Source organism: Coptis chinensis, chromosome 9, assembly GCF_015680905.1.
Source record: "Coptis chinensis isolate HL-2020 chromosome 9, ASM1568090v1, whole genome shotgun sequence".
Taxonomy (NCBI): domain Eukaryota; kingdom Viridiplantae; phylum Streptophyta; class Magnoliopsida; order Ranunculales; family Ranunculaceae; genus Coptis; species Coptis chinensis.
Window position 1 is genome coordinate 16,665,790 of NC_141464.1, and position 55,285 is coordinate 16,721,074.

At 36.9% G+C, this 55,285-nt stretch overlaps 2 non-coding genes across 2 annotated transcripts; both read left to right on the plus strand.

The window, feature by feature from the left end:
- The first annotated feature begins 6,827 nt into the window (after window positions 1-6,827).
- TRNAD-GUC (transfer RNA aspartic acid (anticodon GUC)) lies at window positions 6,828-6,899 on the plus strand. The gene has a single exon. It is a non-coding gene; the product is annotated as a tRNA-Asp (tRNA).
- Window positions 6,900-19,201: 12,302 nt separating this feature from the next.
- On the plus strand, window positions 19,202-19,273 carry TRNAD-GUC (transfer RNA aspartic acid (anticodon GUC)). The gene has a single exon. It is a non-coding gene; the product is annotated as a tRNA-Asp (tRNA).
- Window positions 19,274-55,285: the final 36,012 nt, after the last annotated feature.

The window sequence follows — 55,285 nt, forward strand, 5'->3', positions numbered from 1 at the left end:
GGAACGGATCTAAGCGGCGGCTCTAAATGAGAGCATAATCTTAGTGATCAATACGGGAAGAGGCGCCGGGCTCTTTCCCACTCCTCTAATCACATTCAAAATTAAATCAAGGATGCAGAAATTATACTCCTTCGTTTGCAAATTCGAGAACGTCACGCGGAACCGAAGTCCGATGTCGCGACTTTGTCTTTCCGAGGGCGTTCTTACCAATCCATCGAAGCGACGACCCGGTTGATTAGTTCTCGAGTCGTCACGGCGAAACATGATGAGATATCGTATTGTATTCACCCTCTATGACCGTATCTTTCATCAAAACAGAACTGCAGATATCTTGGGCTTCTGTTTGGTCGATATCTAGGTTGGTTCACGGGGTGATTCCTAATAGCTCGACCAACAACCGTCTCAGAACTTCCTCCGCGTTCTGCTATCCTAATGAAAATCCTATTTCCCTCCACTTCGTTTCTTATAAAAGCTGTTCCACCAAATCATAGTGGTAGGAATCCTCTGGTCGAATACCACGATCCGTTCAAATTTAAACTTAAACATCTCCGCGTCATAAAATGGCGCTGGCTATCCTAAACAAACGCGTTTTCCGCGAGAATTCTACGTCGTTAGCCCATTGAAGTTATTTATTTAGATTTGGGTCGTTGTAGTATAGTGGTGAGTATTCCCGCTTTATCCACGCGGGTGACCCGGTTCGATCCCCAAGCGTGGCCATTTGACAAACTGGTAAAATGAGTAGTTTACCTCTTAAATGAGCGATGAATCCAAACGTAAAGTAAACTAAACTTCATCTTTTACGTTAATATTATCAAAGATTATTCTACTCTCAATCCTATGAGATATAGTGGAGTAGATAAGTTAGTTCCACTCCTAGTGCTCTAGCATGGATGTTTTCTAATCTAACTAGTCGTTTTTAAGTCTATGAGAGTTTTACGAGGGAATTATACTACGATGCAACTACCCACAAGATGCAACTAGTCGGTTATCGAATACTAAAAGGAATGCTACGTTGATTCTATGATGAAGGAGTTAGGGGGGTTGATTCCACCTTAACTCAACTTAATCCACTAACGACGAATCGTCGTAATCCGAATTGAAGCGCCCGAAACAATTGGTTATTCCTAATCCCTAATTATACATGGCATTTCTACCAATTCATAACTAGCATGTGAACAATTAAACCCATTCTCATGGTGAACTAATCATTTCTAGAGTGGAATAGAAAAATCTGACGATTCTACGATAATCGAATCAAGCTTTCATCAAGGCTTCACAACCCCCTCTAATGGAGGTTTAGCCTTGAATCATTCATAATCATTTCCATTTATATTAAAACTAAACATAATATAAAGCATTGAAATTTATTTAATCAAACAATAATGAAATCTAATTTAATGACTAAATTGAACTAAGGACATGAATTGAAATTTAGATCTAAAATGGAAATGACAAATTCAACTTGATAAAAATACTACTTTATTTATCTAATCAATCAAGAACAATGATTCAGAGATTTAATCTAAAACAAAATTTAAAATGGAACTAAAACTTAATTTAATTAATAAAACTAGATCTATAATTCTATATCTTAATTTAGGTCTAACTAGCTACCATTAACAAAGAGCTAAGCTTTTGTTTTATACATCCAGATCCAAAATTCGTGCATGGGCTTGGAGCCATGGGTTGGGCAGAGAGAATCGGGGCCCAAAACCCATCTTCGATCCAAAAGGCCTCTTCAGCTGCAGTTGGCTTCCACAGACTTTTCGTCCACTTCTGCTCCTCTGATTGGGTCAAGGCTTGGACCATTGCAAAGCTCTTTCGAGCCGGTCGTTTTGACATAAGGTAGGCCTCAATCCGAGGTCCGAGTCCAAAGATATGGCATTCGGAGTTCTGCTGACTTTTGCTACTTTATCTCGCTAAAAGTGGCACATTTCAAGATAATGGACTTTGAAGCCCGAAATGCATAAAACACGTAATCGGTATTAACTCTTACTTATTATTCACATAATTGGTCTAACAAGTATGATTATTAAGGGGTTAGAACTACAGTTTTGGGCTCTTATCAAACCACCCCCAAAACAAAGATTTTGCTTGTCCTCAAGCAAATATGAGAAATTAGAATAAGTGACCAAAAATGGAGTTCTACCTAATCTCGTTTTTTTGAGTCGATTGCATTGACCATATGCAACAAGGCCTTAAACCACTAGGAATTCCCTAGTGGACGAGTTATAGCCTCGTGAGAGTTTTCCAATGAAGGTACTCACAAACTTCATCTATACTACAACGACTAAGAAATAAAACTATTGTTTTCTCCTTCATGTCTCAACTATCTATACATCTCACTAGCAATTACATAAGAATAACAAGAAAAAACCTAAGTTAATATATGCATAATAATCAATCATCTACAATAAACATATAACAATGAGTAATACTATGAAATGTTTAGCGTGTTTGTTTCTCGAGAACTTCGAATAAGCGTCCCCAAGTAGGTCCTCACATAAATGTCAAGACAAAACCTCTCTGATTTTTCCACTCAAGTTTTATTTACTCCGGTGTGCGGTGGGCACACTTTACCTTAAATCTCAATGACAACAAGGAAGCCGGGTCGATCAAACACATCGCCACTTACTATCACACTAACCTATTCCTAATTGAGCTAGAGGTCTTTATTAGGTGTTCGCGGGGATTAGGAGATGGTTTAAGAAGGAAGGAAATGGATATTCTAGAGAACAAGTCCGAGATAATAGAGTCTTCATATTATGTAACTAGAGAAAACCTTGTTATTTACTTTTTGCTTCTACACCTTGTTTCCATCCTTAGCCATATTTTTCTTTTCTTTGGCCTTTGACTCCCTTTTATTATTTTTTTTTTTTTTTTTTTTTTTTTTTTTTATTTATTTTTTTTTTTTTTTTTTTTTTTTTTTTTTTTTTTTTTCTCTTTGGATGGAAACTTCTTTTCTTTATTTTCTGAAGCAACTAACTAATTTTTGTTTACACAGGTTTTTCTCTTCTTCTTTCTTCCTCATTCTATTCTCAGACTTATTCTAAATTGGGTAGGTTGATTTTTTATTTTGTTTTGTTTTTGTAACAAGGTAAAGGAATTGTGGTTTATGGAAGGCTAAAGAAAAGGCTCAGGGTGGCGACTAGCGGAAAGTAATTCATAGGTTTGAATTTCTGGCTATATCGATCCAAAGAGCGGCCTAAATTCTCACTTAGGATATGGTTTAGTGATCAAGCAAGTGGACGTGTGATTTCTCTATCCGGATTTTACTTCTCCCTTGTGTCATTTCTCACATGTTTCGCTCATATAAGGCTTTAGGCTATATTCTCACAGGATTTGTAGAATAAGTACTCTAGCCTAGATTTGAAACTTATCTTGCTAACAATCATAGATACTCATGTAATAAATTTATAGATAGATGCAAAGATTATTACCTACATATTAACCTAAGTTTCTAACAATTATTCTGATGCAAAATGCAATTCATTGAGACTTCTAGATTGTTAAAAGCATGGAGAAAGAAAACAATACCAATATTCCTAAGTGTTTAGCATACTTATTTATTTATATTTTTGAATTTTTGAAATTTTAACTAGAAAACAAGTGCACATTATACATATCTATATCCTAACAGATGTCTTAATTACACATGTTTCTATGCCCCCCCCAAACAAAAAAGCATGCTTTGTCCTCAAAGCATTTAAATAAAGAGTGTAGGAAAAATACCATTGAAACTCGTGTAATTCCGAAACATCTGCAAAACAATGTTAGAACGTACTAATATAGGAAATAAAAACTGACGCAACACTATAAGAGTTCCACCCATTATGGGGTTAACAGACTTAAATTGCTTGGGACATAAGCAGACACTAACTTAACTAAAACTTACCTGCACCCCAACATCCACTCGTCATCCTCCTCTTCTATATGAGGTTCTTTCGCATCCTGCCATGCCATAACAACTTGCCATGCCTTACGTCGTGTATCATCAACTAATGCTAACCTCTCTAGTGTTATTTGGTCTGATGGGGTGTAAGGAGCAACCAAATGTGGTTGCACCTGCCATCCCGGCCAAGTCATGGCTCGGAATGATCTTACCACACGATTGGTGGGTCTCATGATTTCGACCCTTTTCCAATCTGTTGGTAATGCGTATCTGAGAATCTGGGTAGGCAAGCGCCAGGCGGCAAGCAGCCATAAGACAGGCATAAGAAGGTACTTATGCCTCAAGGTATGGGCTCGCTTCAGGTAGCAACTAAAACTCGGGGAATGTCATACCCACGACGTCCCTCGCTAAAGCAAGGAAAACGCCACCACCGGGTATTATTGGCGTATAAACTGCCGTTCCCTAGAATGTTCATCATGATGAACAACATGGTTGTGCCTACATTCAGTGATAGGCTACTCAGGGCGATGTTATATTGGTCTTGGTCCATGATACGAAATACCCCTCCCCCATAATACTCATGGAAATAGGCATATTCATATAGGTATGAGTTATCTGTCATATATCCCCACGTGTGCATAGGGTCAGGTAATGGCAATCCCGAAACCAAAGCTATCAAGTGTTTATTGAATTCCATAGTCGTACCATCAATAGTAAGGGAAAATTTTTGTTCTCCTTCTTGGGTACAAAAAAAAGTAATATTATTATAGAAGAATTCAGTTAGCTTAGGTGAAAAAGAATCGTCATCACTCACACCGGAAGATGCATGCATCCTAATTACTGCACGATCCGCTCGCTGAACGATGCTCCATAGGTATAGGTTCCCATCAAGTCTTCAAAAGACTGTTCAGGAATCACTATAGGGTGGTGTCATCTCAACACTACTTGTAGAATAGCTGCGAAAACACGGAAGAACCTCGGAAAATCGAAAATTTTCGGGATTCTTGGAGAGAGGCGGCGCTGGCTTCGATAGAGCGAAATCGCTTTTTGGTTTTGAAATTACAATGTTTTAAGCGGTCGCCATTTGAAGCTATTTGAAGCGGGGCGCCAGTGATTTTTCCGATTTCCGGTGTTTGGCGGGTCGTCTTCTACTTGAAGCGGGCGCTCTAGGGATTTTTCGATTTACAGTATAATAGGCGAAGTAAGTCGCGCTCTGCTTGCGCCAAATGGAAATGCGAAAGTGAGTTTCTAAGAAAAAAACAAGAAAAAAACTAGAAAAAAGGGAGTGAAAAGTGAAAGATGATTGTGGGGTGTAGTGTGGGTTGTGAGTGTAGTATGATGGAAGTTTAAATAGGTTCCGGATTTCCAAAACGAATCGACAAGTTGCCAAATTGTTTTAAGGCAATTTCCGGAATAGGAAACTGCCAAACCCAAAAACGGAACTAACCATGTCTTTGATTTCCTAACAACCCTGGTATCTTTTAAACTTGGTTTAGAATAGTAACTTCTAAACTCTCCTACATATCATGCTACCGCTACAAAAAAATCATAGATATGCCGGTATCGGCCTAATTTTCAACTTTTACTCCAAGACAACTATACGAAAGATAATCAAAATAAATTATATTAAAATAATATGAAATCCAAGCAATCTAAAACAAACAACTTAATACTCAAATCTAACTACTGAAATAAAATTCCACTAACAAAACAATAAAAACAATGTAATTAAAGGACACAACTGATGGTGCACACCTAGGCGTGTGAAGAAGATGGTCCCTGAGATGGAGACTGGCTCTGTGGTGTCGAATGGCTTGAGCCATCTGGCCTGCGGCGACGACGCTCATGCCTCTCAGACTCAGCTGAGACAGACTCATCCACGAGTGGCATGCGTCGTAGCATCTCTATCCTGAACAAGCGCTGTGCTTCCATCTCAGTCTTGAGTACGGCATACTGGGCTTGGTGGTTATTGTGGATAACCTCCATGTTAGACAAGATATCATCCTGACCCTTTACGAGCATTTCAACTGTCGTCTGAAGGTCCGTTTGCTTATTTCGAAGTACAATCTGTCTATGTCTAATATCTTCACAGATACGATAACCGCATCGCAAACCAGTCTGCAGCATTATCATTCGTTCTAAATTAGAAGTATGACTATCAAAATTATCCTCAACCAACCATGTCATATCTTCCTTTTCATCATCCGACTCAACTTCCGTCTCTGCAGACAACGGCCAAGTCTTTTGAATGCATTCCTTATAAATACCCGCATTAGAGGGCAATTTGATCTTAATAGGAACAGATCTAGCGACGGCTCTAAATGAGAGCATAATCTTAGTGATCAATACGGGAAGAGGCGCCAGGCTCTTTCCCACTCCTCTAATCACATTCAAAATTAAATCAAGGATGCAGAAATTATACTCCTTCGTTTGCAAATTCGAGAACGTCAGCATTAATCAAGTCCGATGTCGGTGACTTTGTCTTTCCCGGGGACGTTCTTACCAATCCACTGGCGGCGATGCCGGTTGATTGGTTCTCGAAATCGTCCGGCGAACGAATGAGATATCGTATTGTATTCACCCTCTATGACCAGTATCTTTCATCAAAACAGAACCTAGCAGTATCTTGGGCTTCTGTTTGGTCGATATCTAGGTTGGTTCTGAGGGGTGATTCCTAATAGCTTCGACCAACAACCGTCCTCGTAACTTCCCTCCGTTTCTGCTATCCTAATGAAAATCCTATTTCCCTCCACTTCTCGTTCTTTATAAAACTGTTCCACCAAATCATAGTGGTAGGAATCCTCATCGAATACCACACAATCCGTTTCAATTTAAACTTAAACATCTCCGCGTCATAAAATGGCGCTTAAATCCGGAAGCAAACGCTTTTTCGTAATTCTCGTCGTTAAGCCATTGAAGTTATTTACTGATTTGGGTCGTTGTAGTATAGTGGTGAGTATTCCCGCCTGTCACGCGGGTGACCCGGGTTCGATCCCCGGCAGCGGCGCCATTTGACAACTGTAAAATGAGTAGTTTACCTACGAAATGAACGATGAATCCAAACGTAAGTAAACTAAACTTCATCTTTTACGTGTCTATTATCAAAGATTATTCTACTCTCAATCCTATGAGATATAGTGGAGTAGATAAGTTCGTTCCACTCCTAGTGCTCTAGCATGGATGTTTTCTAATCTAACTAGTCGTTTTTAAGTCTATGAGAGTTTTACGAAGGGAATTATACTACGATGCAACTACCCACAAGATGCAACTAGTCGGTTATCGGAATACTAAGGGAATGCTACGTTGATTCTATGATAAGGAGTTAGAGGGGGGTTGATTCCACCTTAACTCAACTTAATCCACTAACGACGAATCGCCGTAATCGAATTGAATCTAGCCCTTCGAGAACAATTTAGCTATTCCTAATCCCTAATTATACATGGCATTTCTACCATTCATAACTAGCATGTGAACAATTAAACCCATTCTCATGGTGAACTAATCATTTCTAGAGTGGAATAGAAAATACGACGATTCTACGATAATCGAATCAAGCTTTCATCAAGGCTTCACAACCCCTCTAATGGAGGTTTAGCCTTGAATCATTCATAATCATTTCCATTTATATTAAAACTAAACATAATATAAAGCATTGAAATTTATTTAATCAAACAATAATGAAATCTAATTTAATGACTAAATTGAACTAAGGACATGAATTGAAATTTAGATCTAAAATGGAAATGACAAATTCGAACTTGATAAAAATACTACTTTATTTATCTAATCAATCAAGAACAATGATTCGGAGATTTAATCTAAAACAAAATTTAAATGGAACTAAAACTTAATTTAATTAATAAAACTAGATCTATAATTCTATATCTTAATTTAGGTCTAACTAGCTACCATTAACAAAGAGCTAAGCTTTTGTTTTATACATCCAGATCCAAAATTCGTGCATGGGCTTGGAGCCATGGGTTGGGCGGAGAATCGGGCCCAAAACCCAATTCTTTTCGATCAAAAAGGCCTCTTCAGCTGCAGTTGGCTTCCACAGACTTTTCGTCCACTTCTGCTCCTCTGATTGGGTCAAGGCTTGGACCATTGCAAAGCTCTTTCCGAGCCGGTCGTTTTGACATAAGGTAGGCCTCAATCCAGGTCCGAGTCCAAAGATATGGCATTCGGAAGTTCTCACGACTTTTTGCTACTTTATCTCGCTAAAGTGGCATTTTTAGATAATGGACTTTGAAGCCCGAAATGCATAAAAACACGCCGTGTCAGATTAACTCTTACTTATTATTCACATAATTGGTCTAACAAGATGATTATTAAGGGGTTAGAACTACAGTTTTGGGCTCTTATCAAACCACCCCCCCAACAAAGATTTTTGCTTGTCCTCAAGCAAATATGAGAAATAGAATAAGTGACCAAAAATGGAGTTCTACCTAATCTCGTTTATTTGAGTCGCGATTGCATTGACCATATGCAACAAGGCCTTAAACCACTAGGAATTCCCTAGTGGGCGAAGTTATAACCTCGTGAGAGTTTTCGATGAAGGTACTCACAAACTTCATCTATACTACAACGACTAAGAAATAAAACTATTGTTTTCTCCTTCATGTCTCAACTATCTATACATCTCACTAGCAATTACATAAGAATAACAGTAAAAACCTAAGTTAATATATGCATAATAATCAATCATCTACAATAAACATATAACAATGAGTAATACTATGAAATGTTTAGCGGGTTTGTTTTCGAGAACTTCGAATAAGCGTCCTTAAGTAGGTCCTCACATAAATGTCAAGACAAAACCTCTCTGATTTTTCCACTCAAGTTTAAGCTACTCCGATGTGCGGTGGGCACACTTTACCTTACAATCTCAATGACAACAAGGAAGCCGGGTCGATCAAACACATCTGCCACTTACTATCACACTAACCTATTCCTAATTGAGCTAGGGTCTTTATTAGGTGTTCATGGGGATTAGGAGATGGTTTAAGAAGGAAGGAAATGGATATTCTAGAGACAAGTCCGAGATAATAGAGTCTTCATATTATGTAACTAGAGAAAACCTTGTTATTTACTTTTGCTTCTACACCTTGTTTCCATCCTTAGCCATATTTTTTCTTTTCTTTGGCCTTTGACTCCTTTTATTTTTTTTTTTTTTTTTTGGAGTTTTTTTATTTATTTTTTTTTTTCTTTTTCTTTTTTTTTTTTTTCTTTTCTCTTTGGATGGAAACTTCTTTTCTTTATTTTCCTCAAGCAACTAACTAATTTTTGTTTACCGCAGTGTTTTCTTCTTCTTTCTTCCCCTCATTCTATTCTCGGACTTATTCTAAATTGGGTAGGTTGATTTTTATTTTGTTTTGTTTTGTAACAAGGTAAAGGAATTGTGGTTTTATGGAAGGCTAAAGAAAAGGCCTCGTGGTGGCTACTTAAGCGGAAAGTAATTCATAGGTTTGAATTTACGGCTATATCGATCCAAAGAGCTGCCTAAATTCTCACTTAGGATATGGTTTAGTGATCAAGCAAGTGGACGTGTGATTTCTCTATCCGGATTTTACTTCTCCCTTGTGTCATTTCTCACATGTTTATTTCATATAAGGCTTTAGGCTATATTCTCACAGGATTTGTAGAATAAGTACTCTAGCCTAGATTTGAAAACTTACTTGCTAACAATCATAGATACTCATGTAATAAATTTATAGATAGATGCAAAGATTATTACCTACATATTAACCTAAGTTTCTAACAATTATTCTCATGCAAATGAACTCATTGAGACTTCTAGATTGTTAAAAGCATGGAGAAAAGAAAACAATACCAATATTCCTAAGTGTTTAGCATACTTATTTATTTATATTTTTTGAATTTTTGAAATTTTAACTAGAAAACAAGTGCACATTATACATATCTATATCCTAACAGATGTCTTAATTACACATGTTTCTATGCCCCCCCCAAACAAAAAGCATGCTTTGTCCTCAAAGCATTTAAATAAAGAGTGTAGGAAAAATACCATTGAAACTTCGTGTAATTCAAACATCCGCAAAAACAATGTTAGAACGCGTGCTAATATAGGAAATAAAAACTGACGCAACACTATAAGAGTTCCACCCATTATGGGGTTAACAGACTTAAATTGCTTGGGACATAAGCAGACACTAACTTAACTAAAACTTACCTGCACCCCAACATCCACTCGTCATCCTCCTCTTCTATATGAGGTTCTTTAAGCATCCCCGCCATGCCATAACAACTTGCCATGCCTTCGTGGTGTATCATCAACTAATGCTAACCTCTCTAGTGTTATTTGGTCGATGGGGTGTAAGGAAACCAAATGTGGTTGCACCGCCATCCCGACCAAGTCATGGCTCGGAATGATCTTACCACCACGATTGGTGGGTCTCATGATTTCGACCCTTTTCCAATCACGTAATGCGTACATTAATGCAATCACGGGTAGGCAAAGCCAAGATAAAGGCCAAGAAGACGGGCATAAGAAGGTACTTATGCCTCAAGGTATGGGCTCGCCCCCAGTAGCAACTAAAACTTCGGGAATGTCATACCTACGACGTCCCCTCGGCTAAAGCAAGGAAAACGCGTCACCGGTATTATTGGCGAAGTAAACTGCCGTTCCTAGAATGTTCATCATGATGAACAACATGGTTAGGCCTACATTCGGTGATAGGCTACTTTCGAGGCGATGTTATATTGGTCTTGGTCCATGATACGAAAATACCCCTCCCCATAATACTCATGGAAATAGGCATATTCATATAGGTATGAGTTATCTCATATATATCCCCACGTGTGCATAGGTCGGGTAATGGCAATCCCAAACCAAAGCTATCAAGTGTTTATTGAATTCCATAGTCGTATTCATCAATAGTAAGGGAAAATTTTTGTTCTCCTTCTTGGGTACAAAAAGTAATATTATTATAGAAGAATTCAGTTAGCTTAGGTGAAAAAGAATCGTCATCACTCACCGAGGAAGATGCCGCCATCCTAATTGCGCGATCCGCCGCTGAACGATGCTCCATAGGTATAGGTTCCCATCAAGTCTTCAAAAGACTGTTCAGAATCACTATAGGTGGTGTCATCTCAACACTACTTGTAGAATAGCTGCGAAAACACGGAAGAACCTCGGAAAATCGAAAATTTGATTATCGAGAGGAGGCGGCGCTGATCGTATAGATGCGCGAGTCGCCTCTTTGGTTTTGAAATTACAATGTTTTAGCGGTCGGTTAAGCTCTATTTAGCGCGGGCGCCGGTGATTTTCCGATTTCCAGTGTTTGATTTTTGTCGCTGGTTACTCTACTTGAAGCGTAGCGCTCTAGGGATTTTTCGATTCTGATTATAATAGAATGAAGTCGCTCTGCTTGGCGTTGGCGGCAGAAATGGTGCGAAAAGTGAGTTTCTAAGAAAAAACAAGAAAAAAACTAGAAAAGGCCGGAGTGAAAAGTGAAAGATGATTGTGGGGTGTAGTGTGGGTTGTGAGTGTAGTATGATGGAAGTTTAAATAGGTTTCTGGATTTCCAAAACGAATCGGCAAGTTGCCAAATTGTTTTAAGGCAATTTCGGAATAGAGGAAACCGCCAAACCCAAAACGGAACTAACCATGTCTTTGATTTCCTAACAACCCTGGTATCTTTTAAACTTGGTTTAGAATAGTAACTTCTAAACTCTCCTACATATCATGCTACCGCTACAAAAAAATCATAGATATGCCGGTATCGGCCTAATTTTCAACTTTTACTCCAAGACAACTATACGAAAGATAATCAAAATAAATTATATTAAAATAATATGAAATCCAAGCAATCTAAAACAAACAACTTAATACTCAAATCTAACTACTGAAATAAAATTCCACTAACAAAACAATAAAAACAATGTAATTAAAGGACCAACCGATGGTGCACACCTAAAGCGTGTGAAGAAGATGGTCCCCGAGATGGAGACGGCTCGTGGTGTCGAATGGCTTGAGCCATCGGCTGGCTTCACGGCGACGCTCATGCTTCTCGGACTCACCGAGACAGAGTCATCCACGAGTGGCATCGCGTCATAGCATCTCTATCCCGAACAAAAGCCGTGGCTTCCATCTGGTTGTTGATGCGGCATCTTGGGCTTGGTGGTTATTGTGGATAACCTCCATGTTAGACAAGATATCATCCCAACCCTTTACGAGCATTTCAACCGTCGTGCGAAGGTCCGTTTGCTTATTTCGGCAGTACAATCTGTCTATGTCTAATATCTTCCACAGATACGATAACCGCATCGCAAAACCGGTCTGCGACATTATCATTCGCTCTAAATTAGAAGTATGACTATCAAAATTAACCTCAACCAACCATGTCATATCTTCCTTTTCATCATCCGACTCAACTTCCGTCTCTGCGGACAACGGCCAAGTCTTTTGAATGCATTCCTTATAAATACCAGCATTAGAGGGCAATTTGATCTTAATAGGAACGGATCTAGCGGCGGCTCTAAATGAGAGCATAATCTTAGTGATCAATCACGGGGAAGAGCGCCGGCTCTTTCCCACTCCTCTAATCACATTCAAAATTAAATCAAGGATGCAGAAATTATACTCCTTCGTTTGCAAATTCGAGAACGCGTCGCGGACAATCAAGTCCCATGTCACGACTTTGTCTTTCCCGAGGGCGTTCTTACCAATCCAATCGCGACGGCCGGTTGATTGGTTCTCGTCGTCGTCGGGCTTAACGCAATGAGATATCGTATTGTATTCACCCTCTATGACCGTTATCTTTCATCAAAACAGGCTACAGGATATCGGGCTTCTGTTTGGTCGTCTATCTAGGTTGGTTCTGGGGGGTGATTCCTAATAGCTTCGACCAACAACCGTCTCGTAATCTCCCTCCGCGTTCCTGCTATCCTAATGAAAATCCTATTTCCCTCCACTTCGTTTCTTATAAAACCTGTTCCACCAAATCATAGTGGTAGGAATCCTCTCATCCGAATACCACAACCGTTCCAATTTCGCTTAAACATCTCCGGCGTCATAAAATGGCGAAACCGCTTCGGGAAAAAGCGTTTTCCGGCAGAGAATTCTACGTCGTTAAGCCCATTGAAGTTATTTACTTGATTTGGGTCGTTGTAGTATAGTGGTGAGTATTCCGCTTTGTCGCGGGTGACCCGGTTCGATCCGATCGGTAGCGCCATTTGACAACCTGTAAAATGAGTAGTTTACCTACTTAAATGAGCGATGAATCCAAACGTAAGTAAACTAAACTTCATCTTTTACGTGTCTATTATCAAAGATTATTCTACTCTCAATCCTATGAGATATAGTGGAGTAGATAAGTTAGTTCCACTCCTAGTGCTCTAGCATGGATGTTTTCTAATCTAACTAGTCGTTTTTAAGTCTATGAGAGTTTTACGAAGGGAATTATACTCACGATGCAACTACCCACAAGATGCAACTAGTCGGGTTATCGGAATACTAAAGGAATGCTACGTTGATTCTATGATAAGGAGTTAGAGGGGGTTGATTCCACCTTAACTCAACTTAATCCACTAACGACGAATCGTCAGATCGAATTGAATCTGAATCAGCTGAGAACAATTTGTTATTCCTAATCCCTAATTATACATGGCATTTCTACCAATTCATAACTAGCATGTGAACAATTAAACCCATTCTCATGGTGAACTAATCATTTCTAGAGTGGAATAGAAAATCGGATTTATTCTCACGATAATCGGAATCAAGCTTTCATCAAGGCTTCACAACCCCCTCTAATGGAGGTTTAGCCTTGAATCATTCCGCAATCATTTCCATTTATATTAAAACTAAACATAATATAAAGCATTGAAATTTATTTAATCAAACAATAATGAAATCTAATTTAATGACTAAATTGAACTAAGGACATGAATTGAAATTTAGATCTAAAATGGAAATGACAAATTCGAACTTGATAAAAATACTACTTTATTTATCTAATCAATCAAGAACAATGATTCAGAGATTTAATCTAAAACAAGAATTTAAATGGAACTAAAACTTAATTTAATTAATAAAACTAGATCTATAATTCTATATCTTAATTTAGGTCTAACTAGCTACCATTAACAAAGAGCTAAGCTTTTGTTTTTATACATCCAGATCCAAAATTCGTGCATGGGCTTGGAGCCATGGGTTGGGCGAGGAGAATCGGGGCCCAAAACCCAATTCTTTCAAATCAAAAGGCCTCTTCAGCTGCAGTTGGCTTCCACAGACTTTTCGTCCACTTCTGCTCCTCTGATTGGGTCAAGGCTTGGACCATTGCAAAGCTCTTTCCGAGCGGTCGTTTTGACATAAGGTAGGCCTCAATCCGAGGTCCGAGTCCAAAGATATGGCATTCGAAGTTCTCGACTTTTCTTTACTTTATCTCGCTAAAGTGGCACATTTACAAGCATAATGGACTTTGAAGCCCGAAATGCATAAAACACGTAATCAGTATTAACTCTTACTTATTATTCACATAATTGGTCTAACAAGATATGATTATTAAGGGGTTAGAACTACAGTTTTGGGCTCTTATCAAACCACCCCCAAACAGCATTTTGCTTGTCCTCAAGCAAATATGAGAAATTAGAATAAGTGACCAAAAATGGAGTTCTACCTAATCTCGTTTCGCTGAGTGCGATTGCATTGACCATATGCAACAAGGCCTTAAACCACTAGGAATTCCTAGTGGACCGAGTTATAACCTCGTGAGAGTTTTCCAGTGAAGGTACTCACAAACTTCATCTATACTACAACGACTAAGAAATAAAACTATTGTTTTCTCCTTCATGTCTCAACTATCTATACATCTCACTAGCAATTACATAAGAATAACAGTAAAAAACCTAAGTTAATATATGCATAATAATCAATCATCTACAATAAACATATAACAATGAGTAATACTATGAAATGTTTAGCAGGTTTGTTTCTGAGAACTTCGAATAAGCGTCCTTAAGTAGGTCCTCACATAAATGTCAAGACAAAAACCTCTCGATTTTTCCACTCAAGTTTAATACTCCGATTGATGCAGTGGGCACACTTTACCTTACAATCTCAATGACAACAAGGAAGCTCGGGTCGATCAAACACATCGCCACTTACTATCACACTAACCTATTCCTAATTGAGCTAGAGGTCTTTATTAGGTGTTGGGGGATTAGGAGATGGTTTAAGAAGGAAGGAAATGGATATTCTAGAGAACAAGTCCGAGATAATAGAGTCTTCATATTATGTAACTAGAAAAACCTTGTTATTTACTTTTGCTTCTACACCTTGTTTCCATCCTTAGCCATATTTTTCTTTTCTTTGGCCTTTGACTCCCTTTTATTCTATTTTTTTTTTTTTTTTTTTTTTTATTTTTTTTTTTTTTTCTTTTTTTTTTTTTTTTCTTTTCTCTTTGGATGGAAACTTCTTTTTATTTATTTTTTAGCAACTAACTAATTTTTGTTTACACAGGTTTTTCTCTTCTTCTTTCTTCCTCATTCTATTCTCAGACTTATTCTAAATTGGGTAGGTTGATTTTTTATTTTGTTTTGTTTTTGTAACAAGGTAAAGGAATTGTGGTTTATGGAAGGCTAAAGAAAAGGCTCGAGGTGGCGACTAAGCGGAAAGTAATTCATAGGTTTGAATTTCTGGCTATATCGATCCAAAGAGCGCCTAAATTCTCACTTAGGATATGGTTTAGTGATCAAGCAAGTGGACGCGTGTGATTTCTCTATCCGGATTTTACTTCTCCCTTGTGTCATTTCTCACATTTTCGCTCGTATAAGGCTTTAGGCTATATTCTCCGCGAGTTTAGAATAAGTACTCTAGCCTAGATTTCCAAACTTACGCTAACAATCATAGATACTCATGTAATAAATTTATAGATAGATGCAAAGATTATTACCTACATATTAACCTAAGTTTCTAACAATTATTCTGATGCAACATTTCATTGAGACTTCTAGATTGTTAAAAGCATGGAGAAAGAAAACAATACCAATATTCCTAAGTGTTTAGCATACTTATTTATTTATATTTTTTGAATTTTTGAAATTTTAACTAGAAAACAAGTGCACATTATACATATCTATATCCTAACAGATGTCTTAATTACACATGTTTCTATGCCCCCCCAACAAAAAGCATGCTTTGTCCTCCGAAGCATTTAAATAAAGAGTGTAGGAAAAATACCATTGAAACTTCGTGTAATTCGAAACATCGCAAAACAATGTTAGAGCGTGCTAATATAGGAAATAAAAGCCCGACGCGAACACTATAAAGAGTTCCACCCATTATGGGGTTAACGGACTTAAATTGCTTGGGACATAAGCGGACACTAACTTAACTAAAACTTACGCACCCCAACATCCACTCGTCATCCTCCTCTTCTATATGAGGTTCTTTTTCAAGATCCCGCCATGCCATAACAACTTGCCATGCCTTTACGCCGGTGTATCATCAACTAATGCTAACCTCTCTAGTGTTATTTGGTGCGATGGGGTGTAAGGAGCAACCAAATGTGGTTTTGCACCTGCCATCCCGACCAAGTCATGGCTCGGAATGATCTTACCACACGATTGGTGGGTCTCATGATTTCGACCCTTTTCCAATCGTAATGCTATTGTCTGTAAGAATCACGGGTAGGCAAAGCGTAAAGGCAAACCAAGGCAGGCATAAGAAGGTACTTATGCCTCAAGGTATGGGCTCGCTTGAGTAGCAACTAAAACTTCGAGGGAATGTCATACCTCGGCGTCCCTCGCCCCTCAAAGCAAGGAAAACGCGTCACCAGCGGTATTATTGGCGTATAAACTGCCGTTCCCTAGAATGTTCATCATGATGAACAACATGGTTGTGGCCTACATTCAAAGGTGATAGGCTACTTCGTAGGCGATGTTATATTGGTCTTGGTCCATGATAATGAAAATACCCCTCCCCATAATACTCATGGAAATAGGCATATTCATATAGGTATGAGTTATCATCATATATCCCCGCGTGTGCATAGGTCGTAATGGCAATCCGAAACCAAAGCTATCAAGTGTTTATTGAATTCCATAGTCGTATTCATCAATAGTAAGGGGAAATTTTTTGTTCTCCTTCTTGGGTACAAAAAAAAGTAATATTATTATAGAAGAATTCAGGTTAGCTTAGGTGAAAAAGAATCGTCATCACTCACCGAGAAGATGCCGCCATCCTAATTGCACGACGATCCGGCTCGTGAACGATGCTCCATAGGTATAGGTTCCCATCAAGTCTTCAAAAGACTGTTCGGGAATCACTATAGGTGGTGTCATCTCAACACTACTTGTAGAATAGCTGCGAAAACTCGGAAGAACCTCGGAAAATCGAAAATTTCGGGATTATCTTGGAAGGCGGCGCTTCAGATAGAGCGAAGTCGCTCTTTTGGTTTTGAAATTACGGTGTTTTTAGCGTGAATCGGCGCTCTATTTGAAGCGTGGCGCTCGATGATTTTTCCGATTTCGATTTTGGCGGGTTGTTTCTTTACTTGGTGCGGGCAGCGCTACTTGAAGCGGCGTATTTCTAGGGATTTTTCGATTTACGATAATAATAGGCGTCGGTCTTGCTTGAAGCGTGGCCAGTAGAAAAGAAAGTGAGTTTCTAAGAAAAAACAAGAAAAAACTAGAAAAGGGCTGGAGGAAAAGTGAAAGATGATTGTGGGGTGTAGTGTGGGTTGTGAGTGTAGTATGATGGAAGTTTAAATAGGTTAGATTTCCAAAAGCGAATCGGCAAGTTGCCAAATTGTTTTAAGGCAATTTCCGGAATAGGAAACTGCCAAACCCAAAAACGGAACTAACCATGTCTTTGATTTCCTAACAACCCTGGTATCTTTTAAACTTGGTTTAGAATAGTAACTTCTAAACTCTCCTACATATCATGCTACCGCTACAAAAAATCATAGATATGCCGGTATCGGCCTAATTTTCAACTTTTACTCCAAGACAACTATACGAAAGATAATCAAAATAAATTATATTAAAATAATATGAAATCCAAGCAATCTAAAACAAACAACTTAATACTCAAATCTAACTACTGAAATAAAATTCCACTAACAAAACAATAAAAACAATGTAATTAAAGGACCTGGCGATGGTGCACACCTAGGCGTGTGAAGAAGATGGTCCCCGAGATGGAGACGGGCTGTGGTGTCGAATGGCTTGAGCCATCTGGCTCGGCGGCTGACGACGCCATGCTTCTCGGACTTCGGTGAGACAGAGTCATCCACGAGTGGCATGCGTCAGAGCATCTCTATCCCGAACAAGCCGTGTTCCATCTCCGGTGTTGAAGTGCGACATCTTGGGCTTGGTGGTTATTGTGGATAACCTCCATGTTAGACAAGATATCATCCTGACCCTTTACGAGCATTTCAACTGTCGTCTGAAGGTCCGTTTGCTTATTTCGAAGTACAATCTGTCTATGTCTAATATCTTCACAGATACGATAACCGCATCGCAAACCAGTCTGCAACATTATCATTCGTTCTAAATTAGAAGTATGACTATCAAAATTATCCTCAACCAACCATGTCATATCTTCCTTTTCATCATCCGACTCAACTTCCGTCTCTGCAGACAACGGCCAAGTCTTTTGAATGCATTCCTTATAAATACTCGCATTAGAGGGCAATTTGATCTTAATAGGAACAGATCTAGCGACGGCTCTAAATGAGAGCATAATCTTAGTGATCAATACGGGAAGAGGCTCTCTTTCCCACTCCTCTAATCACATTCAAAATTAAATCAAGGATGCAGAAATTATACTCCTTCGCTTGCAAATTCCGAGAACGTCGCGGAACAATCGAAGTCCGATGTCGCCGACTTTGTCTTTCCCGGGGCGTTCTTACCAATCCATCGACGGCCGGTTGATTGGTTCTCGAGAATCGTCGGCTTAACGCAATGAGATATCGTGATTGTATTCACCTCTATGACCGTATCTTTCATCAAAACAGAACTTGCGATTATCTTGGGCTTCCCGTTTGGTCGTATCTAGGTTGGTTACAGGGTGATTCCTAATAGCTTTCGACCAACAACCGCCCTCGTAACTTCCCTCCGCGTTCCTGCTATCCTAATGAAAATCCTATTTCCCTCCACTTCTCGTTTCTTATAAAACTGTTCCACCAAATCATAGTGGTAGGAATCCTCTGTCGAATACCACAGTCCGTTCCAATTTCGCTTAAACATCTCCGCGTCATAAAATGGCGCGAAACTGTCGGAAGCAAACGCGTTTTCCGGCAGAATTCTACGTCGTTGCGCCATTGAAGTTATTTACTGATTTGGGTCGTTGTAGTATAGTGGTGAGTATTCCCGCCTGTCACGCGGGTGACCCGGGTTCGATCCCCGGCAGCGGCGCCATTTGACAACTGTAAAATGAGTAGTTTACCTACGAAATGAACGATGAATCCAAACGTAAGTAAACTAAACTTCATCTTTTACGTGTCTATTATCAAAGATTATTCTACTCTCAATCCTATGAGATATAGTGGAGTAGATAAGTTCGTTCCACTCCTAGTGCTCTAGCATGGATGTTTTCTAATCTAACTAGTGGTTTTTAAGTCTATGAGAGTTTTCACGAAGGGAATTATACTACGATGCAACTACCCACAAGATGCAACTAATTAGGTTATCGAATACTAAAGGGAATGCTACGTTGATTCTATGATAAGGAGTTAGAGGGGTTGATTCCACCTTAACTCAACTTAATCCACTAACGACCAGAATCGTTAAGTAATCCGAATTGAATCGCCCGCCGAGAGAACAATTGGTTATTCCTAATCCCTAATTATACATGGCATTTCTACCAATTCATAACTAGCATGTGAACAATTAAACCCATTCTCATGGTGAACTAATCATTTCTAGAGTGGAATAGAAAATAATCGATTCTACGATAATCGAATCAAGCTTTCATCAAGGCTTCACAACCCCTCTAATGGAGGTTTAGCCTTGAATCATTCAATCATTTCCATTTATATTAAAACTAAACATAATATAAAGCATTGAAATTTATTTAATTAAACAATAATGAAATCTAATTTAATGACTAAATTGAACTAAGGACATAAATTGAAATTAGATCTAGAATTGGAATTGACAAATTCGAACTTGATAAAAAATACTACTTTATTTATCTAATCAATCAAGAACAATGATTCAGAGATTTAATCTAAAACAAGAATTTAAATGGAACTAAAACTTAATTTAATTAATAAAACTAGATCTATAATTCTATATCTTAATTTAGGTCTAACTAGCTACCATTAACAAAGAGCTAAGCTTTTGTTTTATACATCCAGATCCAAAATTCGTGCATGGGCTTGGAGCCATGGGTTGGGCCAGAGAATCAGGCCCAAAACCCAATTCTTTCAGTCCAAAAAGGCCTCTTCAGCTGCAGTTGGCTTCCACAGACTTTTCGTCCACTTCTGCTCCTCTGATTGGGTCAAGGCTTGGACCATTGCAAAGCTCTTTCCGAGCGGTCGTTTTGACATAAGGTAGGCCTCAATCCGAGGTCTGAGTCCAAAGATATGGCATTCGGAAGTTCTCACGACTTTTGCTACTTTATCTCGCTAAAAGTGGCACATTTAAATGCATAATGGACTTTGAAGCCTGAAATGCATAAAAACACGTAATCAGTATTAACTCTTACTTATTATTCACATAATTGGTCTAACAGTATGATTATTAAGGGGTTAGAACTACAGTTTTGGGCTCTTATCAGTATCCCTCCACGACCTCTACAGACCGATGGCCTATAAACCTAAACGACCTCACTAGATCGTTTAGGTATACACCTGAACGACCTAGCCATGTTGTTCCAATATATTTGACCAGACACATCTGGCCTTAACGACCAATGCAGATCGTTTGGGCATACATGTCGTCTAGATATTTTTAGACATTTTGATTTTGATTTTTTTTTTAGGAATAAGCTAGGGTTAGGCAGACCCCCACCTATATTAATCAAGAAAACCTGGCATGCATAGTTTCGGCCATTAGCATCCTCTTCTACTAACATACATAGTTGTTTATCTGTGGGAGGACCTACAAAGGATAAAAAGTCAATAGGGCCCAATCCCAAACCAGCCAAATAATCAGCTGGTTTATTGGATTCCATGTATACATGATTGAAGGAACAAAAGGCAAAAAGTGTGCTTAGTTGATGGATATGAGTCACTAGGTTCATACAATACCAAGGGGGGGGCAGCAATTTTTTGTTTTAACCTATACCGCAAACATAGAATCTGTGTCACTTCCACCATCCAGATGTCCATATTCGCGCATGCACTCAAGCCAATCTATATTGCCTTCAACTCTTTGAAGAGCACCAACTATTTACCACCTGACCCAGTGAACTCTAGCAGAACCTTCCCATTGCCATCTCTTATCACCCCTCCCATGACCTGTATCTGAACCTTTCAAGCTTCCATCAATGTTCAATTTTGCTCTTGGTGTAGGTGGGGGATTCCAGTTGCACCATTTGTTACTCGAGGTTTGAAAGAAACTTGGATACCCATTGCAAGGCACAAGTATCGTGATTCAGCAATATTAATCAAGGATGGTACCTGGTAATAGAAAAAGTATTGCTAGACTCCTACTTAGCTAATTTAAACTAGGCAGAAGTAAAAACTACTTAACTCTTTTGTTCAATGTTCTACTCTCAATTATCATGTAATAAACTTAGAGTAAAGATTTCGCTCCACTCCTAGTTGCTTAGAATGTAATAGTTTCACTAACTTAAACAATTCTATAACACCAATGAGAGCAATGTTTTTAATAAGACTAATGTGTGGGAATAACTAATTAAGATATTTTAAATTATACTATGGCAATTAAATATGAACATGTGAATGAGAAGGAATTAGGGAGATTTGAAATCCACCTTGATTAATCCCTAATATGCTAGTACAAAGTTGTTGCAACCTTAATCTTTATGTTTTCACATAAAGGTTAGGTCTTTTTATCCCTAATTATTCACGACATCTCTACCAACTAATAATTAGCATGTGAGGCAATTGAAACTCATTTTCATGGTGAATTAACTAATTTCTATAGTGGAATATCTTACTACAACTATTCTATACTAACACATCAAGTTTTCATCAAAGCTTTAATAAAACCCCTCTAATGGAGGTTTAGCTATGATTCATTAGACTATCATGGACATAATAATAAGGAGAAGAATACATAATTAAAGAACACTTGTATTGGAAATAGCTTGGATTGAATTAATGGTGGCTAGGCTAATAAAACAATAACTAGGTTTAAAACTAAAGAAGAAAACTAATTTATTATCTAATGGGTGAGAGATCTCAATTAATTAACTAAGGGGTTAATTTAGAGTTTTGCCTTAGTCCTCTTTATATAGGAGAGGGCTAGGTTTACAATTTTGTGCATGGGCTTTGGAGCTATGTTTTGGGCCATTATATCAAGCCCAAAACCTAATTACTTAAGTCCAAAAAGGGTTTCTCTATTGGAAATTACTACAATAACCTTTTTGTCCACTTTTACTCCTCTGATTGGATCAAGGCCTAGACCATTAGAAAGCTCTTTTCGAGCCGGCCGTTTTGACTTATAGTAGGCCCAATTCCAAGGTATGAGTCCAAAGATACAGCCTACAGAAGTTTTGTTGACTTTTATACTCTATTTCTGCTCTCGTTGACTTTGACTTTTCAGCTTTGACTGGGCTTTAAAAAGGCTTTTTCTCCTTGAAACTCGGGCTTTAACCATAGAACTTCTTAGCAACAAACCTTTGCTCCTTTTTCCTACAAAAGTGATATATTTCTTCACATATTTAACTCCAATACCTAAAAATACACAAATATACGTAAACAGTGTTAACTTTTATTTATTATAAGCATAATTGGTCTAAATGTAATATTATTAAGGGAGTTAAAACTATAGTTTTGGGGTCTTATCAAACCACCCCTAAACAACATTTTGTTTGTCCTCAAGCAAATATGAAAAATTAAAATAAATGACAAAAATGGAGTTCTAACTAATCTCGTTTCGCCGAGTGCGATTGTATTGACCATATGCAATAAGGCCTTAAACCAGTAGGAATTCCTTAGTGGACGAGTTATAGCCTCGTGAGAGTTTTCCAGAGAAGGTACTCACAAACTTCATCTATACTACAACGACTAAGAAATAAAATTATTATTTCCTTATTTATTCTTAGATATCTATATATCTCACTAGCAATGAATACAGAATAATCAATTCGAAACCTAAGCTAATACGTGTATAATAATCAAGGGGAATTTTGACTTAACCCTCCAAAGTTTGGTAGTGTTTTGACTAAACCCCCCATTTTTAAAATCATTTGAGTTTGCCCCCCACTCTATCAATTTTGTGTGTAACAGACGTTGGTATTTTAGCTATTAACCATGTTACCTTTATGAAATAGACATTGCATTCCCAAAAGTTGCCATTATTTAATTCTTGCACTCTCTCTCTCTCTCTCTCTCGTATTTTACATATTGGCCATTTTGCCCTTATGTTAGGTTTCCTGCCACATTAAAACGTAATACCTATTTGGGAAAACCACCCAAATATTGCCCTAATCTAATCCTTTCACTTTCACTCTCTCTCTCGATCTCTGTATGTGGAGTACTTTAATTTAGTAATTGTTAGTAAGTCTCATTTATCTATATTTAATTTAGTTTTGTTTAAAAAGATTACATTTTTGTTTCAATTTTTGCACACACAGTCTCTCTCTCTCTCTGTTGTGTGTTTCTATCCTTTATGTTTTTGGTTGGGTTGATTACTTGTAAGGGGAATTCTTATTTTGTTGTATGTTGTAGTTTAAGAGAAAATGGCTGCTTTAAGGTATCGAGTTCTTAGATTGCATATTAATGGTGAATGGAGAGAAGCTACTAGGGATGGTGTTAGGCGTAATGTGTATATGGGTGGGCATGAACTAAATACAGAGTTAGTTGATGGCGAGAAGGCAAACATGGCAGAATTAGTTGAGTGGATCACAAAACATGTTGACTGCAACTGTAACCCTATATTGGAGATTACTTGGAATGAATGAGGAAATCTAAGGCAGTCTAGTTTCTGATGATGATTTGAAGCATATGTGGGTTCATGCAAAAGCTGATAGAAGTGGATATACTAATTTGTATGTGAAAATTACTGAGGTTGAGGAATTGTCGAGTAGTAGTGATGATGAGGAAGAAGTAAGTGATGATGATGTTGTAATTGTAGGAGGGAAACCATGCAAGAAGGGGATTGAATTTGATCTCGATGAGTGGCCAACTGTGGAAGAAGCTAATAGGATTGTGGACTCGACAAGTGGTTCAAGTAAGGGTAGAAAACTTTTAGAATACAATATTGATGTTAGTGGGTCTCAGCCCCAGACTTTAAGTGGTGAATCACTTGGAGGGGACCATTTGGGTGGGGTGGAAACTCAACTTAGTTGGTCTACTGAAGGAAGACCAGAAAGCTCTAAGTCCCAAAGCAGCTCTAAACAGAGTCAAAAGAAAAGTAAGGCAAACTATACTTCTCAAGCCTTTTTTCTCAAGTTGCAGGTACATCTTTATTGGGCTTACTTCTGAGCTTATTTTTCATTTCTTCTTCTTACATATTTCATTACCCCTTATTCATTAGATGAAGTTGTTGATGACTACTTCAAATTGGATTTTCTCAACTTTGGAGTGGATGACCATGCTGCTGGTACTGCTAATGTGACCACTGAGAATGGTATATTAATAGATTGGTTTTAATTTCATATGTGACCTTTTTCTGTTACAATGTCTAATTACATTGGTTTTAATTTCATAATTTCATATGTAGATGAAACACAAACGGGTGGAGCACATACAGAAGGGGGTAGATTAAATGTGGATCAAATTGATGCAGAAGAGTCTTACCATAGTGAGTTCTCATCAGATGAAGAATCATGCACGATCTGCAAGATGAGAGTGATAGTGAAGAAGAACAGTTGGTTGAAGAAAACTTGAGAGGAAATGATAATGTTGTAGATGAAAAGGATGTTGGTAGAATAAATGAGGTATTGGAGAGAACATACAACATACCAACTGATGAAGGAGTGGTTGGGGTTCCACAATCTTTGAAGTTGGAGGTTGGGCAGTGTTGGAAGGATAGGTATGAGTGTAGGGATTATGTCAAACTTTATGCTATTAGTAATAAATTTGTTGCTGAATACACAAGAAATGATAGTAATAAGATTGAATGGAAATGCAAGGCTGATGGTTGTCCCTGGATGATTTATGTGAGGGTGTTACCAAATAAACATACAATGAAGTGTAGGAAGTTGGTAAACACACATACATGTGAGTCTGATAGAGAAGACAAGAATCGATGGCAAATCTGGTGGATATCAACCAGACTTGAGAAAGAAATGAGGCTTCATCATAGGGTATACACACCTAATGATGTTATAGTGGAAATGATGGATAAGTATCAGGTTAGGATTAAGTATTAGCAAGCTTGGCATGCAAATAACATGGCAATGGAGAAGATCCATGGTTGTTATGATACTTCTTATGCAAAATTACCTGAGTTGTGTAGGCAACTTTTGCAAGCTAACCTAGGAAGTGTTCCAAAGCACTTTAGACATGAAAATTTCCATAGTTTTATGACTGTGTGTATTGCATTCAAGGCTAGTCTAGATGGTTTTGTGCAAGGCTGTAGGCCTATGATAGGACTTGATGGTTGTTTCTTGAAGGGGAAACATGGAGGTGTCTGCCTATCTATTATTGCATTGGATGGTAACAATGGATTGTTCCCTGTTGCTTTTTATTTGTGTATTGCTGAAAATATAGAGACATGGATTGATTTTCTGGAGAAGATGGCACCACATTTAAATAGGCACCCTCAGAAGTTGACTATTATCTCTAACAGGCAGAAAAGATTGTGTTATGCAGTTGCAACTGTTTTCCCTGATTGTAACCAGAGGTATTGTTTCAGACACATGGTCAAGAACATGAAAACTAAGTACAGAGGAGTTGAGCTTGAAGCCTGGAGTGCTGCCAAAACATATTCAGAGTCAGAGTTTTCAAAACTGATGGATGACCTAGAAAAGCTTGACAGTGGAGCAAAAAACTATCTGATGGGTGAAGATCCAAGGTTGTGGGCAAAATCATACTTTGATGAAGTGTGTAAGTCTGATCATTTGTCTAACAACTTTTCAGAAGCATGAAATAGTCATATATTGATGGCTAGGGACAAACCCATTGTCAAAATGATTTCACAAGTGATGATATTGCAAATGAAGTTATTATATGACAGGAAAGAGAAATGTGAGCCATGGAATGATAATGATTTAGTGCCAGGGGTTAAGGATATTATTATTGACCTTAGCAACAAAATTGGAAATTTGAATGTGAGTGGTTCAGCAATTGAAGGCACATTTTTAGTGACTAATGTCTTTACTGGAAAATGGTGAAATGTGGACTTAAAGAGACACACATGTGATTGTCATGAATGGCAAGTCACTGTCATTCCTTGCCTTCATGTTGTAGCTGTCATTAAACCAAGGAGGCAACCATGGATTGAGTAAGATCATTGAATTTCTCTTTCTGTGAATCATTTATGTCTGTCTTTCTGTGAATCCTTTCTGTCTTTCTATGAATCATTTATGTCCTGTCTTTCTATGAATCATTTCTGTCTTTCTGTTAAGGGGAATTTTGACTTAACCCCCCAAAATTTGGTAGTGTTTTGACTAAACCCCCCATTTTTAAAATCATTTATGTCCTGTCTTTCTGTGAATCCTTTTTGTGAATAATTTCTGTCTTTCTGTGAATCATTTCTGTCTGTCTTTCTGTGAATCATTTCTGTCTGTCTTTCTATGAAGGGGTCATTTCTATCTTCTTCTTTTTGTGAGTCATTTATGTGAATCATTTCTGTCTTTCTGTGAATCATTATACCTCTATTTGTGTTGTTTTAGGTATTGTAGCCCTTATTTCTCTGTAACAACTTACAAAAGAGCTTGTCCTGGTCACATTATACCTTACTTGCATGAAGATGTGGCCTATTGTAAGTATAGTTGCACTCCATTTCATGTTTGGTGTTATAGTTGTACTATGTTATCTGATAGTAGTGTGTTTATAACAGCCTACTCAAGAAGAGTATATCTATCCACCAATCAGACAAAGATAGCCTGGCAGGCCAAGGGTGAATAGAAGAAGAGGTGCAGATGAATCTAACGCAGTAAGGTGTTCAAGGTGCCAAGTTTATGGGCATAATGCCAGAGGTTGTCAAGGAGGTCAGGTGGGAAATAATGCCAATGCAGAAGCCAATGCCATTGCAGCTGCTGCCAGAGCATCTCATAGAGGAAGAGGAAGGCCTGGGAAACCAAGAATAAGGCCACTCCCAAACCCCTTTCTTCTTAGACCAATCAATGCACAAGATGGGAGTCAAGTTGCTGAAGGTGATTTGCCAGCAAGAGGTAGAGGCAAAGGTGGTAGAGGCAGAGGTGCTAGGGGTAGGGGTACAAACAGTGAGGATAAGAGCCAACTGCCTACAAGTGAATATGGGAGTCAAGTTATTGAAGGTGATTTGCCAGCAAGAAGTAGAGGCAGAGGTGTTAGAGGTAGGGGTAGGGGTAGGGGTAGGGGTACAAGTGGTGAGGATGAGAGGCAAGTGACTGCAAGTGAAGATGGGAGTCAACTGCCTTCAAGTGGGAGAGAAAGTAGAGGTGGTAGAAGCAGGAGTTGGGGTAGGGGAGAAATGGTACAGATGGGAGCCAAGAGGGGACTGCAAGTGAGGATGGGGGTGGAAGAGGCAGAAGAGGTGCTAGGGGTAGGAGGAGGGGGAGAAATGTTTTTGATCAAGGTCATCTATTTGAACTTTTATTTGGAAGTTCACAAGGTCCACAACCTAGCCAGTCTGAACCTATTCAAACTCAAGAAAGTGTTGCCCCATTGAGGCCAGCCCTAAACATACCTACAATGCCACCAATGCCACCTCCAAGAAAGAGGTCCAGGAAGGGTACAACATCCTCTCAAGCTTCTTCACAGGTGGAGTCTTGACTACATTAATGCTATGTTTTTATGGGGTTTTGTAAGTGTTGTGTTATGGATTTGTTGTAAGACTGAGGTTAACTTAAGTGCTATGTGTAAGACTTCAATGATTTGTGTGTAAAATGTACTTGATTTGTTGTGTCAGACCTGAGTCAAGTGCTATGTAAAATGTACTTGATTTGTTATTCTATTAAGTGTTAGAGAAGTGTTATGTATGCTTAAGTGTTGTGTTATGGATTTGTTGTAAGACTTCAATGACTTAAGTACTGTGTTTTGATCATTTTAAGGCATGTTTGCTGTTATGCATTTTTTATCATATTAATATGTCAGACTTAAATGTAGACTTGAACACTATGTTAGAATTAAATGTAGACTTGAACATGTCCATTATATTAAAATGCTAATTTCCTCACAAGTTCAGCTACATTAGACACATTGCCTTCAATATTCATCTTAATAACACCATCAATATACAACTTAAGTTTCCCCTCCTCTTTAGACTTCTCTTTGTTCTTCACTTCATTCCTTTCCACTTCCACTTCTACAACCTTCCCTTTTGCTTTAGTTGGTACATCTATCCATTTGTAACCGTTGCATCTTGGTGCATTATTACATCTGAGGAATCTCAATCCTTTAGTGTGTTCTTGCCCACTCCAGCGAACCCTCATAGTATCTGGACATCCTAAAACACAGGGATAATCAAGCCAACGACAATCAACCTTCCAGTGCCCTGCATCCCAACAAAGAAAACAAGACCCATAGTTGATTGCTTTTGATGATGACATTGCAATCTGAAAACAGAACAAAACAAATTAAGTTTGAGGTTCAATAGTAGTTAGTGTAAACCCCCCAAACGTCAATATGCTATTTGCATAAACCCCCCAATGTTTAAGAAAACAGTTAACGAAGAAGAAGAAGAAGGTCGTCAGGAAGAAGATTAAGTGTGAGAATAGAACCTGAGATGGTTGATTTGTGTTGCTAACCTCGCAAGTGCCACCGCTCATAAAAATGAGATGAGATTTGTGTTGATTTCAGACTAAAGGGTTGAGGAGGAGATGAGATTTATACGAAAGGAATAAAATATAAAACCCAACGGCTATTTCATAAGGGCAAAATGGCCAATATGTAAAATACGAGAGAGAGAGAGAGTGCAAGAATTAAATAATGGCAACTTTTGGGGGGTCTTCGCAAAGCTGGGTTTAACGTCCTAATGTGGGGGGCAATGCAACGTCTATTTCATAAGGGTAAAATGGTCAATAGCTAAAATACCAACGTTTGTTACACACAAAATTGACGGAGTGGGGGGCAAACTCAAATGATTTTAAAAATGGGGGGTTTAGTCAAAATGCTACCAAACTTTGGGGGGTTAAGTCAAAATTCCGAAATAATCAATCATCTACGGATAAACATATATATAATGAACTATGCTATGAAATGCAATAACAGGTCCGTTTATGAAACTTTGGAATAGCGTCCTTAAGTAGGTCCTCACATATATGTCAAGAAAAAAACACTCTGATTTTTCCACTCAAGTTTCATTCACTCCAGTGTGCAGTGGGCACACTTTTTCTACCAATCTCAATGACGTACAAAAGCCGAAGTCGATCAAACACATCTGCCACTTACTATTACACTAACATATTCCTAATTGAGCTAGATGTCTTTATTAGGTGTTGCGGGGATTATGTGATTGTTTAAGAAGGAAGGAAATGGATATTCAAAAGGACAAGTCTGAGATAATAGAGTCTTCAAAATATGTAACTAGAGAAAACCTTGCTCTTACTTTGCTTCTACACTTTGTTTCAATCCTTAGCCATTTTCTTTCCTTTTTCTTTTGGCTTTTGACTCCTTTGATTCTGTTTTTGGAGTTCTAACTTTTTATTTTATTTATTTATTTATTTCTTTTCTTTGGATGAAAACTTTCTTTTCTATTCTTAATTGAAGCAACTAACAAATTCTTGGTTTTTCCACAGGTCTTTCTCTTTTCTTTTTTTCATTTCATCTTTATTCTCAGACTCATTCAAAAATGGGTAGGCTGATTTTTATTTTGTTTTGTTTCTTATAAAAAGGTAAAGGATTTGTGGTTTATGAAAAGGCTAAAGAAAGGCTCAGAGGGGCGACTAGCGAAAAATAATTTCATATGAGTTTTAATTTCTGGCTATATCGATCCAAAAAAGGGCTAAATTCTCGCTTAGGATATGGTATAGTGATCAAGCAAGTGGACGTGTGATTTCTCTGTTCAAATTTTACTTCTCCATTGTGTCATTACTCAGATATTTCACTCATAAGGCTTTGAGGCTATATTCTCACAGGATTTGTAGAATAAATATACTAACCTAGATTTCAGAAACTTACTGCCAATACAAATATAGATGCTCATACAATATATTTATGGAAAGATGCAATGACTATTACCTACATATTAACCTAAGTTTCTAAAAACTATTCTAATTTAAGAGCTAAAATCAAACTTCTAGACTACTATCATCACAGAAAAAGAAACAATACCAATATTCCTAAGTGCATAGTATAAATACTTTTTATTATTATTTTTAATTATTTTTTTTTATTGAAAGCAAAGTGCATATTATACATATTTATATATATATCCTAATAGGTGCCTTAATTTATGCATGTTTCTATGCTACTCCCAAACAAAAACATGTTTTGTCATCAAAGTATAGAAATAAGAAGGATAGAAAATACCATAGAAACGCGTGAAAATTTTAGAGCACCTGCAAAACAAATTTAGAACATACTAATATAGGTAAAGAAAAACAGACACAACTCTATATGAGTTCCACCCGTTATGGGAATAACAAAAATTAAATTGCTTGGGACATAAGTGGACACTAACAGAAAGTAAAACTTACCTCATATCCAGCATTTAAGCGTTGTCCTCTTCTTCTATAAAGAAGTGAGGCTCCTTTGCATCCTTCCAAGCCATGATAATTTGCTAGGCCTCACGCCATTTATCATCAACCCGTGCTAACCTGTTAAGTGTCACTCGGTCTAATGGAGTGTAAGGGGCAACTTGATGAGGTTGTAGCCTCCACCCCGGCCAAGTCATAGCACGAAAAAAGCGTACAATGCAATTGGTGGGTTTCATAATGTCAACCCAACCCAACATAACATGATGTGGTAAACCAAGATAGGCAGAAGAAGGTACTTATGCTTCATACTATGGGCTCGTGCTAAACTGGACACTAAGGTCTGGGGAATATCATATAGCATACGTCCCTCAACTAAAGCAAGGAAGATATCACCAGTGGCGTTATTCGCAGAAGAAAACCACCATTCCCCTAAGATATTCAGCATGATAAAGAACATGATAGTGCCTACGTTAAGGGACAAGCTACCAAGGCCTACGTTATATTGGCCTTGGTCCTCTACACAAAAAATCCCCGCCCCATAAGTCTCTTGGAAATACTCATAGTTATAGAGGTATATATTATCAGACATATAGCCCCATGAGTTTTGGGGAGCAGGTATAGCCATTCCAATAGCAAAGGCTACCAAAAAGTTACTGAAATCCATTATCTTATCATTAATGGTGACGGAGAACACTTATTCCCCATCTGGTCGATAAAAAAACTTACAATTATCATAGAAATAAGCAGTAAGTTTAGGAGAATAAGAGTCATCAGCACTTACCAGTAGATTCTGCCATCTTGACTGCACAATCCTGTCGCAGAACTAGTATTCATAGGTGTCACTCTCGAGCAATTCTTTAAAGGGCTGCTCCGGTATGATTTGAGGAGATTTCATAGCAAACAAATACACTACTGGGCTCCTGGAAGTGACTGCGGAAAACCCCAGAAAACAGAACTAGAGGTGTGTTGAAGTCCGGGCGCGGGCGCTCTCAGAATGGCCTATGGAAGAGGGCGTGCGCGCTCAACTCTGAGAAAGGAAAATTCTGCAATCCAAGACTTTGGGCGCTGGCGCGCTCTGTTATAAAGCAAAAGTGAAGGCGTGTGCGCTCCGAGTACTGTTTGTGGTATGAATTGAGAGGTGCGGTATGAAGTATATGGTGTGCCATGTATTTATAGAGTACTATTTGCTTAAACAAAGGTCCTCAAGGTTCCCTAATTGATAAGAAAAGAGATGGAATAAGAAAAGGGTTGCTAAAAACCAAAATAGAAACAGTCGAGAGAAACCTCATCAGCCATTCTAAATGGTTTTAAACATCATATCAAAATAGCAATCTCAATGCCTTTAACCCTTGAGGTTGCACCAAACATTAGTAGCTAATTCTAGCTACACCACATTAGCAGCATGCTTATACATACATTATATTCTTACAACCTTGCAATATTAACTTCCAAAAACATGTGGATAGGGTAAAATACAATGCTAAACAAATAATGCCACCCCCAAACAAGTCGGAAAAGTGGGATTCATGAAAAATAGATAGCATGCTTGGACAAAAAATTAATTAACTTGAAATTCAAATAACAACCAAATGCATAATTCAATATTAACTACTTAACTAAACACTGGGAATAAAAATTTTACTAAAACAGGAAAATATTCTTAAAAATAATACAAAACATGGGTGGCGTCTAACGTCATAATCAACAAGAATAGAAAGTTGAGCGATCAAGAATGGAAAGGCCAAACACCCCACCTGTAAACAAATTTTTGAAAACATTGTTTAGAATTTTTTTTAAACGTGGGTCTTTTAAAATTAGATTCCTGAGACTTACTAAACTAAAACATGTATTAACATGCAGTTTACCATATATTAACAATCTAAAGAGTTGCGGGTATGTCCATAAATAATTAACACGGACTGCAAACCCAAATAGAATTAGGCACCAAGATTTCCTATGACGTGGAGTAGCAGAATAAAAGTGAATACTGATAGATCTAGAACTTAACCTAGCATGCAATTTCTTTTTTTTTTCTCCAACGAAAGGGTGGCCAAGCGAATGATCTTGAAAAAATGGATGGTTGTGGAAGATATGTGGGATATGGATAAGTTTAAGGAGTAATGAATGGAAAAAATGAGAATGTGGGTTTAACACAAAACTCATTGGTGGCGTGGGTTGGTATAATCTCACATCTGAAAATGAAAGGGTCGGGTGGCTTGTCCTTGGGTAGTATTTTCGTACTAGGAGGGTTTAGAAAATCATGAAGCACAGGAGAAGCAAGAGGGTCAAGTGCAAACTCAAGGTTCCTTTAAAAAGGTGGAAGATGGGAAATATTGGTGATGGAATGTGAATGAGTGACATTAGGATATGAGGTAGGTGAATGGTTGCTGATAGGGGGGGGGGGGGACTCGCGAGGTGGCAAGGAAGAGTTTCAAAAAAGTCGAAGGAAATCTTCCTCGATTTCATCTACGTCTAGGGAGTCATTATCGAAGTCGAAACTTTCGAAGGAAAGGAATTGGTGAATCTGATTCTCAGGAAACGTGTTTTTGAAATAATCTTGAGCTAAGCTCTTGATCATGCTAACTTCTCCATCGATAGTTGTATCTGGTAACTGTTTCATCATTTTGAAAACATTTACCTCAACAGAAAAATGGCTAAAAGACATGGACATCGAACCTTCGCGGCAGTTTATGAGCGCGTTGACAGTTGCCAAGAAAGGACGCCCTAAGATGATAGGAACAAAGTTGTTAGTGACTTCTATGTCAAGGATAACAAAGTCGACTGGATAGTAAAAATCTTGAACTTTAACAAGCACGTTTTCAACAACACCCTTAGGATACTTAATAGAACGATTAGCTAATTGCAACATTATTTTAGTTGGTTACATCTCCTGTAGTCCTACTTGTTTAAATAAATAATAAGGCAGTAAGTTAACACTCGCCCCTAGGTCTAATAACGCAGTCGTCGTGTGGGTATCCCTTAAAGTGCATTGTACAGTCGGACGACCAGGGTCATTGTACTTAACGATTCCATTATATTCAGATAGAGTGGGAAATTGTTCAGTTATAAAGGTATCTTTTGGGATGTTTGTTTTCCGCCTAGTAGTGCACAACTCTTTTAAAAACTTAGCATGTTGTGGTAATTTTTTAATAGCTTCAAGAAAAGGTAGGTTTATCGTTATATTTTTAAAAGCTTTCCTAATCTCGTCAAAATTTGTATCTTTGTTTAACATGACTAGACTTTGGGGAAACGGTGGTTTCTCTCTATATTTAGCATATGGATCAATATAAGTTTTAACCTTGGCAACTTTCCTTTTGGGTTGTGGTTTAACTGGTACCTCTACAGGGGTAGGATCTTCAGTTTCTATTTTGGTATCTAGTAAATTTTCATTTTCATTGACCATTGGTGGTGTAGTAACGAGCATAGTTACGGGGTTATCAACCACTTTGCCAGAACGGAGAGTGGTGATGACATTTAACTCACCTACGTTTAAATCATTACTAGTATTACTGGTTATTTCAAAGGCTGTGTTTGGCGTTTTAGGATCTGGTATAGCTTGACTTGGAAATACACCTTTTGGTTGGGCTTTCTCTTGAGTTAACTGTTGTATGGATTGTTGAATATGTTGTTAAGCTTACATGTAGGCATTGAAACGATCCGGTTGTGGATGTGTAGTGGTCACAGATGGTGTGATAGGAACTATCTCACGTTGATTATTAACGGGTGGGTTGTGATAGTTGTTATTAACAGGGACGATACCTCTATTATTATTATTATTATTATTATTATTGTAATTATTATAATTACCTTGTCCTTGTTCTTGTCTTTGTGGAGCTGGGTTGTAGTTGTTCACTAGCCTAACATTTTGATTATTAAACCCCGGAGGTGTAACTGGTTGATTATTACGCCAACTGAAGTTGGGGTTTTGTCTCTAAGGTGCGTTAGGAATAGGAAGACTATTAACGGAGCAAACATTATCTGGCTGTGATGGTGGTTGTGATAGTTGTTCATAGAGAAGAGGACAATAGGAGTCGGTATGCTCAAGGCTACAACATAAATTACATGGAAGAAAGTTGATGTTCATGACATGAGTATGCTTATGTTGAATAGAAATGGTGTCGACTTTTTTTGTGAGAGGTTCGATTAGAGTTCTAAGCTCGGGATCAGATTTAACCTTAAACATACTGGCAGCCTTGGTTGTGGAAGAAGAATTATCGGAGTGGGGGATGTCGTTACCCCCTATTTATTATTACGCTTAGATTGATCTTCTAAAAACCTATAAGTCTCTGAGGCTCCTTTACTATGGAAACTACCCTCAGTCATTATATCAAGAATCTTTTTATGATGATGTAAAAACCCCTTGAAAAAGGCACGAACAAGTGTGTCTTTCGCAAGGTTATGATATGGACACTCTATAAGAAGATCAGTGTACAAGTTCCAGGCATCGGAAAAGGATTCATGAGGGCTCTGGCAGAAAAAATGAATCCGTTGGATCATTTCATCTGTCTTCAACGGTGGGTAAAACTGTTCCATAAACAATTGAACAAGTTTGGCCCTTGAGTCCACAGAATTAGGTGTTTGGGAAGTTAACCAAGACTCCGCCTTATCGGCTAGGGTGAAAGGAAACACCCACAGTTTAATTTGTTCCGAACCTACGGTAGGATGATGGAATGTCGTAAGAACTTGTTCTATCCTACGCATGTGCTGATAAAGCTTCTCGTGGTCTAACCCATGAAAAATCGATAACAAATTAAATATAATCGGGGGGAATTCGAAAATCCCCCACTGGGTCTGCAAGAACGATTCATGAGTTAGGGCTATCGTTTAGGGCTTTGTAAAAATCAGAGAGAGGAGTCTCTGCTTCTTCAGCCATTGATGCAGGTGTAGTGTGTGGTATTCTAGATAGGCGTGTGCATTGACGTTTACGATAGAGCACGTTAGATGGTTTTTTCTTACCAGACCTTAATCTTATGCAAGGCTAAGTCCAATATGAAAGAAACACTAACAACAGTCAAACAACAACCTGATATACTAGAATTTAAAACTCTTCTAACAGAAGAGACGAGTGAAAGAAGGAGAACCTGAGTGCCTCCTTGCTACATTTATGAATAGCGTCTTTAATATGAACCTACTTGTCATGTCGATGCTTGGAATACTGAATAAACAATAAATTCCAACAAAAGCAAGGACCGGTAACTAACCTAGTTAAAATTGAGCTTTCTTCCGAGGGTCGCGGGCGCGCTCTGAGTACTATGTTTGAAATTTTGTTTTGTTATTTTTTTTCCCAGTAACAAGAGGGCATGCAAGCTCAGAAATAGAGTTAAAAGGGGTGTGGGCATGCTCCAAGTACTGTGTCGAAAAATTTTCCAGTCGACTTCCAAGAGCAAAAATCCTATTTTTACAAGAAACATCACACGGTCAAATTCGAACCAAAGGGTGGGTGGTGATATTGTAGACGTGAAAAACTAAGGGAATTTAATTCTAAAACAACTAAGATGGCAGTGGCGCCATTTGATAATAGTAAAAGTAAGTTTTTACTCCTATTTAACTAATTTAAACTAGGCAGAAATAAAAACTACTTAACTCTTTTGTTCAAAGTTCAATTCTCAATTATTATGTAATAAACTTGGAGTAAAGATTTTGTTCCACTCACAGTTACTTTAAGCGTAAATTGTTTCACTAACTTAAACAATTCTATAATACCAATGAGAGCAATGTTTTTAATAAGACTAATGTGTGGGAATAACTAATTAAGATATTCTAAATTATACTATGACAATTAAATACAAAGATGTGAATGAGAAGGAATTAGGGAGATTTGAAATCCACCTTGATTAATCCCTAATATGCTAGTACAAAGTTGTTGCAACCCTAATCTTTATGTTTCCACATAAAGGTTAGGTCTTTTTATCCCTAATTATTCATGACATCTCTACCAACTAATAATTAGCATGTGAGGCAATTGAAACCCATTCTCATGGTGAATTAACTACTTTCTATAGTGGAATATCTTACTACAACTATTCTATACTAACACATCAAGTGTTCATCAAAGCTTTAATCAAACCCCTCTAATAGAGGTAGCTATGATTCATTAGACTATCATGTACATAATAATAAAGAGAAGAAGACATAATTAAAGAACACTTGTATTGGAAATAGCTTGGATTGAATTAATGGTAGCTAGACTAATAAAACAATAACTAGGTTTAAAACTAAAGAAGAAAACTAATTTATTATCTAATGGGTGAGAGATCTCAATTAATTAACTAAGGGGTTGATTTAGAGTTTTGCCTTAGTCCTCTTTATATAGGAGAGGGCTAGGTGTATAATTTCGGGCATTGGCTTTGGAGCTATGTTTTAGGCCATTAAATCAAGCCCAAAACCTAATTACTTAAGTCTAAAAAGGGTTTCTCTGCTGGAAATTACTGCAATAGCCTTTTTATCTACTTTTAATCCTCTGATTGGATGAAGGGCTAGACCATTAGAAACCTCTTTCTGATCTGGTCATTTTGACATATAGTAGGCTCAATTCCGAGGTCTGAGTCCAAAGATACAGCCTGCGGAAGTTTTGTTGACTTTTATGCTCTATTTATGCCCTCATTGACTTTGACTTTTCAGCTTTGATTGGGCTTTAAAAAAGGTTTTTTCTCCTTGAAACTTGGGCTTTAACCATAGAACTTCTTAGCAACAAACCTTTGCTCCTTTCTCTTGCAAAAGTGACATATTTCTTCACATATTTAACTCCAATACCTGAAATACACAAACGTATATAAATAATACTAACTTTTATTTATTATAAGCATAATTGGTCTAAATGTAATATTATTAAGGGCTTAAAACTACAGTTTTGGGCTCTTATCAGTACCTGAACTTCGATATAAGGCTTCAGTTGCCTTATGACTCTAGCAAGGATGACATTTTGAATTTTAATTATGAAATTTTGTGTAAATTTTGAAATTAAGATAGCTAGATATAATAATTTACATGAGACTTTGGTACAAAATTTGTTAACCCTAAACCCTAAATGATTTGTTGATTCACATTTATGAAAGTGATTAAAACTTAATAAAATTTACAATACCCCATACTTAATTGAACAATAATTAATAGAAACAAATGATTAACCGACCATTTACTCGAACATGTCTACAAGTTAGTGAGTTTAGGGTTCAACCTAGATACGTCTTATAAGTTTACAACTGATCGACACAACCTAGATACGTCGGTAATGACTTTTTATGAGGTGCTTGGATGATCTAGGATTACTTGAGACATTCAAGTTCTTTGGCGTACTAAGTCCTAGTGTTGTAGTGATCTAATTTTTGTAAACTAGTTATTTAACTACTCTGGCAATCGTCGAGACGGTTAAGTAGCTGGGTTAATGAATGAGAAGTATATTGTTTTAATATGCAGGTTATGACAGGTTTTATATTTATGAAATGTTGAAAATACAGAGGAGACTCTGTGGAAATTTTTTCCAAAAAGTCACCACTACACCATAACCCCTGATTGCAACATTTAGTAAAATTGATTGCTAACACTTATTGATCTGTCACAATGTTTGTCACATATAACTTTTCGTTAGAAATATTAACAACCGTTACATATTCTGTAGGCAAATACTTGATTATTTCGTAACATTTACTCCATATTAGGTGATGGATACTGATGTGTTACCTACTACAATAAAATAAAACAGAATAATAAATGAAAACAAATGAAATTGAAAGTGGATTAAAATTTTGGGGGGAATGTTTTCATTATCAATAACAAAAACAAAAGCGAAGAGGTAAGCACATAGAAAATCGCTGCCGCTACTGTTGCTGCCGCTGCAGCTTCTAGTGTTGCCCACTGAGGTAAGTAGTCATCTTCTCCTTCCTTTTCTTCTCCTCCTTTGTAACATTTTACACAATCAATTGCTCAATCTAAGGTTTTAGCTAGGGTGTTATATTTACACAATCAATTGCTCAATCTACTGAAGGAAGCTTCTTCTTCGATCGACCGGCCTGCAAGGTAACATTTTATTTAGCTAATCCACTTTTATCTGAGGTTTGTAGTGTTTCCATTTTTCAAAAAAAAGGAATTAGGTTTTGGGTTTGCGTAGACATAAGATTTTAGGGAGTATGTTAACAATAGATTATTATAATTAGTCAACCATTGCCAAAGGTTGCATCTTTATACGATAGATTTAGTTTATCTTAATGTTTTGATGTTGTATTGTGTGTATCAATGACAAGGGTGGGAAATCTGATCATGTTGGCTTCATTCACTCTGATTTCAAGGAATCCAATTAGTGTAGCAAATCTGTTAAATTTTCACTTTGATTTCAAGTTAATAGTTTATTTAATCAACAAATTTGTATTTTTTGAAACTTATCACTTTGGGTTTTGAATTATGTACTAAACCTTCATTGTTGAAGTGGAGTTTTAGATTTTGAAGATGGGTGCATCTTTTAATTATGGGTTACTTGTATTGGTGCTTAGGTCTTGTCTATTGTTATTGTCTATGATCTCTAAAGTGTTTTCATTCATTCAACTTGCAGCAATGTATTGCGAGACATCTTTATCTATATCAATTATTTTCTTAGTTGGGTTGTCGACATTTACTTTCAAATATTTGACACATTGGTTTAGAAAGGCCTTTTGGAAATGTTATAACAACTGTTATAGGTGTAATAGTGGCTGCATTACATCATTCCCTAATGACCAGCCATAGTAATGGTTCTACGGTTTCTACCAGTAACACCTAATGGGAGTTGTTGCGAACTGTTTAACTAACCCTTGAAACCGTATGTTTGAATGTTTGATCATCACTATTTAAACAAGGTTCTTTATGAATCCAAATGTGATCTATTTAGATTTTTTATGTTCATTTTCTCCATCTAATTTAATTTGTGTATTAGTTGGATGACTTATGTTAGATTTGTAGGAAATATGGAAACTTGGAAAATCAAGTGTTGTGGCGCGAGTGTGTTGAAGGGCTGGAACCAAGCGTTCGATATTGCCTCCACCAAGTTGGTGAAAAAAACATAAAAACCTCGGAGCTTTTAGATATTGGTAAAATGGACTGACCAGCATGGGACATATTTAAAGCCAAACTAGAGGTGAGATTGGTTGCTCATTGATGTTAAAAACAAGTGATGATGTGGAATATATTATTTGCATTGTTGTAGCGGTTTTTGTGATCTGAGCTCTGAAGGTTATTGTCCTATGTGTGCTCAAAATTTTTGTATTGGTGGTCTCATATACAGGCAGTCATGGATGAGGCAAGATCCAAAGAGGCTACATATATATGGCCCGAATTCCGTTGGCTTGGTCATAGATTTCTATTTCTAATGACCCTAGTGGCCATTTTAAAAGGTGTGATCCCCCCCCTATTAAATGGAAGTTCATAATTTTGGGTAGTTCATGAGTTCTCATTTTGGTCAAATCTTGGTGAAAAAAAGCCCGCATAGGAAAGGGAAAGAGACAACCCATGTAAAGAAGGGAAGCTATTGTTTTGATTGTAAGCACATTTTGAATGGTGTGTAAATGATGTGCATGGGGGTTTCTGTTTTAGTTTGCTGACATTTAAATAATTGAAACCATGAAAACTTGTATTTGTTGTCTAGGTCTAAATTTTGTCTCACTTGTCTTGGGTTAGATCTTATCCAACTTTACTGATTTAGATGCCTCAAATCATGACAAGTACCTTGTTTAAGGTATCTAGATTAAAAGTTATTTTTATCTAAAATAGGATTCATGGGGTCTAAACTTTATAGAAAAATAATGGACCCTTCGAATAGTGGTTTTTAACTTAAATAGAAAGTAACACAATGATTAGCTAGGCAATAAGAAAAAGTTTAACTTCTCCAAGTGGCAGTTATGACCATTGGTTTAAGGACTCAAGGAACTACAACCATTTGCTTCAATGACCAAGGCATATACTTGCTACTAAAAGACTAAACACACTTGCTCCTTGCTCCGTCATGTTAAATTGTCAAAATTTTGGTGCTGAATTTTTTTTCTTTCATCATTAATGTTTAATCCATCGATGTTTATGTTGCAGTTTGAGGGTCTTTTCATCTTTCTTTTATCAACGATAATTAACCCATCGAAAGGTAACATTTTTATTAATTTAATTTTTAATATTCTTATGTTAGATTACACATAATTTGTTAAGTAATTCACACTCTTGGGTAACTTAGAAGCTTTAGACTAACCTCACATCACACAAGAGGAACACTTCAGCTTAAACAATTGTTGAGGAGCTTTGGTGAGCTTTTTTTTTGTGTTCCTCTTTGTTTAATTAGACTTTTAGGTTTGTTACAGTTTACATGTCAAATCTTGGTCAATGACTAAGTTGTGTGTCCTTGTTTTTTAGACCTTCATATTTCTGGGCTGATATGTAGCTAGTGGATACTGTTGAATGGATGTTGTGTCTGGCACAAATCACTATTAGAAGATGCTTCTCTTTACATGTATATTCTGCATCATTTCCATGTTGAGTCTGTATTTCCGTGTCATACCAACGACAATTTATATTGACTAGTTTTTGGAAACTTGTACATTAATGGGAGATGGACACTTTCCAAGTATGTTGAATACCTTTGATTTAAGTTTACTAGTCATATTCTTGCCTCAATAATTAACCTACTAGTAGCTGTTAGTGAGGTAACTGTGTCTCATTTAAGTTGTTCATAAGCTCTTTGTTGTTCATTTTATTTCTTGACTGGGTTTCCTCATTTTAATTTGTTATATGCATGCTACTTTTTTGTAGGTCAAATTGGTAATAAACTGTTCTTTTGAATATGAATTTTTCTAATGTATTAGGCATGTTGGTTTTCTAATGTCATAAGATGAATTGGTTTGTTCTTTTTTATGTTTAGTATTGTCATTATGGAAATCATATACTGATTTGCTTGACGACAAGGCATCTAAAGGCACAAGGCTTGAGGGTCTACTTCGTCTATATTTTATTTTTTCAGGTATGATAACCATCTTCTTCTTTTAATTGACATTGCTTGTTTATTTATATTGGGTTTTGTTTAAAGTTTGGGATAATTCGTTGTTACTTTGCTACATATTCAATATGCATGAGTAAATTCATACTATGCCATATACCATGTGAATAGTTGGTCAGCACATCGTTTCTAATTTAGGCTACTTGAATTTGTTCATTGAGTTTGTCGATATTGTGGCTATCTAATCTTCATTCACTTTCGAAAATGGTTAGGCTAGTAGGTTTTGTTTGATAATACTTGTTTCAATGAGTTGATTTTGTTTGTGATGTTTATTATAGGTTATGAACCTCATAGTCCATATGTCTTTTGCATAACGTTGTTAGCCTCTTTTGAATATTGTTTGACATCCTTCAGCCTAGTTATTTGGTAGATGTAAGAAGTCCAATTTTGTATAAGTCAATCTGGTTATTTGTTCAATCATTAAAAAAATGATATATAATATTGTTATCTGCTAGATTTTTTGTTGGTGGCAGGCAAGACATATACAGGATCAGGATCTCTAATGTAGGCAGTGCATTGAGCTTAAACTTCATAATCAAGAACCATAAAATGGTGTTAGTGGAAACTAAAGGATCATACACTAGTCAGATCACATAAAATTCATTGGATGTGTATGTGGGTCTGTCTTATTCAGTTCTTATCACAGCTGATCAGGATGATGCATGTTATTACATGGTAGCTACTCCTACACTAGCCAACATTTCTGCAGTAATGCCTTATGGGGGTGGGACTACTACATTATGAAAACTTCAATGGTCTCTCTGTTGGATCCTTACCAAGTGGACCTCACCCCTATGATCAAGATTTTTCAGTCAATCAAGCAAAATCCATCACGTAAGTGCAGATTACATGCTTACATGCGTTGTCATTGATAAGTGCTCAAAAAGTGTTATTTAACCCTTGACTATGCCTCTTGTTTAGCCATCTTAGTGGACTAATAGTGTTTGTAAGTTATGTTTTATGATTCTACAAGTGAAAGAGAGAGTTTTGTGGAATATTAGAGAAAAAGGGGTAAAACGGAGCAATTCGGAGCATTAAGGATCACATGGGAAGCCCGTGGACAATCATGGAGAAGGCCAAGGAATTGGAACTATTAAAGATGTAACTTGGACCTATTTTAAAGCCTATTTGGAATCCCAAGGCCAAGGGATTCGTTGCTTGGACCAAATCCCGCAAAAGAGGATAGAAGGATAAAGCAGAAGAGACAAAATATGCTTACGCGTCTGGGACGCATGGATCGAGTGTCCAGATGCATTGATCGCGTCTGAGACGCATGAATAGTGCATCCAGACGCATGGATCGACACTGTAGCCAATTTCTTCTCAGTTTTGGAGAAGAAGTTGGACTCTGAAAGAAGTCTATTTGTATTAGGAAACAAATGACAGTTTGGAATGCTTCTAGAGCTCATTGTAACCTCTATAAATAGAGGACCTAAGTGCCTCATGCAATTTGCCAATTCACTTATACTCTTGTCTCCAGAACTTGAGGTAGATAGAGATTAATAATAAAAGATCGGTTTTAACTAGGTGAGTTTTAATAAATTAGTCATTCTAGTCTTATGTTCTTCGACTCTTCTTCTTCTCGTTCTTCGTGTTCTTCCTTCTTTATAGAAGGCTAATCTTCTCCTTTCAAGGGAGGAGATGAAGCCAGTGCTAAGGTTTAATGATTCTTCTGGTTCATGGTGTTCTTCAATCAGGTTAGTTCTTTATGTTTTTAGTTATTAGTTCCATTGCCCACACCAGGGGATGGAAGTATAGAATAGGGTTTATGTTTTGCAATATTAATATCATGCTAGTGTTCTTTACTTTTCTTCTAGTAGTATAGTTCTTTACAGTTAAGGAACTATTCTTTGTGTTGCCTTAGAAGGGGTAGCTCAGGGAGTGGCTGCCTAGGGGAAGTATTCTTTGTGTTTGCCTTAAGTGGTGATTCATTGAATGGCTGCCCTATTAGGAAGTACTCCTTGATGTTGCTCTCGGCAATACATTGAATGGCTACCCGAGCTTACATAAAAGGAAAGAAGATATTAATAGCATAAACATAGGAACAACCTTAAGTAGAGTTAATTGTTAACGATGTTTCGTCCAAGAGGGCATCGCAACTCGCTCGATTACCTAATTGTAGTCTACTTGTAAGAACAACCATGAAGCAGAAGGTCATAGATTAAAAGTATTGGTGGATTCTAATCTCTTGAATTCTCTCTCTTATAAATTCTCAATAGTTTAGTTTAATTTAGTTTAGTATTAGAATCTATAAGCTCTACAATCATAGTTTTTAATCCCTTAAACCGCCTTTCAAGTCCTATTCTTCACATAACATACACTTAAAAATGGAACGATACACTACTTATCCTTTACTTATTGAGGGATAATTAGGTTTTGATACGCTTCTATTTTGTTCAACGCCCATACACCATTTACATACACAAAAAGTGACAAGGTCAAATGGCGCTGCTGCCATTTTAAGTCGTTTATGTTTAACTTTTTCTTTCAAGATTAGAATTTTTGATTTTGAGGTAATTTTAGCAGCATCATCCATCCTTTTGAGAAAGAGAGAAGCTTGAAGGACATCTCAAAGACAAGATCGACCATCCAGGTTAGTCGAATCTTCATTCTTTTTATTTTATTCTTAGTATAATTGCATCGTAGTTTAGTTTTATTGCTTTCTAGTATAATTGCATTTAGGACCTCTAGTGTTTCTTATCTGAATCTTGACAAACGGACTATCGTCTATGGGCCATGGTACTTAAACAATCCAAGTGATTCACCATAACCCTAGAAGAGACAGCTTTAGACAATGGGCGAGATACTAGCTGCAAAGCCGAACCCAGTTGAAGGAAAGTAGTTTTGCATATTAGTATAATTTAGAATAGTTGCATATTAGTTTAATTGCATTCAAGCATAGTAGGATAGTTTTTCATCATCTTCGCATAGCAAGAATACTAGACAAGATTGATACAATGGCCGCACACAATGATGGAGGTGTTTTGGACACCAATAATCATGAAGCCATCCCACCCATGCAAGCACAACAGAGGAAGAAGCTGAGTGATTTCTATTCACCAATCATTGGAGACCCACCCAGTAGTATTGTCTTTCCAAAGAAAGAAGTTAACCAGTTTGAACTTAGAGCATCAGTAATCTTTATGCTTCCAAAGTTCAATGGTTTAGACAATGTTTAGCCATATGTTCACATGAACAAATTTCTATCAGTCCTCAGAACTTTCAAGAACCAGAATATCAAAGATGAGAGTATCAAGTTGATTCTTTTTCCACTCTCACTTGAAGGTAAAGCCTCTGAATGGTTAACTGCACAGCCGATCAATTCAATGGATAATTGGGAGAAGTTGAGAACAAAGTTTATGAACAAGTTCTACCCACCCCAGAAGACAGATGCCATGTAGCAAGCCATCAACAATTTCAAAGGGAAGGTGACTGAAGAATATCATCAAAGCTAGGAGAAATTCAATAATCTCCTAGTCTCATGTCCACATCATGGTTATGATAAGAGCACACTTGCTCATTTTTTCTATCGAGGACTCTCGATGATAAACAAGCAGATGATATAGTCAATGCACAAAGGCAAGCTTACATCAATAGATGGAGAGGAAGCTTACAACTTTCTTGAGAATTTAGCTGAAGAAACACAACAATGGACTACTAGCAACGAGGATGTCGGTAGCATGGAGGGGGAGCCAAAGCAATTTGGTTACCAAGCACATGAACAATCAGATCAAGAACTGAAGTTTACATTGGCCAGCCTAGCCACCAGCATTGAAACTCTGAGTAAGAAATTCAACCAGTTCTCCATAAATCCCTCCAAGATCAACAAGTCTCAAGCTAAATCTCTCCCAATCATGCAAGCTAGCCGATACTGCGAAGTCTGTTTAGACACTTCTCATGCAACTCTAGAATGTCCTAGTTACTATCAACATGCATCAGTTGGAGATTACAATGTGAACTCATTTCAGAGGCCCAACCAAGGTGGTAATAACTTTCAAGGCAATTATTTGAGACAGAACGCTGGACCCCCAGGTTCTCAAGATCAATGTTATATTCCACAGACAAGTCAAGCTTCATAGTTGGTTCCTTAACAACAATTATACTATCAGCAGAATTCCAATACAAGTGGAGAGTTAGTATCTGACCCTAGGAGAAATTTTGCCGCACCTGCCAACCTGGAGAATGCTATTACTTTGCTATCACAGAAAAATCAGAAGTTTGAAAGTGTTCTAGAGCTTCTTGCATAGTCTCATCTCAATCTCCAGCAATCTTAGGCAAGTCAATGTTCTAGAATGGAGTCTCTAGAGGCTAAGGTCGACCAACTTACTACTACTTTGTCTGTAAAGACACAAGCCACTCAACCTAGCTTATTGGAACCAATATCAAGGAGTGAAGATGTATGCCACATTGGGACAACTTCTGGTACTGATCAACTCCATGGTCATGTTAGATCAGTTACTACTATCAGATCAGGATTGAAGATAGACAACAAGGTTGACTTACCTTCTCATGATGACATTGCTAAAGAGCAATCGGTCAAGATTTCAAATGAAGTTCGAAAGGAAGTGAGAGAAATCCTTTCAACTCCCATTTGTCAAGATAACCAAGACAAGATATGTAAGAATGCAAACAAGAAAGAAGAGCAGACACATGTTGATGTGTTTGTACCAAAGGCACCTTTTCCTATGTTTTTTGCTCAAAGCAAAAAGGACAAGCAATTTTTAGAGATGAAGGAGGCATTTGAGAAAGATAACATCAATATCCCCTTTCTCAAAGTGATCAAGCAATTTCCATCATATGCCAAATTCTTGAAGGATGCATGCAACATAAAGAGAAGTACTCATGTTCCAAAGCAAGCATTTCTAGCTGGACAAACAACATCTAATCCATCAGCAAGCTCTAATCAAGCTCAAAGATCTAGGAAGTCCTACAATATCATGCAAGATAGGAGAAAAATTCATGGGTAATGCTCTTTTAGACCTTGGTGCTAGTGTTAATCTCTTGCCATATCATGTGTACCAAGCGTTGGGCTTGGAGAACCTAAAGCCTACAAAAGTCAAATTGATGTTAGCTGACCATTCTACCAAGATTCCCAGAGGCATAGTTGAGGATGTTCTTGTTCAAGTAGCCAATTTCTACTATCTAGTGGATTTCATTGTGATAGACACCCAGGAGGCCTTTAATAAAATACCAATTATTCTAGGCCGACCTTTCCTTGCTACCGCAAAAGCCTTGATAAATTGTCATAACGGTGAAATGAAGATCAACTTTGGTAAGATGTCCATGGACATAAATATCTTTCACCTGTTACATAAGGATTGTGATGACACCGAAGGTGGAGAGGTGTACTTCCTTGATAGCATGATACAAGAATCCTTCCCATTCGAAGATACAATTGAGAGTGCTTAATCTACATAAAACTGTGATGAACCTGAGAACCCCACCACAGAGGCGTTGCTAACCATGTTCTTGGAATCTTTATAGAAAATTTAGGATTTAAGTGAGCAGAATGGAAAATTAATAAAGAGAGTATCATATCTTGAGAAGATGAACTATACATTTCAGGATGAACAACAGACTTCTGCCCAGAAAAATCAGTTACTAGAGAATCAGCTTAAAGAAATTTTGGAAAAACAACAGAATCTAGAAACTTAAATGAGTTTTATGAAGCAGAAAGTGGACCATATTGATAAGAAGCATTGCACTGTTGAAGCTTCTTCTACACAATCATTGTCTGAACTAGAGAAGTATGTGAACCAGTTTACCGTCCACCTTGAGCATGCAGTCAGCCAGACATCCATTATCATTACTGTGGTGGTAAAGGGCACATCAGATACTATTGTCGTGTTAGAAAGAAAAATTTCAGTCAATCTTCTACACAGAGGAACCACAAGGCCTATCACACAATCATCAGACCTAAAATAGTTCAAGGTAGAGAAGCAACTTCACCAGCAATTTTTCTATCATATCAAGGAGTATTTTTGACAACCCACAAGGTGAGACATCCTCGTCCTCCAAACATTCATCAAATTTGGGTAAGAAAATCTGATCTCCTCACTCCAAATTGATAATGCATGATATATAGTCTTAGGGATCTGACTTAAAAAGACCTAAAAAAAAAAAACTTGGTAAAGGGAAATGTTCTTATTTTTAGGATTAATTTTGATATTCGGCATCAATGGTAACATCTTCCCTTTTTCTCATTCATTTCATTTACTTAATTTCTATACATTGAGGACAATGCATATGTTAAGTTGGGGGAGGGTGTACTTGAGAAATGAATTTAAAAAATTGGTTTTCAAAAACAAAAATATTTTTGTTTCTATATCAGTAGCATGAGAAAAATGAATTTTAATGATGAGTCTGTGATATATATTCTATACTGCTTAGTGTTGAGTTTGATAGATAGTTGATATTATTGATTTCATTACCACTTAGACTATTTATTATGCTCAGACATAGTTCTTGTTAATAAAATTCTTTATCAAGGCACCGCCATAATACTTGGTCAGTTTTGTGTACTTTTGCTAGAAGAGAGATTTAAACCCCTAGTAAACTGGAAGTAGAATTTTTAGACTTAGCCCGTGAGACTTGAGCTTTATACCCATTCTTTGGAGAGTTCTTATGAAAAATCTGAGTCTGCATGACTCAACCTCTTTCAGTTCTTTATTTCGTTGTAATATAGTCTCATTATTCGTTGATTTGGTTAATCACGAAGTGACATCAACTGGGGAGATAGCCATTAGGTCTTGTAGTCTATTCAAAACAGAGTATCATACTGATAAGTCAAGTAGTGAACCCATTCAACCTTTATCCCACCTAGTGGGACCACCATGTTAAACCTTTTTGAGCTTTACAATAAGCCATTTTCTTTCATAAAACCTTTTACCCTTTACCCAACTCCAGACAAGGAGTATAGCCAAAATATTTATCAGCCATACCTATATGTTTCTGAGAATACGAGGGGCACAAAGAGGAAGAAAGAGCACAAGTAAATATCAGAGAGATACAATGAAGACCATCATTCTGTTCTAAGTGAAAGAAGTTAGTGGAAAACAAGCATATCCAGTACTAATCAAGGATATACCACTGCGTTAAAAAAAAAAAAGTTGAACATAATGGATGGAAAAGCTAAGACAAAGGAAGAATTTTCTCTGCAATATAGAATTTGAAGAAATCTTCCAAAGAATGAAGCAAAACCCTTAGTATTTTCAGAAACAACCTTAGAATCCTTTTTACATTTCCTTCATAAACCAATACCCAAGCCAAGTTATAACCCATGACTTATCACTACAGTATGGTACAAAGTCTAGAATAGGTGAGAGGATGCTAAAGTGAAGGACCCGACACTTCATATGTGATTGACATTCTTTCCATGAGACTACTTTCATCCAGAAGTCTGTTTTTCAAGGTAGTATGTGGGATGTTCGTATTCATTATTCTTTTCCCAACATACATGAGGTAAAATAGTAGACCATCTTCTGAGAGATTCTTTTTGATAGTATGACCGGTGAGGATTGAAAGTCAAGATTATCTACCTATGGTAAACTAGGGATTCCCTTTCTTGGATAGGAGAGTATAGGAAATTGACTAAGTACACATATAAGCCTTGATTGAGAATTTTGTCAATTTTTACTATCTCCCATCATAATTTATGAGTCTTTGCAGCAATGTAGTTAGCAATGGAGACTGTCTATTGGAGTAAGCACTAAGTGGGTAAGGAATTTTTCTCTCTGAAAAATACTATCATTCTTGAACATGCTATTGATTGATTTTGTGGGTATATCACCTGAAAACCCTCACAAGACTATAACTCATCCTTTTTTGGGGAACTTAAAGGTTTAAAGCCTTGTTGCATATGGTAAATGCAATCGCGATGCCTGTGAAAATGAGTTAGGATTTTATTTTTGTTATTAGGATGTGATTTTGATCACTTATCTATTTTTTATCTTATTTGCTAAGAGACTATCAAAAGGCTAGTTGGGAGTTGTGATAAGTGCCCAAAAAGTCCTCGACTATGCCTCTTGTTTAGCCATCTTAGTGGACTAATAGTGTTTGTAAATTATGTTTTATGATTCTATAGGTGAAAGAGAGAGTTTTGTGGAATATTAGAGAAAAAGGGGTAAAACGGAGCAATTTGGAGCATTAAGGATCACATGGGAAGCCCGTGGACAATCATGGAGAAGGCTAAGGAATTGGAGCTATTAAAGATGCGACTTGGACCTATTTTAAAGCCTATTTGGAATCCCAAGGCCAAAGGATTCATTGCTTGGACCAAAGCCCGCAAAAAAGGATACAAAGATAAAGCAGAAGAGACAAAATAGGCTTACACGTCTGGGATGCATGGATCGAGCGTTCAGATGCATTGATCGCGTCTGAGACGCATGAATAGTGCATCTAGATGCATGGATCGACACTGTAGCCAATTTCTTCTTAGTTTTGGAGACGAAATTGGACTCTGAAAGAAGTCTATTTGTATTAGGAAACAAATGACGGTTTGGAATGCTTCTAGAGCTCATTGTAACCTCTATAAATAGAGGACCTAAGTGCCTCATATAATTTGCCAATTCACTTATACTCTTGTCTCCAGAACTTGAGGCAGAGAGAGATTAATAATAAAAGATCGGTTTTAACTAGCTGAGTCTTAATAAATTAGTCTTTCTAATCTTATGTTCTTCAACTCTTCTTTTTCTTGTTCTTCGTGTTCTTCCTTCTTTATGGAAGGCTAATCTTCTCCTTCAAGGGAGAAGATGAAGCCAGTACTTAAGGTTTAATGATTCTTCTGGTTCATAGTGTTCTTCAATCAGGTTAGTTCTTTATGTTTTTAGTTATTAGTTCCATTGCCCACACCAAGGGATGGAAGTATAGAATAGGGTTTATGTTTTGCAATATTAATATCATGCTAGTGTTCTTTACTTTTCTTCTAGTAGTATAGTTCTTTAGAGTTAGGAAAATATTCTTTGTGTTGCCTTAGAAGGGGTAGCTCAGGGAGTGGCTGCCTAGGGGAAGTATTCTTTGTGTTTTCCTTAAGTGGTGATTCATTGAATGGCCACCCTATTAGGAAGTACTCCTTGATGTTGCTCTTGGTAATACATTGAATGGCTGCCCGAGCTTACATAAAAGGAAAGAAGATATTAATAGCATAAACATAGGAACAACCTTAAGTAGAGTTAATTGTTAACGATGTTTCATCCAAGAGGGCATCGATACTCGCTCGATTGCCTAATTGTAGTCTACTTGTAAGAACAACCATGAAGCAGAAGGTCATAGATTAAAAGTATTGGTGGATTCTAATATCTTGAATTCCCTCTTTTATAAATTCTCAATAGTTTAGTTTAGTATTAGAATCTATAAGCTCTACAATCATAGTTTTTAACATACACTTAAAAGTGGAACGATACCCTACTCATCATTTACTTATTGAGGGATAATTAGGTTTTGATACACTTCTATTTTGTTCAACGACCATACACCATCTACATACATAAAAAGAGGCAAGGTTAGTCATCATAACATTTTTACCATTATCATGATCTTGGAGATAACTTATGCCCAGAGGTTAAAAACTATAGTGTACATTGTATATAGTAAGAAAATCTCTACAATGTGATATGCAACACGTACTTCCAAACTGGTCCAACCAACAACCATATAAAAGTCACTCTGCTTGTATAAGCATTAGTTTGATTTGTTAAAACTTGAACTCTGAGGGTGGAAATGTGGACTATGAGGTTATCAGACTATCTTTTTGCAGCATGCTTCTTATGTCGATTATAAGGCATAATTTAGAAGAGTCAAATATTTCTGTGGCTTGAGATGTTTATTGTTCTTTTTAAATTGTTTTTTATTTTACCCTTAGAATAAAACAAATTTTGATTCACTTGAGAACGTAATTCAGAAGAACAATGTGCAAGCTTAATGGATTTGTTGTGTTATAAGTATTAATTTATAAACTTTGGACAATTATTTTTTTCTATTCAAGTCCTTGACATATTTTCTTCATTGTGTAGGGCAAGAAATTTGAAGTTGATGAACTTTTCCCACTTGGTTGGCTTTAAGATGGTGGGAGGAGTTTTCTTTCTGCGGAAGAAGACTTAGTTTGTATTTGTAAGGACATGTATTATTTAATGGTCATGTTGTAATTTTACTTTTGTAGGAGTTTAAATACTTGGAAGTTTGGGAGTTATAATTTTTAAAAATTTGATAGTAGTGGAATAAATATTTTGTTTCTTAAATGTGTATTTTGTGTAATGAATATTAAGGTTTATGGATGAATAGAAGAATTTGGTTGATACATTGTGGAGTGAAGGTGTAGGTTCATGTTTAGGTGCTGTAAACTGTAGGTGATGTGCAGTCTAGGAAATGGAATTTTTTTTTTAAAACAATAAATCATTAGTAACGGATGTGTAACCGTTAGAAACATTTTATTGATGGAGGATAATTTTTTTTGTAACCGTTACTAATACATTCTAACGGTTATGTATCCGTTACTGAAATTAATTTCAGTGACACTTTATAACTGTTACTAAATTTTGTAACGGATAATAAGTGTTACAAATATCCGTTACTAATAATACTCACGCTTTTGTGTCAACGCATGATAACCGTTACTAATATTTTTTAAGCTGTTATGGTGTAGTGCACGTATCTTAGGTATGTAATTGTTTGAGATTTGGGGTTTGTTTATTGATGGAGCCTTTGTTATTTATTTACTTTTTTTTGAAAGAAGTTAGACGGCTGCTCAAGTTAGATTAGGTAGAACATAAGTACTCTGTACATGAAAAGAAAATGACAACATTAGTACTCTGCTCATGTTAGATTAGTGAAGTTGTAGATGAGTGGTAAGTTCAAAGTATTTGATTAAGGATCACCAAAAATTGTTTAGAACTTGGATAGAATGGGAGTTGTGAAGGAGAAAAGGTAGTATTCTTTAGCTTTTATGACTTGTTTCTGTTAACTCTATTTGTATTAAATGAACACTTTGGGAAGAAACAACTTGAATGATTGAAGAAAACATGAAAATAACTTGTTGATTGAGAGTGAAAACACAAACTTGAAAGAAATAACTTTGATTGAATGATTGAACATAAACTTAAAAGAAATAACTTGATTGAATTGAAAAACAAAAAGAAAAACAACTTGAATGTAAATGACTTGCAAAATAAATCCTATACTACTCCTACATGACACTAGAATAAGTCTAGGTGCATTATCCCCTCATACTTTTTGGTTCTTATACCCCTACTTTTATAAAATTCTGATTTGCCCTCTCCCTCTACAATCAAGACACCTCACCATGGTTGCTTTATGCTTTTCCTTTTTCCTTTTTCTTTTGCTTTTTCATTTTTTCTTGATAAAGCTAGGTTTAGAGCAAGCCTTTTTTTATATCAAGGCCATCCATATTTGGTCTTCTGAGTTAAGGACGTGGCTTTCAATTCTTTGGTTTTGAGTCCTTGACCTTTGACCTTTGACTTTGACTTTTTCAGCACTTTTTCATAGCAACTTTGAGTCTTCATAATAAGAGAAAATAAGGCTCTTTTTGGTGCTAAGACGCAGCTTTTATGATAAGTGCTCTGAATTTCTCTGTAACCTGAAAAAGGAAAGAAAAGCTATGAGTTGTCTTTTCATTATACGTAAGAAGGGTTCTAATGTAGTAATGTAAGGGTAATAAAATGCACATTTGGGAGCTGATCACCACCCCCAAATAGCATTTTGTTTGTTCTCAAGCAAGGATGAGAGAAAAAAAAACTAAGATCACAAATGAGTGATTTATTTTTTATTATTTTAATCTCGTTTTGTGAAGTGTGATTGCATTGACCATATGCAACAAGGCCTTAAACCACTAGTAATTCCCTAGTGGATGAGCTTTAAGCCTCGTGAGATTTTTCCAGAGAAGGTACTCACAAACTTTTTCTATCTAGTACAAAGGGTCTTGTCTCCTTATTTATTCTTAGAAATCTATACATTTCATTAGCGAGGAATAAGGACAAGCTCCTTTGAACATATAATAACATATGTGCAGTAATTTAATCATCTAAAGATAAATGCGCAAACATGAGCAATGAACTACAAAACCAGATCCTTTCCAAAACTTTTGGAGAGCGTCCTTAAGGTGGGTTCTCACAGGGATGTGTTAAACACAAACTCTATGATAGATTCACTCAAGTTTCATTCTCTCAAATGCAGCGGGCATTTATATTCCTCACATACACGAATGACGTCCAAAGAAAACCAGGGTCGATTGATCACACTTGCCGCTTACTATAACACCATCCTATTCCAAATCGAGCTAGATGACTTTTATTTAGAGTTATGGGGCTAGGGTGATGGTTTAGAAAGAAAAAGGAAGGGAAAAACAAAAATCTGATAAGTTGAGAAATTGGGTCTTTAAGATACTTGTAACTAGAGAAGAACCTCGTTTTGTTTTTTGCTTCCAAATTGTGATTCATTCTTTAGCTCTTTAGCTTTGTGATTTTGATATTTTGGGATATTTAACTTGCTTTTGTTTCCTTTTTCCTTTGTTTTGATATCGTCTCCCTTTTGATTTTCGAACTTTTGGGATATTCGATTTCTAACTCCTTTAATTTTTTTTTTTTTTTTGGGTTTTGGTTTTTGATGGGTGATAAGCACCCAAAAGTATAGTTTTAACTCCTTCATAGTATTACATTTAGGCCAATTATATTTATAATAAATAAGAGTTAGTATTGTTTATGTGTTTTTGTGTATTCCAGGTCTTTAAGTTGTTTATGTGTTTAAAGACGCCATTTTGCATGGAAAACGAGTCAAGATGATTTCTAGAAGAGTTCCATGTTTAAAGCCCAAAAATTAAAAAGAAAAAGTCTATTCAAGCTCAGTCAAAGCTGGGAAATCAAAGTTAATTCGGGTAGAAAAATGACCAAAATCTTTAGACCGGGCCTTAGAATTGGGCCTACTTTATGTCAAAACAACCAGCTCAAAATAATCTTTCCAATGGATCTAGATTTTTACCCAATCAAAACTGTCAAAGTGGATGAAAAGTGTACTGAAGTAATTTCCTAGCAGAATTGGCCCTTTTAGACTTAACCTAATGGACTTTGGGTTCACATTAGAGGCCCAAAGTCTAGCTTTTGGGCCTTTGCAAGAAAATATAACCCTAATCCTCTCCTATATAAAGAGGATTAAGGCTAAACAAAACTTAGCTACTCCCCTCATTAGTTTAGTTTTAATTTAGGTCAATTTGTCTCCTCCTTTCTTTAGTTTAGTATAGTTTAGTTTAAGGTTTGTAGCCTCCATAAAAACCATTCAATAAAACTTAGTTCTTTTACTCTAATGTCTTATTCTTATTATTTTAATATAGAACATCCAATGACACAAGGCTAAACCTCCATTAGAGGAGTTAATGAAGCCACGTGAGGATGATAGCTAATTAGTATAGTTATTGTTTTGTATAGCGTTTCAAGTTTGATTCTTATGATTGTTTAGAGATAAAAATCATAAGAGTTGAACTAGAGATTAGAAACCCC